This window comes from Wyeomyia smithii, chromosome 2 (genome assembly GCF_029784165.1).
Source record: "Wyeomyia smithii strain HCP4-BCI-WySm-NY-G18 chromosome 2, ASM2978416v1, whole genome shotgun sequence".
NCBI lineage: Eukaryota > Metazoa > Arthropoda > Insecta > Diptera > Culicidae > Wyeomyia > Wyeomyia smithii.
Genome location: NC_073695.1, coordinates 107,400,012 through 107,472,100, shown reverse-complemented (window position 1 = coordinate 107,472,100; position 72,089 = coordinate 107,400,012). Strand labels below are relative to the sequence as shown.

At 40.3% G+C, this 72,089-nt stretch overlaps 2 protein-coding genes across 2 annotated transcripts; one reads left to right on the top strand and one right to left on the bottom strand.

The window, feature by feature from the left end:
• The first annotated feature begins 3,232 nt into the window (after positions 1 to 3,232).
• Positions 3,233 to 4,085, top strand: LOC129725490 (uncharacterized). The gene is made up of 2 exons (XM_055681410.1): positions 3,233 to 3,670; positions 3,728 to 4,085. The coding sequence occupies exons 1-2, from the start codon at positions 3,247 to 3,249 to the stop codon at positions 4,000 to 4,002; spliced, it is 699 nt and encodes a 232-aa protein (XP_055537385.1). The 5' UTR covers positions 3,233 to 3,246; the 3' UTR covers positions 4,003 to 4,085.
• Positions 4,086 to 27,178: 23,093 nt separating this feature from the next.
• Positions 27,179 to 53,715, bottom strand: LOC129719800 (uncharacterized). Its single transcript, XM_055671206.1, has 2 exons — positions 53,034 to 53,715; positions 27,179 to 27,261 (listed from the first exon to the last, which is right to left on the bottom strand). Exons 1-2 carry the CDS (start codon positions 53,713 to 53,715, stop codon positions 27,179 to 27,181), a joined length of 765 nt encoding a protein of 254 aa, XP_055527181.1.
• Between the last annotated feature and the right edge of the window lie 18,374 nt (positions 53,716 to 72,089).

Here is a 72,089-nt window from a genome sequence, read left to right as displayed (position 1 = left end):
TCTGAAAATCCAAAATTCTCAAAGATCGTGGAGAACCTTCATTTTCAGATAACGCATTGGAGATAGAATTAAATTGACAACTTTCATCAATAGCTATATTTTTTTCCTGTATAATTCTAAACTATATTTCGAGAGCAGGTTTGTAGAAGTTTGCTTCAATTCGTAAAACCTGAATTAATCCACCTAGCAGTGCAGAAACCTTCGTTATACTAACTATTACTACATATAAATTTGTTATGCCAGTAAACCATAAATCGTTTAAAATTAAATTCAAAAGATAGTTTTCCAGAGGGTGAACCAAATAACAACTGAATCAAACCTCGAAGAGGTTCTCACATACATTCTCAATACCACAACGGCTTCGTTTTCAAAAAACGCGAGGCCCAGAAAAGAACATAATGATTATAGATTATGGATTAGCAACGAATATACCCTACGAATTGCAGCCAAGTCCTACAAACATGCTCTCAAGAAATTATAGCTCAGAATTATACAGCGCGTTAAATGCTTTGTTACCATAGAAAAGTTTCTTGAATCATACGTGCTTTTCAAGAAATCAACAAAAAATTTGATAAAATCTGTGAGGATCAAGTGCTAAAAGATTTCATTGAAACTCCTATAACTGCTGTTGAAATATTAATTCCCAGTACACATCAGATGCTGTTGATAGTTGTTAAATTAATTCTATTACAAATGCATTCTTTCAAAATTGAAGTTTTTCACAAGACTTAAGAATTTTTTTTAAGTGTATTCGGGAACGTAACTCTTGTTGGAGTAAATCTGAAACACTTTTAGAACTTTATAAAACTTGCTGCCAAAACGAGGATCGGGATAACATGGATACTCGGTTTGCACTGACCTTTAAATAAATTTAAATAAAATAAGTTTAGAAAACAATATTTATATTAAACAAAAGCGAAATGTATCAAGTAACGAGAACCGGACTTAAATAAGCATTGCAGTTCCTCTTAGTTTTTTTCTTAGAAATAAATGGTTGTTGGAAAAAAAGAGAGAGTGAGAGAAAGAGAGATAGTGATATAAAAAAAGGATAGAGAGAGAGAGAGAAATGAGCCAAAAAGTAAAATACTCCATGTTTAAAAATCCTTTGGTAAATATTCTGAAAATCAAGCAACCAATAAAAAACTCTCAGTATGATTTTCAAAAGGGTTTGGAGCTTCCATTTGCACTTGTAAACACTTAAATCGAATAATACATTCTGTGAAAGGTGGGATTTTTTTGTTTTTTTTTGTTCGATTTTGATATACTACATATATAAACAACATATTTACAAATACTAACGTACATACACACATACACATGTATAAAGGCAATGTTCATTTAGACGAACTGAGTCGATTGGTATACGACACTTGGCTCTCAACAGATTCATTTTGTGTCTAAAGTTAAATACCCTATGTTAAAAAATACTCTATGACCAATATCTTAAAATCTAAGCCAATAATCAAAAATCCACTCGGTAGCATTCTGGGGGAGCACAGTAGCTTTAATTTGCATATAAAATCATCAAAATCGGATATTCTATAAGAAAGGTGCGTTAGTATTTTGCGGCACATACATACAGACAACCAGGGCTCTGCATTTTCGAAAGATGAAAAAGAAACTGGAGATTTTGCGCAGTCATTTCGATTCGAGCAGTTTCATTTTTATTTCATTTGTATTGGCACTTGTCATCGAATAACGATGAACATTCTCGCTGTCAAACGTGATTTGATTTCGGGTTTCTTCCCCGTCTGGTGTTCACCGCCTCATTTCAAATGAAACAAATGAATGTATCAATTGACGGAAAGAATGACGTATTGTATGTAGCTTTCCTTTCCTTTAGCGTGTCAATTGAAATTGGTATCGTATCACGTCATTTGGTTTGAGTTTTGTAGCGAGCGCGTTTTTTGCGTTTTTGGGATTTTATATTTTCTTCGTTTATTAGTTGAATTCGCAGAATTTGTAGTTTCAACAAACAGTGGAAAATGGATCTTCCCGCGGGACCATCGACTGCCACATCAAAAGTAGGTAGAAAAAAGAAGAGCGATGGTTTCTCGTTGGCCGAAAAAGCGATGAAATTTATAAAACGCGATGGGGATAGAGCGATTTGTGCCATAGACAATAAAAGTGACTGTGTATACGTACAGAAAAAAATCGAGGTGAACAATATGATTCGCCACTTCCGGCATTTACATGCGGAAAGGGCAATCGTAGAAGGTTTCCATAAACAATGCCCACCAGGAACGTCAAGACCGCGGCACATCACGAAACGCCCTTGTGCCGTTGACCAGCCGCTATTGGTGGGAGCGGCGGTGAAGCTTGTCGCTTATCACAACTTGCCCATGTCATGCATGGAGTGAGAGGGCATGCGTCTACTCCTCGATCCACTGGAGGCCGCTGTAGGAGCAAGAATGGACACACGAAAGTTGAAAGGCCATGTCTCCGTCAGCGCCGAGATGATAATGAACTACATTGCTTCCGAGATGCAGGACAAACTAGTGTCGTTGAATATCGACTCTGCATCTCGCCACAACCGTCATATTCTGGCCATCTTGGCCAAGTATGCTGTCGATAAAAAAATTGTGACTAGGACACTAGGTTTGTATTTTAATGATATCAAAAAACAATGATAATATCTCAAATAAATTTTGAGCAGTGCGCGCCATAAGTAGAACGAGTAATAATATGGCTGGAATATTGTGTTTTCCGTGAATTCATGGATCATTGTTATAATGGTCACTAGAATAAAAAAAATAAAGTTAGTCAGAATCGAAAAAAGATTGCACGATTGAAGCCGTTCAATAATTACGTAAGCAAATAGAACGAAAAGGAAATTACGGAATTACTCGAATAAGGGACAGAAGACGAAACGAAGTACTGCGGCGTATAAAAAAATCTTACGATGTCTCACAAGGGAGGGAGGGTTTGTAAAAGTGGAAAGTTATGCTTACGAATTTATTCAACGGCCCCTAAAACAAAATTTCGCCTGAATTTTTTTGCAAAACCTAAATATTTAAAAAAAAATAATGCCGCAGTAAACTATCACAGTCTTAAAAACGTTAGAATAATTTATTCCATCAGTAAGCAATTTTTATGTAATCTACATTTTATCCGCTTCTAGGGGTCCTCGATGTGAAACAGCGACAGACTGCGGACTTTTTAAAGGAACAAATATTGATGGTAATCCAGAGTTATGGTTTAGCCATCAATCAGACATTTTCCGTCACATGTGATAACGGCGCCAACATGCTGGCGGCAGTACGCATGTTAAAGTTAGAATTTGAAGTCAACTGTCTCCCGGTACTTCAAGTTACCGAGACAGACAGCTCGAGTGGAACCAACGACCAGAACGACCAGGAAGAAGAGATGCTCATGGAAGCGCTCAGCAGCCAATTGCAAGAGAACCTAAATCAAATTCGATGTGCGGTTCACACCTTGCAATTAGGCATTTTAGATGTGGTTAAGAAATCACACGATGAAGTAAAAAAATTAACGGACGTGGCTAAAAAATTCAAATCGGTCAAATATACGGAGTTCTTCAACTCACATGGTGCCAATTACCCCCCAGTGTGGGGACAGACACGTTGGGGCGGAATATATTTGAAGATCTCAAAATTTCTAGAACAACGAAATTTTTTTACGCTTCTCGCCGAAACGTTCCCAGAGTTGGGTAATGTCTTGAAAGTCATTTTATCTTTTTATTTAATAATTTTTAATTTTATTACAGATATATCAGACAGCTGGGATTTTGCTACTCAGTATGAACAAGCATTCAAACATGTTTACAAACTGACGATCGACATGCAGGCAGAACATGTCTCATTGTCTGATTTTTTTGTACAGTGGCTTATTGCTAGCGAGAAGGTTAAACAAACTAAGCCAAATCCGTTTGCTAGTGAATTGGTGACTAGTATGGAAAAGCGATTGCAGAGTTTTAAAAACTCTAGGGCTTTTAAAATGGCCCTCTATCTGGATCCGCGTCTGAATTATGCTGGCTCGTAGCTTTTCAGTTACGAGGAGAAAGAAGAGATTCAGGTAAGGCATTCAGGTATATCCTTCTATACGTTAAACACTATCGACACAGACAAACAAACATAGTTCTCAAATTTCTTGACGAGTTAATAGTTATAGAAGTAAGAATAACAAACAAATCCTATTGCAGCGAAAATATTCAATAGTATTTCTACATTTAGTCATTTTGAGAATCTAGACGATACCTTGCGTTATTGGCGTTGGTTTGTTTTATGTACTATGTACATAAATGTAGTTGAGGATAAAGAAATGAAAAATAATTTTTTTATGATAGATTATTTTTTTTAATGAAAATTCTAATTCAAAATATTTGTATTCTGATGATTTTAAAAGATGCAGAAAGTCATTTTGAATCAAAAAGCTCTTGGTAGTAAACATTCTAGACGCATCGGTTTTCGAGTTATTTCTAATTTAAGCTCGAAAAATTATAATTATTTAGGAAAATACACCTTTTTCTTAATTTAATTTTCTTATTGCTTGATCAAAAATATACAATTCATTCTTTGACAACAAAACGATTGAATAAATAACTCAAGCGCTAAACCTTAGCCTACCTACACGTTCCACCTTGCCGAATGTTTTATGAAAAAATATGTTTGTCGTGCAACACTACCTACTTAGTTTTAAAGTTGTTTATTTTCTAGCTCATTTGCGTTAGCTTGACGGAGCAGTGTTTACAATACATTTTATTTTTACAGGGTAAAAACAAACTTGTTAGAGGGAGTCATCGCTACACCCGATTTACTGGGGTTAGTATGGTTTTACAGATTTCTGGTTGGGGGTTGTTGGGTTGGGAGCTTGAGTTTGTTTGTATTATTAAGTAATTATTAACTATAACTATTCTAAGATAAATATAAACTTATTTCTAATTACTAGTGAATAAATTTTCGCACATGTATTACACTGCATTTCACATTGCACCGAATTATCGTGATTTCGAAACAGGTACAGCACTGTATCCAATCAGGTTTCGAGTTTTTGTGTCTCCAGCACAAGGTACACCAGTCATTCAGTGAAAGAAGGATGAGTAATCTGATAAGATACAAAAAAACGTTTATTTTAGAGTTTAATATCCGCATTTTTCAAAAAACAGTATAGCTCTGACATATACTGGAGATCACCACTTCCCAAAATGTCTCTAACGGGTACATTTGCTTGTCTTCCTCGGGCCCGAAGGGAATCTATTAGCTTGGACCTAACATCAGAGTATTCGGCACACGACCAAACAACGTGCTCGATGTCGTGGTAGCCATCGCCACAAACGCAGTGATTACTGTCCACAAAACCTATACGAAAGAGATGCGTGTTTAACGTGTAGTGATTGGACATAAGTCTTGACATCACTCGAATGAAGTCCCGACGTACATCCAACCCCTTGAACCATGCTTTCGTCGATACCTTAGGAGAAATGGAATGTAGCCACCGTCCCAGTTCATCTGTATCCCATGATAATTGCCAACTATTGAGTGTTCTCTGACGCAAAATACTATAAAATTCATCATTAGCAATTGGTCTACTATAAATATCGCCATCAATAGCACCCACCTTAGCTAAAGAGTCAGCCTTTTCATTGCCCGGAATGGAACAATGAGAAGGGACCCACGCTAAGGTAACCCGGTAATTTTTATCTGTTAAAGCACTTAAAAACCGCCGTATTTTCCCCAGGAAATACGGGGTGTGCTTCACAGCCTTCATCGATCGCAGAGCCTCAATGGCACTGAGACTGTCTGTGAAGATGAAGTAGTGGTCTATGGGTAGGGTTTCGATGATCCCAAGGGAGTACTGAATAGCAGCAAGTTCTACGGTGTACACGGAAGCAGGAGCATCGAGTTTGTAGGTGGCGGTAAAATTTTCGTGGAAAACACCGAAACCAGTGGACTCATCTAGATTAGATCCGTCAGTGAAAAACCTTTTATCACAACTAACATGTTTGAACTTATCGGAAAAAATCTTAGGGATCTCTTGCGGTCGTAATTGATCCGTGATACCAGAAATGTCTTGTTTCATGGTGGTGTCGAAGAATATAGCATTATTAGAAGTATTTAAAAGTGCGACATTGGAGGAATCGTATGAAGATGGACTAATATTTTGAGCCATATAGTCAAAATATAAAGTCATAAATCTGGATTGAGATTGAAGGTCGACCAACCTCTCGAAATTTTCAATTACTAATGGGTTCATGATCGTACATCGAATAAGTAACCGGTAAGAGAGATTCCAAAAACGATGTTTCAACGGAAGAATACCCGCTAGCACTTCAAGACTCATCGTATGGGTCGACTGCATGCAACCTAAGGCAATACGCAAACAACGATATTGTATTCTTTCTAGTTTTATAATGTGTGTTTTCGCAGCAGAGCGAAAGCAGAAACAACCGTATTCAAGAACTGACAGTATCGTTGTTTGGTATAACCTTAGAAGGTCTCTTGGGTGAGCACCCCACCAAGTTCCAGTAATCGTACGAAGAAAATTAATCCTCTGTTGGCATTTTTGTGTCAGATACCTAATATGACAAGCCCAGGTGCATTTAGAGTCGAACCAGACCCCGAGATATTTAGCGACTAAAACCTGCGTGATCGTTTTACCCGTTAGTAGGAGCTGCAGCTGAGCTGGGTTATGCTTCCTAGAAAAAACGACCAGCTCAGTTTTCTCCGGAGAGAATTCGATACCCAGCTTGAGAGCCCATTCAGACAAATTGTCTAAGGTATCTTGCAATGGTCCTTGCAGATCGCTAGCCTCGCTACCAGTAATGGATACAACGCTATCGTCTGCAAGTTGCCGTAGCGTGCATGAATTGGCAAGACATTCATCGATGTCATTAACGTAAAAATTATATAAGAGAGGGCTTAAACATGAGCCCTGGGGAAGACCCATGTAACTAATTCGGGAAGTTGTCGAATCACCATGTGAGAAATACATATGCTTTTCTGACAACAAATTGAGCAAAAAATTATTCAAATTTGGTGAAAATCCCTGCGAATGAAGTTTCTCGGTTAAAACTTCTACAGAGACAGAGTCAAATGCCCCCTTAATGTCCAAGAATGCAGAAGCCATTTGCTCTTCTCGAGCAAAGGCGAGTTGAATTTCAGTAGAAAGCAACGCTAGGCAATCGTTCGTTCCTTTGCCCCGGCGGAAGCCAAATTGAGTATCTGAAAGTAAACCATTTGTTTCGACCCATTTGTCTAACCGTAAGAGGATCATTTTCTCCATTAATTTCCGGATGCAGGAGAGCATAGCAATCGGCCTATAAGAATTGTGATCAGAGGCAGGTTTTCCGGGTTTTTGAATAGCAATGACTTTTATCTCCCTCCAGTCGTGCGGAACAATGTTTAGCTCAAGAAACTTGTTGAACAAGTTCAACAAGCGTCTTTTTGCAGAATCGGGTAGATTCTTCAACAAGTTGAATTCAATTCTATCCAACCCTGGAGCTTTATTGTTGCACGAAAGGAGAGCCATTGAAAATTCCAACATCGAAAATGGAGGCTCTTCCGTTGTTACTGAAAACGCGTCGCGAAAAATCTTCTGTTCCGGTACAGAGTCCGGACAGACCTTTTTGGCAAAATCGAGTATCCAGCGGTCTGAATACTCCTCGCTCTCATTCGAAACGTTACGATTCCGCATGCGCCTGGCGGTATCCCAAAGAGTGCTCATCGCTGTTTCCCTCGATAACGCGTTTACAAACCGCCGCCAGTATCCGCGTTTTTTCGCTTTCATTAAGCTCTTCATCTGCCTGTCCAGTACCTCGTACCTTCGAAGCAGCTTAACCGAGCCATACTTTCGGTAGTCCTTATATGCCGAGGATCTTCGCGCGTACAGTTCAGAGCACTCTTTGTCCCACCACTTGGTAGGAGGACGCCGTCCAATTGTTATCCCGGGTATCGGTTTGGTCTGAGCTTGAGTCGCGGCGTCGATGATCAAGCCAGAAAGGAACGCGTATTCTTCCTCCGGAGGAAGTTCCTCGTGAGATTCGAGATTTTCCGCTATGATAGTCTCATAACGCTTCCATTCAACGTGTGAGGTCGTATGACATATTGATTGGATTCGCGGGAGTTGAACCATTAGCAATTGAAATAACGATTGGAAGATGATCACTACCGTGAGGATCATTGATTACTTTCCACTGGCAATCTAACGCTAGTGATGTCGAGCAAAGGGATAGGTCAAGCACGCTTTCACGTGCTGGAGGATTAGGTACACGTGTCGCTTCCCCAGTATTCAAAAGTGTCATATTGAAGTCGTCGATCAAGTTACAAATTAAAGAAGATCGGGCGTCGTCGTATTGCGATCCCCATTGCAAACAGTGGGAGTTAAAATCTCCCAAAATCAAAAAAGGTGCGGGAAGCAATTCTGCTATGTCAGGAAGTTGCCTCTGTTCAATCCGCACGGATGGAGGAATATAAATCGAAGCAATGCAAAGGTCTTTTCCATTCATATGTTTGAATGGCAACGACTTCAATATTCGAGATCCGAGGGAGGTTGATTCTAAAAAAGGAGTAGCACTTTCTGATCCCTAAAAGTACCCCTCCACCATGTGAGTCTCGGTCTCGACGGATTATGTTAAAATCGTGGAAATTGGGTTGATTATTTGAATTTAGAAAAGTTTCACAAAGCGCAAAAGCGTCACAATTATAAGTGTTTATCAAATGAGAAAATAAATCGAGTTTGGGGATGATACTTCTGCAATTCCACTGTAATACAGTGATAAAATTCCTAACCTCTTTCGCCGTATTAGTCATCGAAAGATATGATAGCTGAAATGAGGGGCCAAGTTGCTGCCAGTTGTTTCAAAAATGTTTTCACTGTAGGGAGAAGGGCAAGAAGAATGTTTTTAAGGGGATCTGTTATGTTGAATGTTTTGAATATCCAGTCCACAATATCAGAGAAATTTATGAACCCTGTTTCTTTTTTATCCTCTGATCGAGAAATGGGTGCACGAGGGGTTTTCGGTGCCCCAGGAAGCGGTGGGTACTCCTGGTTAGATTTGAAATTAAAACCGGGAGGTACTTGCTTCGGTTTTTCTTTACCGCTTCCTTTTTGCGTAGGCTTATTGGTCATTCCGCTAGGGGTTATCTTACGACCTTTTCGAGAAAGATTAGGAGAGTTTACTATTCTCCTCTTCCTAGATCCTTCTGGCATGGCATAAGAACACCCTTCGACGGGATCGTCAGATGTACCCTCATCGGTTGGCAAAAAGGAAAAGATGTTTCCTGTCGAAGGTGGCTCAGCTCTCTTTAGCATTTCTGCAAAAGAGCGCTTTGATCGTTCCTTGAGGGAACGCTTTATTTTCTCCTCGCGCTGTTTGTACGCGGGACATGCCGAAAGGTCATGCCGAGTTCCCTCGCAGTAAAGACACTTTTCAGTATCCTCACTGCAAGCGGTCTCAGCATGTTTTTCTCCGCACTTGCTGCAGCGTGCCTTGTTGCAGCAGTAGGTGGCTGTATGACCTAACTGCTTGCAGTTTTGGCAATGCATGACCCGCGGTACGAACAGGCGTACAGGCAGACGAACCCTGTCCAAAAGGACGTAGTTCGGCAGAGCAGATCCAGCAAAGGTTATCCGAAAGGAATCCGAAGGGGAGAATTTCTTCTTCCCTTCTACGATGGATACTGAATGCAGTTGCTTGACATCCAGTATTTGTACATTTTTCATTAAGGGGTTCTTGAAACAGCCAGCCCCAGAACGACAAATGTCATCGACTGTGAGATTCCCTTCGGTAATCACACCGTCGATCTCCACGTCCTTGGCAGGGATGTACACGCGATACTCTCGCGTAAAGAGCTCGCAGCTAGCAATCGCGTTTGCTTGCTTCAAGCATCCCACGACAACTCGCAGTTTATTCGGTCTCACCTTGGTTATTTCGGTTACGGCCGAAAACTTTTTTGCCAGGTCCTTGCCAATTTGTATAATGTTTAACGGCTTTATTATGGGCCGGAAAAAGACAAAAAATGGACCTATAGCGGCATCTGGGTAAGCTTTTACCCGTACCTCCGGAGCTTCCGGTACTGGGCTAGGTACAGGGGAGGGTACAGGGGACGGTAGAGGGGACGATAGAGGGGAGGTGGTGGGGGAGATTTCGATTTCTTCCCCAATGGTTTCTACATCCAAGAATAATTCCACCTGCATGTTGTCCATTTTTTGCGGGAGCGTTTCGCTCTACCGCTAACTCGCGGTAAAAAAACCGTATATGGAGGGGAATCAAAAAAAAGTTTACTAAATGAAAAAACAATTTGTTCAAATATAATCGTTCATAATAAAAAAAAAGGCAGTGGTAGTTAAAGGGTTAAAAAATGAAACACAATACTTAACAAGATAATCCTGACCAACGTACTGCCGTACGCTTTTCCGTGCCGCAAGCGGGGTAGCCAGAATCCGGCGGTGCGCGGGGGAGTGCTTCTACTGCTGGACTGTCAGCTATTTTCGCAAAGGTGGCTTCACGTGCTGCAAGCGGGGATGGATGCGGCGATGCGGGGGATAGTTCTTCTGCCGCTATACTGTAGGCTATTGTCACCAAGGCTGGATCACTTTTCTGCGAGCGATGTAGCCAGCACCCGGCGGTGCGGGATATAATTCCTGCTGCTGTGCGCAGCCTATTATCACCACGGCACTGACTGACCCGAAAACGAAACCGTGACCGAAATGTATTGTTGAGCAAAAGACGTGCGAATCGATACGGACTGAAATAATATGCGTCTATTCGCTTCGCAAGCAAAACAGCTTCTGACACTACCTACTTGTTTACTTATAATAACTGTTTGTGAAGTACGCAACCAATAACTACTGGGTTACCTATAATATCTGTTTTCGTATATAAATACGATTGCACTACTTCAGATGTGTTAGTAACAGTTTGCATTTTGTGAAGTTGAATAAAGTGAAAATGGAATACACCAAGCCCAAGTGCTGTAAACCCTTTCCTGATCATCGGTGCTCATCAAGCTTATGCAAATTAAACGAAAACGTTATTGCAAAATTAAAAATATTGAACAGTCAAGCCCATTTTAATACGTCTTTATCAATTTGTGATTCGTGTAGTTATTGGAATGATAGTCAAGCCACCATTCATCCCTTCGTTGTTTACTATTCAGAATCTGGAACACTTAAGAATACCAGCTTCATCATAATATCGGAAGTACTCCATCATGATACTGTTGCGGTTCAGGTGTTCATTGCCAAATTAATGAGTTTTTCGAAAACAACAATAGAGTTGAAAAAAGCGATATTAATGTCTGATGAAGATGCCTCACAATATAAAAATAGAAAAAACTTTGCAAGTTCAAAACAAAATATAACGTCGATGCAGAGTGGCATTTTTTGCGACTTCTCATGTTAAAGGCCCATGCGATGCAATTGGTGGCATATTAAAACGAATGGCAGGAAATGCAAGTTTAGCTAAAAACCTGAACATCCCATTACAAGCGCAAGATTGGTCTAATCAGAAAAGTAATAAAAATTCATCAAAAATGTCATTTAGTTGAGTATCATATGAAGAATATGAACAAGGAGTAACAGAAAGAAGCAATATTTTCAAAAAATCTATGATCTATGACTCTTTTGTTCCGATTTCAGAACATAAGATACAAACGAAGCTGTTTTCAAAAGATGACGAATCATTTACTTATGATGTCCATAAAATATAAGGTGAAACTAGTTCTGTAAAGAAACTATGTCATAAAAAAATATGTTCCTAAGATAATAAAACTCGAAAATAAATATTTGATTCTTATATATATTTATAACACTTAGAACATTTAACTCTTTTCTTGAGAACCGTTCGCCCAATCGTTTTGTTGTCGAAGAATGAATTGTATATTTTTGATCAAGCATTCCAATGAACGTATGGTTTTTGCTGGAGAACCATGGACAAATTAAGAAAACCTTGTATTTTCCTAAGTAATTATAATTTTTCGAGCTTAAATTAGTAATAATTCGAAAACCAATGCCTTTAGAATGTTTACTACCAAGAGCTTTTTGATTCAAAATGACTTTCCGCATCTTTTAAAATCATCAGAATACAAATATTTTGAAAAATGTTTGAATTAGAATTTTCACAAAAAAATTAATCTACCATAAAAAAATTATTTTTCATTTCTCCATCCTGGACTTTTTTTTTTAAAGTTGCGTATTAACGTCAAGTTTCTTTAAAAAAAATAAAAAAAATTCAACTCTTTTTTTTTAAATTGAAATTTAATGTTTATTTTTAATTTTTTTGGTCAAAAAAAAATTTTTTTTTGTACAGTGTATATTTTTTTATGGTGCATTTTCAATTCCCTACAACTCATTCTCAGACAGTTTTTCTATACAACCAACGGTTCCAGGGCTACAATGCTTCGAATAAAACCTATGCCAAAAGGCATACGCCCTTTTAGAATGTAACTCATGGGTGTAAAAAATCTTTCCATCTGTGAAAAATGCTCAGTTTGCTAATTTCCTGTCGTTCAATTGAGTGGAGCTGGTTTTACCTTTTTGAGTAAACACGTAAATTGTAACTACCGAGCAGATCAGTCAAGTTCAGAATGTAATGCAACAATTAAATCTTTAGTCATCTATACTCATCGCTAACCAAATATCATAGGTGGTAATTCTCTTCGGCAGTGGAGCTTTGCATTAGCGCGAAGCATTTTTAGTCCACTGACATTGGCGCGTAAAAATGCTTTGAAATAATTGTTCATCACATTAGACCTCTTCCTATCATGTTTACTCTAGAGCACCACAAGTTTGGATGCAAAAAAGCTTTCGGAATATTTCCAATCCTACTCAAAATGTATGAATATATTCTTGAACAATCAGTATATTGTTCAAGAATATATTTATGCATTTTGAGTAGCATTGGTAAATATTTCGAAAGGTTTTTCGCGGCCAAACCTGTAGTTCTCTAGAGCAACCACGATAAAGGGAAGGTTAGTTACCCACTAACTAATGCAAAGTAGGTCTGCGAAATATTTTAATTGCATAAGCTGGGTGAAGACAGGTTAAAGGGTTTAAAACACAGCTGAGCTGGAATCGTGAAAGTGATCTGAATTAAGCAACATAAACCAACATCTCTGCTGATTCTAACACATAGCAATTCGAAATCATATTACCATCATTATAGGTTCTCTCATGATGTTAATCTTCATTTCCTAAAAAAAAAAAAACGGTTATTTATTAATTCTGATAAATGACAGAACTTACTATACTATCATTTTACGCATATTGTTTTCTTTCGTTCAATATATAGTTAAACTTATGCGTAAAATAATAAGCTACCTGTTCATTATTCTTAAGCTGCGATAGTAATAGCTGCTTTACAGTTTCGCTTGAATGTTTTTATTCACGCCACTTGAATTAATAATGTAATTTCTATAGCATTTTATATTTTGAAGTCCTAGAATAAAATAAAGGTTACATTCGTGAGCATACCAAGAAACTACTGAAGCAAATGGACGTGTTAGTCGCGCATATAATATTAGTAGATATTTGTAGTTGATTTCCTTAAGTCCTAAAAGTCCACCGTTGAAGCTGGATCTGACCTATTTAGGCACATTTCGTAAGAACAAGCTGGGTTCCTTGCAGTGTACATATGGCTGATTAGCTGATTAGCAAAGGTGCGCAAGTATTCCGCCAATCTCACATTCGAGCGTTTGCATTTGAGTAAGCAATGGTCCAATGAAGTCACTGACGTTATGATGAACTCCTAGAATGGTTTTGGAGCATGGGAGCTACACTTCGTGATGCTGAACCACCAGCAACGACACCAAAGTTGGTTCGAGGTCAATTGCAAGAGCATCCATCGCACTATGAATTTCCAGTCGAAAAAGGCGCATACGAGATGTTACTTCATTGTAATCTAATCGACTTTCCATAAAAGAATAAGCTTTCCTGCTGTTGAAACACTTTGCCGATTCACACATGGAACATAAAATCTTCATGCTTGCGATGTCTGTGTTACGTCTTGATGAAATCACCATCCAGCAGGACAAGATCGAACGCCTGGCGCAGTCGATTGCCGAGCACGAACCGCTTTTGTACTTTTCTAAAGAACTATCAAATAATAATTTTCATCCACAAGCAATGACTACTATGTTTTTTTAATAAACTTTCAAACCAAATCTAGAAAAACATTTCAAAAGGTCCTATCTGCTTTTACCGATTTTTTGATCGATCACTTTCATTCAATTATCACATCTTAATAAACACCTTTTCCGGCACGTTATTTGCACAAGTTGATAGCGGAGGGATCACTCTAGCCTTCTGAACGAAAACCACACTTGGGAAAGTTACTAAAGCTGAGCCATTACCAAAATGAAATTACGCTTCGGAAAAACGATGAAAGCAGATAGGACCTTTTGAAATGTTTGTCGAGAAATATCTTGAGGTGTGTTTATGTTGGGTCGCACCGTTGCAGCTAACTTCTACTCGCTATTTCTCAGTGTTTCCTCGATTGTATGCAGTTTTCGTTTGTTGACATTTTCAATTGAATAACAATCAAGCGATAATGATACTGTTAACCTTTGCTATCAATTGATAACCATTTGTTTCCTTTTCGAGCATATCAGCTGTCATATGAAAACTACTTGAATACTCTTATATTGATATTGATAGCTGAAGTGCTCGAGAGGGAAACAAATTATTTTCAATCGAAAGCAAAGGTAAACAGTATCACTATCACCTGACGATTATCAATGGAAAATGACTTTGTTAGGCCCTGCAGACAACATACATACACACACACACACACGCGTACACACACACACATACACACGAACAGACATAGCTCAGTTCGTCGAGCTGAGTCGAATGGTATATACGGTTCGGCCCTCCGGGCCTTGGGTCTATTTTGCGTTTTTCGACCGATTTTATAACCTTTGTTTAGTATAACAAAGGTAATAATATAACAAAGGTAAAAAAACTTGATGCTGATTCATAAATCTAGGTCCTGCGATTTCTGAAAATAAAGCGAATAAGTAGAACCGCATTAAACTAACATACATGTTCTCTATTCTAGTGTGATAAGCATCATTGTTATCTATTACTGTTTCCCCACGTTCGATTATCTCAAAAAAATTCAATTACTTCTAGCCAGCATTTAAAAATTGGTTTGTGATCGAAAAAATGAGTTCTGTACTCCAGTGATAACATTCATATTATTTGCAAAAACCACGTCAAGCATTAATTCAATGATCGTGTTTGGTTAACTCTCTGACAACTATCTTTCAAATTCATTTCATTCATTATTGAAATTGGACTTATGATGGTATACGATTTGTAAGTGACTGGCCCAATATGTATATAGTAATAGTTAGTATAACAAAAGTTTCTGCATCACTAGGTGGATTAATTTAGGTTTTTTTTTATTAAAAGGAATGATTTTGGTCGCAGGTTCTAATAAACTGACACGTAAGAATACATGGCGAACATCGCATAGATATCTGAAATAATTCACTAATGTTGACTTATGAAGTCGCATTGAGTAATAAAAGAACCCGTAGTGTGTATTCATATATCACTTATAGTTTCGTTCCAAATCGCAAATATGAAGTTTTGAAGTCGCATTAAATAATGAAACAACTCGGATATGTGAAAAAGCTTTAACAGGTTAAGTCGCATATATGAACTTTTTTCATCGTAGAAGTATTTTGATATTTTGTAAATGCACGCATATCGCCTCCACTTTTGTGCGTATAAGCAACATTCGCAGCATCTTGTGCGATGTAACTATCACGTATAAATGCACGTACAATGCGATGACTGTTTGCGTTATACGCGTAAATTACAATTACAACGCCTCGATCTGCTGTGATGTCGATAATGTCCGAGAAGTACCGACCGCCTATTAAAAGGCGGTCGATTAGTGGTTACGTTCTATTTGGTGATCTCAAAGTGAAAAGTGGCTGCACAAATCGCTCTTCATCTGGTTCGGGTCTTCACACATCCTTTAAACTAGGCTGTCCGGAGTAGCGTCTGGCCTGCTCACTACCATAATGTCGCTCCGCGCACGCGCAAAACAAGGACATACGAAGAAGGCAAGCGCAGCGCTCTCTTCCGCACCCACGCACCTGGAGCACATGGGGGACCCCGCATGCCCGAACCTGTGTAGATACTGCCTGAAACAACCATGAACTGACAGATCTATATCAAGTGGGAGTTAACTTCTCCATGGTGCCTCCCGACCCGACCCGATATTACCGGAATAGTCGGTGCGTCCATCTACCCTTCGAAAACCATTCCTGCTGCCATCTGATAATCGGGAATGACTTTTCGGGTCATTCTACGTCCTCCCGGTACAACGGATGTGTATTGTTCATAACGCATTTGGTGCTCTAGCGAATGTTCAATGTATTTGACGGCTCAAAGGCATTACACTTATGAAGTATTAACCGATACTAGAGTTGCCAGGATGATTCGTACTGGCATTTGTAATGTTTTTCAGAATGCTGCTATCGTTAAATCAGTGCAACCAGTAATCAATACTGATGATTTTGGTACTGACTTGAAAAAGGCAAATAAGAACTGATCAATTCACTATCATAAATCGGGTCATTCTATAACAATCAATAATAATTAAAAAGACATTGAGTTCGTTCAAAACATTTTATATGTAACGACGACCCTGGTTTTATTCAAATGCATTTAATCCCACGGTACTGGCACCAGCGTCAGTAAATTCTGTTCCAACAAGGCTCGCTGTGGGCTGTTTCGGTTGCCGACGGTGATTAGGGATGCATGTGCCTTTGATATGCACTGACTCGCGGAAATAACCAGCGGTTTCTTGAGCACCCTAAAATTGATCGTTTTCCCGAAACCGAAGCCTACCGAAACATCACGATTTTGTGTGTATGATACATATTCTGATTTCGATCGCTGTCTATGTTTTCATTGCACAACTGTTGCGTTATTCTTTTGACACATTTTTTGTGCGAAGCCAGAGCATTTATTATGCGTCTTGAGACGATACATTGGATGATATAAGCTTGAACTTTTGCGTGTACTCCTTCACCTGATCATCCTGAGCGTTGTAGTTCCCGTTGATGATCTTGAAAAAATTCGTCTTTTTCGTCATCGTGAGATGTGGGCTACGCACATTATTAATACTAATGTTGAAAAAAACGGTCACTAATCCTCAGCCTGCCCATTCTGGGCCATTCGGCTAACACCCGATCACCCGCTTCTGCATAACTCTGTTGGATGGTAGGACCATTCCTATACGTGCGCACCTTCGTCCCTTTCCAGCATGCTTCCTGTAGCGCTACGATGTTGAGCTTGAGGGTCTTCAATTTTGTGGGTACTTCCTAGTAAGTTAAGAGATCAGTAGTTCCATGTTCCAAGTACCCAATCGTGAGTCCGTTTTCATTGCCTAGGTCCTAACTGATTATTCCGGTCCGTGATTAACGTTATTGTGTTCGCTGCAGTTGTTTTCTAATTGTGCGGGCTGGCAAGGCCAGCGACCGGTCCGACTATGTCGCAGGAGGACCATCGTTGAACGCTGCATTACATAGAAAAAAACACTTCGATCCCAAGAAACTCCCTTCCGAGGAAGGAAGCCACCGGGGTTGGTTACCCGGTCTTTCCACTGCTCACATATTAATTGGTATCACGACTAGTTGACTAGAATAAGATTCTTGATTTCCAGTTTTTTATATATTTCGCCCACGACACCTCTACAACCAAAGGGATGGCAGCCCTATCTAAACTCTACACGTTTGACAGTAGGCAACATATCGGGGCTTCATTTAAAAATAAAGTCCCGAGGCAGTCGCCCAGCAAAAGTGCCATATACTTTTCACTTCAGTCGGGAAGACTCTTCTCTCATTCAACGTAGAAAGATATAGCATGTTGCCAACACCATATGAGGATATTGAAACTAATTTTCAATATGGCCGCACTATTTAAGGATATTGAAAATCAGATGGCAGGACCATACAAGGATATCGAAAATAAAGCGCTTCACCTTTCGCCACCTTACCGTCATTTTCAAATAACCAGTATAGAAATTAGTTCGACTTTTGTTCACGCACAGCGATAATCGTGTCCGATGTATACTGCAAGAGTCAGGAATCTTGTACTAGTCATCAACCATCACACGTTACTTATTTTTACATAATGAAGGAGGGGATCTGAATTCCGGTTTTTGTGTCACGCAATCGTTCTACCACACCTGTTGCGATTTATTTTTCCGATTTTTTTCCAATTTAAGGTTTCCATTGACAACCTTCATTTGGTTTAAATTAGTTCAATCGTTCCTTCTATTAATTTCCTCTTCATTTTATTCTCATTCATTTGATTTGATTTTACATTTTTATAATACCCGATTTATAGTCGATCATTTTAATTTTGTTAGTAATCTTCCACTTCATTTCTCACATTTTCTTATTAAGTGTAAGAAAACAATGACTTGCTTCAAAATATGTATAATCTTCAACACACGGACTACAGTTACACTTCGCAAATTGAGGTTCAGAAACAGAAGGTAAACTTTCACTGTCACAACACTTGACACAGAACATCGAAAGGGTTTGTACTCTTCGTGGTGGAAAATATTCGTCGGTTTGAAATTGTAGCACTGTAAAGTTATTCTGTATCAGGTTGCTACATTTATTTTAACGTTTTGAAGAAGGATAAAAACCCACATACATATTGTCTTTGGGTAAAGAAGGTGGGTAATACGTGCCACAAATGCGTGTAATTTAGGCATTACCCAACTTCGGAGTGCCCGGCCGAAAAATCTGTTCAACATCTTGAACCAAGTGGTACAACATTGTGTAACCACAGCGGTCGCGTTTTTTAGGCTATTTGGTTTGTACGTTTTGTCTCAACCAGAAAATTGCGCGCTTGCTCTCGTATGGGTTGAACCCGCGCGCGTTCGTACGCCATGCATGGGAGGCTCTGTCGCATCGCACGATGAGAAAAGCGATTAAACATCAAATGGGATTTTCTAATGCAATCAAATAAATTTTGCCAAGTAACGACAGCGACCATTCGTGAACCACGTATAGAGGCTGTCTGTCGGTGTTGTCGTCATGCAGGCTACGAGGTTGGAGGAGTGCAGGCGGTGCCAGCATTTATTTTTTTGCCTGTCAGAGCGGGTTCAATTTACTGTTCAAATCTACTGCCAGTGGAATACCGCTAATACAGTTGTAGAGAGGTACTGTGCATGACTGTGGCAAATGTAGGACGTTTGATACCTTCGGGTAAAGCCACTAACGAAGTGGAAAATGGAAAGAGGGCTGCTATGTGTGCTTCATGAACTGTCGGTCGTGAGCGTTGAAAATGTTTTAGATGGTGTTGTTCACACATGTTATTAAGATATCTTCTGGTTCAGCAGTCGACAAAAGTTCGTTCAACGATTGCTTATCAGATATCATTGAAAGTTTCGACAGAATTCTGGTGAAAAACAAATTTGGCTGTCAATTTCTACCGATTCTCATTTTTTTGTTCTTCCACTACCTTCCTGGCGAATTATTGTTAGGGTTTGCTGGCAAATATACACAGTCGAAACCACAAGACTTTCACTTTTGAAAGTGTTTACCTTGAACATCTTGCCAGCATTTTTGTGCAGTCATTCTGTCAAAACTGTACAGTGCACTTGCACAAAGCTCGTTGTTTCGACACCATTTTATACAGATTCAAGCATGCATAAACAATACAAAAATACTGCATTAACAGAAGAGAGAGACCTAACATATACATACTCTCATTTTTCTCTGAGCGTGTTTGTTTTTAATAATATAGCCTGAAAAAATTCCAAATTCTTATCTGTCACTCATTTCATAGTGTATGAGTATTGAAAATTGCAGCTGAAATGCTTAATGATGATCTTTTTTTGTCTACTGATGATATAATGTTCTGCAAAATTTTGCTTGGTGTCTGTGCTGGTAGGAGATTTTCTGTCTGTAATTTTAATCACGAATAGCATTACTGTTGAAATTCGAGCAGGTTCGTTACTCGTTGCGAAAACCGAAACGAACTATGAAGATTCTGTTTCGATCTGATTTTCGACTGGTTGACGTCTCAATTAGAGATTGATTGCGAACAACGTCTTCTAGAATATCATCAAAATTGTTCGAGATCAATGTCTGACCAATTGATCAAAATGTCATTCACTATTTTGAAGTTTGTTTGTTTGTTTATTGCCAGTAGCGTAAAGGAACTCCTTTTAAATTGCTACATTTGATGTCGTACAGGATCACATACAATGTCAACTTATTAATATTTACTTAAACATACACATCTTATTGACTATTGATTTTTCATATAATAATGAAACTTCTAATCATTCATATACTATCGTCGATTCCAAAACACTAGGCAGTCCCTCTTAAAAACTACTTCTGAGGTTGAACGTTTGGTTGCAATAGGTAATGTATTCCAATTGACTACACCTCGAACGAACAGTGAGTTAGAGTAACAGGTTTTGTTGTTTGGTGGAACTATTAGATTTTGAAGACGTCGTCCTTGCAGCGGCAGTAATTTCTGGAACAGTAATTGAGGGGAACGTGTTGAGAGCAGCTTGCGTAGGAACATGCATGAGCGGTAAGCGTAGAAGGTGGTCAAAGGACATCCGATCAAGCTCTTTTGTAGGTGTGTCACGTGAGCGTAGCGGTTCTGGCCATATACGAAACGTACACAACAATTTAAGGCGGTACGTAGTCTTTCCATGTCGCTGGAACATGCGTTGATCAAAAGTGAGTCACCGAACATAAAGTGCGGCAGTATAAGAGCCTTAAAAAGCTTCAGTCGTGTATCAATGAGGCGCAGCAGTAGAGCGAGCGAAGGCTAGCGTATATTTTACCGCATTGCTGAGTGATCAGGCTGTCCAATTGAAGATCAGTTTGAAAAATGAAGCAGAGATTTTTGGCACTATCCACCCATACTATTGTCTGTCTGTCCAATTTGACTGGTGGCAACGGATTAGGTGGAGCAGTTCTACGTCTTCCCTTGATTAATAGGGCCTTACTTTTGGAAGGATTGACGAACAGTTGATTACGCTGTGACCACTCAGCAATTCTTTCAAGATCGGCGTTGATCATCCTGATAAGATCTTGTATGGGTATTCCAAAGTGGCTAATATACAGCTGAACGTCGTCGGCATACAGCTGTATCGAGCAGTACTTTAGGACGGTTGGTAAATCATTCACATGACAGCAGAATAGTAGAGGTCCAAGTACAGAGCCTTGCGGAACGCCGGAAGTAGTATTGGTTTCATCAGACTGTCGATCGCCGCAGAATACAATTTGGGTTCGTTTTTCCAGATACGATTTCAGCAGGAAAACAGCAGAGTTGGCAAAATTGAGTTGTGTTTTAAGTTTAAAGCAGAGCTTACGGTGGGATATGGTATCAAATGCCTTTGAGAAATCCAAGAGTAACAGTACAGCAGTGCCTTTCTTATCAATGTTTGCAGCTAAATCATCGTACACTCGAAGCGCTGCAGTTTGAATAATCTGTCCTTTGCGGAAACCGGCTTGGTATTCAGTGAGCAGGTTTTGCTCTGCAATGTAGGACAACATTTGTTGCTCGAGCAGTTTTTCGAGGGCCTTCGATAAAGCGCACAAGATACTAATTGGCCTGAGATTCGACAAAGAATTCAGATGCGGTTTTTTTCTCAGAGGCAAAACTTTGGCACGTTTCCAGCATGTGGGGAATTTTGATGTTGCTATAACTCTATTGAAAATGTGAGTTATTTGGTGTATAACGAATGGCAAAATTATTTTAATAAATTTAATCGGCAGCCCGTCCAGTCCTGTTGCATTCGATTTGATGTTCCATATAACGTTGAAGACTTCCCAGCAATGTACAGGCCGGAATGAAAAACTGTATGGTGATTCAGGCGATGGCCAAAAACCGCTCCGGGGTTCGCTGGGCTGGCAGCTTGAAAGAAACATGCGGTTTACGTCATCCGGGTTGAAGTCGCATGTGGCTGGTACTTTAACTTTGCCAATTCCAATATCTTTAAATCTTTTCCATAAAGTCTTTTGGGGGATTTTACTGTCTAGGAAATCATTCATATACCGCTTTTTTGCAGACGCTATCATAGAGTTAGTTATGTTCCTCAATCTATTATAACGGCGTCGCGCTGTTTCTTTAACTTCTCCCGGTGGTCGGAGCCAACTGTTGTAGGCTAGATCTCGCTCAAGCATGGCTTTCCGTATTCGATTGTTGAACCAGACGTTAGATGACTTGGATTTGCTTGGATCTGCTTTACAGGTGTATTAAAAAAGTGAGCTAATTCATCAGGATCCTGGATCGCGAAAAACGAGCCCCATGGAATAGACAGAATAGCATTCTGCAATGTATTTGCATCAAAATTCACGTAGTCTCGGTGGGTGTCAAGTTTCGGCCTAAACGTCATGTCAAAATCGGGTGTACCAAAATTAAGATTATGGTGCGAAAGTGCGGGGAAGCTAACCTGATTAAACCGTATTACTTTGTGCCGGCAACTAGTAATAAATAAATCTAACTGCGAACAGCCGTCACGGTGAAAAAACGTTGGTTCTTCGCCTATCGGTGCCAGTGCAAAGGAACTTAGCATGGTTTCAAATCTAGCTCGCCTTCCACTTGGTCTGGAGAAGTCAGTATTGAAATCTCCGAGCAAAACAATATTTTCGTAGCGTGATGCAAAATACGTCAATTTGTCTACCAGGAATTGTGTGCAGTCATTATTTGGAGGGCTATAGATAACAATGAGCAATAATTTTTCGTTGCCGGGTCGAATTTCCAATGCAAGACACTCGGTTTTGTTGTCCGACTCGTGGGACAGTTCTGTGTTGTAGACTTTGGTATGGGCAATGTGATCCTTGCAGTAAATTACTATACCACCACCATGGCAATAACCTCGATCATTTCGAATAACTGAATATCCTGGAATGGCGATGCTTTGATTGTTGTTTCGCTTTGTAAGCCAAGATTCCGTAAAGCAAGCAATGTTAACTTTGGAGTTGTTAAGAAGCGACATGACTTCATCGAGTTTCACCCAATTTCTCGCGCACAGACTCTGCGCGTTTCCGTGACAGATATTAAGCTTTCCAGAGCAGAGAACAGCGTTCATCACTGCACCAGTAATGCTCGTCGAGGTGTAGTTATTTGTTGTGGACATTATGTGTAAGAAGGAAAGCAGTTTTTAGGGGGCTGAAAACTATTAGCAAAGTTGAACATATTGTAATTTCACATTTAACATTACAAAATATATAAATACAGACGACACAATAGTACAAAAATACAAAAAAAAATACTTTAACAAATTCTCTCTAGTGGATAGCGTCTAGTACTTAATTAAGAATAGTGAATGAGCTGATCCTCAGTACGAAAGATTTCAGGTTGTTGGTCCACCGTGCGCTTAACAAAGACGGTCCCCAGCTTAGTGTATACGGATGATAATTTTCCAGCTTTCTTCAGACGTACAGCGGCTGCCTTAATTCTTCTTGCCTCCAGAGACAGGTTTTCGTTTATATAAATTCGTCGCGTAGAATCAATCCCAAGATGACATAACTGTAAGTCGCGCAGTCGTAGATATTTACTGTAAAAGTCGTCACGGTTGTTTTTCAGGGCGAACTGAATTACAATTAAGCCATCGGATTTCGTGCTCGAATGTAAACGCCTAATGTCGACAGAAGGAGTGTTCTCTTCGTGCAAGCCAACCTGCTTCCACATAGCCTTGAAATAAGCACTTAGCTTTTCGTCTTTCAAGTACGGTATTCCACTGACAATCAATTCATTGCGGTTTTCCAAACTACCGATTTCACGCGAGATTTCATTGACTTTTCCATTCAGCACAAGCAGCTCGTCATCGTTACGTTGGAATTTCTCGGCACATTCTAATTTAAAAAAGCTTATATCTCGCGAAACAGATTCTAATTTTTCGTCAAGCTCAGCTTTCACCAAATCAATTTTTGCGCTAATGCCGTTGTTCATCTCTGCGATCCGCGCTAGTGTTTTTTCGAACTGGCAGTTCATCATCTCCATAACAGCCTCCAGCGTTATTGCAGTAGAGGTTTCATCAGCATCAGCATCATAGTCCGATCGCACTCTCTTGGTGACATTTGTTTTGTTTTTGTTATTCCGAGGTGTGCGATGCAGATTCGACATTTCGATTACGTAGTATGTATAGCAAGCAATGAGTTGAACGAAGTGTGTATGCGTAAGACTGCGTACTTATCGTTTCCTATCAGCTACAAATTTATCGTTTTGCCGGTAATCGATGTCTATTCAGATGATCACAGCATAAGTTTTCTGTTTCAAAATTCACACTGGAAAATGCTACAGATAAACTGCAAGCGCGTACGGTCGCAGGCGCTTCTTATTAATTCACTCGGATGGTTTCTCGGGAGGGCACGATCGAATTTTATCCACTATTAGGAATTTGTTTAACAGCTTCTATTCGCAACACATACTGAAGCCAGTGCGACCAGATTGCTATTTGTTGAAAATAGAAAAATGCCATCGTGTAAAATGCTACACGAATTCGTTTTTACTTTTTGCCAGCCAATTATCGATAGGTTTCGGCTTCCATCCCCACAGGATACGACTGTAATGACGTTATCATATACTGCATGCTATCACAGTTCTAATAAAACCGCAAAGACTAACCGGGATGCAATTGTCCGAGCAGGCGCTAGCTGAACAGTAAGAGATCTCGCGTAATAGAATACCAGTAGGTATCATCGCTCAGCATAGAGTCGCAACTTCGTTCAATTCAATCCCGATGGGGCGGACAGAGATGTAATCAGTAATAGAGGCAATAACGGAATAAAAGCAATCAAAAATCAATTTGATATTATATTAGTGCTTGACTCATCTTCGTCCGCTTCCGGATGGCTCGTATGAAGGATTGGTTGATTCAATTTTTTTCCTCTTCTTGAACTGATACGATTAACCATTGATCGAATTTGGATTGGTTTAGTTGTTTTAGTTACCATCCAGCCGATCGATGGCAGTCGACCTAAAAGTTGCCAGAAGACGCTATTTTTAGGAGTAGTCGTAAGCGCCGGTAAGGTCAATTATTTTTGCTGGAATCATCATTATGCCAAGCAGCAAGAAACATATGTACACGGGATACAGACCTTTTGCTCCACAGGGGACACATTTACAACTGTTATCAATTTAGCGTAATAAAATTTTACGATGTACAATCCCATAAAACTGATACCATGAAAATGATGTTTTATTAAAAAATATATGTTCATTCGAAATGCTACACCGGCGTTGCTGTCGGCGCCTCCGGACTCCGACATACCAAACAGATAGCATATTTGTTATGAATATTGTGGTGCAAATATGCTACCAATTGCGAGCTGAATGCTGAAAGCCGGGAACAGGGACGTGTGGAAATAAATATGTAAATTTGATCCTGCCAAACTTCTTTCTTTCGCTCTTCTTTAGAATGCGTCCTTCCGTGTGGGGGAGGGCGAGGCTCAGTTTATGCGTTCGTAGAACAGTACGAGTGGTATGTGTGACGGCACCCAAGGTACAAGGTACGATTCGCTCGATTTGTTTTCAAGACCTTTTTATTCCGTTTTCCATGCTTCTGCAAAGCTATGTTTTCTCGTCACGTGTCCAGAGTGTCACAATCAAGATGTGGCCAGATACATTGGGTGCGCTCGAGAATCTAGTCATGGTCTGCTGGAGAAAAGGTGTTTATTTGGTTTAAATGACATGGAAATTCAATTTTAGCCACCACACATAAATAGCCGTTGGAATCGTTATGCTTGAATGCGAATGACAATAGAGAAAATCAGTTAGAACGACGAAGTCTAGGTGAGAACAACTGTGGGATTAACATGTATGCTAAAAGTGTTGATAGTAACTATTCGGCAAGCTTTCAAAGCGATTTTTACCACAGAAAACTTGCTCGTTCCCTACAAAGTCAGCAAAAAATAGTGGCAGCTCCATGTGAAATAAGCTTGGTTCTTACTTTTCGAAGTACATGACTATACTTGTAGGTGCGAAATTGAAAAACGTGTGAACTAGAGCATATTACAACTCGAAATGAAAATCGCCTGAAGAGTAAATGAGATTTGAACTCGTAGCTTCGTAGTGTCCGATGAGTATGTTAAGGAATCTAGTCATTCTATCCAGAATAAACTGAACTGATTTGTAATTAATAAATAATAATAATAATAAAGGTCACCTTTATATAAATGTAAACGATTGTTTGTCTGTGCTCTCATCACAATAAAACTTAATACAAATCATCTCCAACTTATGAAGAAACCCTCTAAGACTTTTTGGGGCCCAAAAATATAAAAATATAACAAAATCGTAATTCAAAAAGTACTGCTGTAACGACACTCGGTACAATGTCTTCGAACAGGAGAAACGCCAGATTCAACGACAAGTGTTAGCAGAGTAGGCAGTGTGACTTTGCACTCGTATCCAAGTGAGTTTTAAAACTTGCTTGCACATTTATTTTCGGTTTGCACGTAAACCCTACTAACAGTGTATTACACTTGAGTTAGATTTGAGTTTGAATCCTGCATAACAACAATTGCATAAAAATCAAATTGCGATGAAATTCGCGCCACGTCTGCTGCAACAGTTTGTTGCATTGTCCTTTGAAAGCATAAATTCGATCTAAAAACAAAACTCATCGCGTCACATCATCGCCTGCATCGTTGGATACATCGTGCACTGCATGCATTGCACACATTTAATCTCAATCGATCAGAGTGTGCGGTGCAAAAAAACTCAAACTATCGAGAGGAAGCAGATTCAAGTTGGATTCAAATCTGGAAAAGTGTTACTCAGTTCAACTTTGAATGAGTTCATGCCATCACTGAGTGTTAGTGGAATAGGAGAATGCAGCACGAGTGAAAATACTGCAACAACGAATAAGAGCGAATGTGAAGCACTACCGACGAGCACGAAATAGCCAAAACTCATTATTTTGGAAGAAGAAGCGTCTGTAGGAAGATCGAGATCGCGAGGCAATGGAGAAACTGTACCGTCCTAATGACACACGAAGTCGTACGAAAAGTTGAGCAGTTCCCGCTAAGACTATGTGCTTGTGTTCCTTGGTAAACTGGTAACTGCTGATAACGACACTAGCAGTGAAGTTCATCGAAGCTATAATGTAGAAAATCGTATCTGCTTTGGACTGCGGAGGACGTTTCGCTAGAGTAAATTTCACCGCCATACGAAGTTGACTATCTACAAAACACTGACCAGACCGGTAGCCCTATACGGCCACGAACCATGGGCCTTGCTCGTGGAGGACCAACACGTTCTTGAGTTCTTCTAATGGAAGGTGCTGCGTACCATCTGTGGTGTAGTGCAGAAGGAGAGTATATGATTCTCGATAACGAGCTGTTTGGAATGAGGCGACGAGTCTCGCAGAGAGTAAGGTGGCTCTATCAAGTGAAAGACGACCTGTGAGCCGCGTTGCCAGGTATCCAGATTTTTGAACATGTATCCAGGTAGACAGATTTGATGTCCAATTATTCAGATTTTTCATGAATGATCCAGATTTTATTTTCTCTGTTCCGCAAAAAGGTCATCACTTCAAATTTGGCGCGAATTTTACAATTTTGTCACCTCAAATTTTACGTACCCCAAGACTTTTTCCGAAGATCTTACCTTTCACCCCATGAAATGATTTCCAGATTTTTTCCAGATTTTTTTTCGCCTTTTCCAGATTTAAAAAAAAAATACCTGGCAACACTGCCTGTGAGGTCTCCGCAGATAACATCCTGCAAGTTGGTATTGGTATTGCTCGGAGGTCTGGTGTATTTCACAGTTCCATTTTTATTAATACCACTGTGGCGTATTGCATTCGCGAACAGCGCACCGTGATGTTGAATCGTAGCTTTTCTGTTAACAATTTATTAATAATTGGGTTTAACAATTATCTGTATATCTGACATTTTGATCTCATGCTAAACTACATATTTGTTTGATCAGTGCGTTAAGCTCTAAGGGTGTACCGGAGACCAAAGTTTGAAAACAGCAGTACACCCGTTCTAGCAGTACACCAGTACTAGTTGGCGTAAAATAGACCCCATTGTGGTCCAAAGCTGGATGCCCAGCAGCTCCTATCCCTACCTCCACGTAGTATAGACTGGGATATGAGCAATCCAGGGAAGATCGATGAACCGGTGAAAACTTGGTCGCGACTAGGCATTCAGAGCCCTAGTAAGGCAGCATGCCGAAAAATTAGAATACTACTAGCAATAGAGAATTGAATATGAACCGGATTAATCAGCAACGACCTATGCGACGAAATATGAACGTCGATTGGAAGCTCGGTACATGGAACAGTAGATCGCTGAAAGCCTCGGGTGGTGACCGGATTCTGCTTGATCAGCTAGAACCCCGCTACTTCGACATCGTTGTGCTCCAGGAGCTTCGCTGGAGAGGAGAGAAAGTACAGAAGATTTGTGGCCGCAGAACACAGTACTACCAGAGCGGCAGCACAACCAATGAACTGGGTTCCGGCTTTATAGTGCTGGGCAGGATGCAGAGTCGTTTGATCAAGTGGCAGGCGATCAGCGACAGGTTGTGTTTGTTGAGAATAAAAGACCGGTTCTACTACGACACTATTCTCAATTTGCACTGCTCTCACGAAGGAAGACCCGATGTAGAGAAAGAAGCGTTCTTCGCACAGTTGGAGAAATTCTGAGATAGCTGTTCGCGTAGAGACATGAACGCTCAGATCGGTAGGAAAGGCATATACAAGCCGGTGATCTGCTCGCACAGCCTGCACACCGTAACGAACGACAACGGCCAGCGATGCTCGAAGTGGTACTACCCACGATGGAGGGGTTTGGCTCATCGCCTCTCGAGAACAGCTGGTGCAGCATTCGTACAGCTATCGGGAAGACCGCAATGGCGACACTAGGAGTGGAAGCACCGAGTGGCAGAAACGACTGGTATGGCGGGGAGTGCGAGGCAGCTGTGAATGACAAGAACCGGACGTGGGCGATATACCTGGGCAGGTCAACGAGAGAGAGCAAGGCCAATTACAAACGGTCACGGAACGAAATGACCACGATTCTCAGACGAAAAAAGCGCCAACAAGAGAATCGTGAACGCGGAAGTTCTATTAGAATGTAAGCTATTCTCGCGGAAACTATGTACCGCAAGCCGACATGTGAAACCACGCGGATGGGAACCTTCTCACGGCCAGCGAGGTGGTCGACAGGTGGAAGGAGTACTTCGATGGATACCTGAATGGTGATACAGTAAACAGAGGTGGAGCAGTAGATGACCTAGGAACATCAGCAGCAGATGTCAGAGTACCAGCCCCCAAGTGTCCATTAAGCTCTTTGTTAGATCGGGAAGCTGATCGCCAGAACCAAGTATAGTTATACTGGGTTCTTGATAACGGCGGAGTGGAAGACAATGGAATAACTAGACAGGGGTCTTGTACCGATTTTATTGGCCCAAAACCGTTCTATGGGGTGTCATCAAGCGCCTTGAAAGCATAATTGAAAACCTGGAAACATCCCAACAAACAAATTTGTTGGATAACGGCTTGTTAGGCTACAGTTCAGCCGAAATCTACTGAATAATAGCTTATTAAGCTGTAAACCAACAAAATTGTTTGCTGGGATCGTACTATACAAGAGAACAAAATACGCTCACCAGTCGAAACGCTTTATAAAATCAAGCGTGAAGAAACGCCAGCAATTGATTAGTTAAAATAAAAAGGAACTAAGGACAATTACTGGACTGTTTACAGGACATCGTTCAAATAAGCATCACCTAAAACAAATTGGTCAATCAAACGACGAAATTTGTCGCCTCTGCGGATTCGAATGTGAAACCGCAGAACATTTGCTCTGCTACTGCACTACCGTAATCTTTCAGTACGTAGCTTTTTCCAAAATCGTTTGTATAATAAGTGTTAGGACGAATTTCAACAATCTAATCTGTACATAATTCATTAATTTAATCACAAAACATAGCCGAACGTATGATTTGTGGAGAATGGTTTATTTACTGAATTTATGTTACCAACGTCATTTTATTGTAGAAACAGCGATTTTTATTCCACTGTTTCTACAACCGATTGGCGTACATCCGTCGTAGTATGCGACAAGTCGCACAACAATTTTTGTTTTCCTAATCAGTCAAATAGTCGCGATCCGAGAATACGTTTTCGGAAATGAATTTAGTTTACAATATAACATCATTCGTGGCCTCTGCCATCTTCCATCTACACTTCTTCAGTACGAAAATCACAAGCGCGCTTCAGTTGTCCATTAGCAAGGACCAAGCTTCGTGGCCTTAGAGGGCTACAGTATGATCAAAGTTTTGCAGATAGTCAACTTCGTGCCGCGGCGACTTTCCCGCCATAGGACCTCGACGAATTTCTCTGCTAATGTCATTCCGGTAATCACCAGTTAGTCTAGATGCACGCACTCGCAACTACCGCTATTTCAACACCGCTAAGCTAAATCCCAGGTCTGAGATTAACACGGTGTTCTCTAGGGTCGATTGTAGGCTTCTGAGCATCATCTCGATTACGGAAATATACATATTGAGTGATATTCGATAACTTTGGGAGAAGTTACCATCTTAGAGTTCTAAATTGTCTTTGGGGTCGATTCTTGGCTTCTGTGCATCATTTCGATCATTTTAAGCTGTTTTCCGGAAAAATTGTTTCAAATATGTGTTTGATTTGTACGGAACACTTCTCGTGCAGAGAAGAGAGAGGGGCTTTACCACCGTAGAAATATTTCCTGCTCCCAAAAACTTCTTCATCCCAAATTTGGGTCTACTTGCTTGATTAGTTAACGAGTCGTTGAGTGTAATAAACATATCTCAAACATAGTTGTGTTGGATTTATGTTACGTTGAGTAGAAATGACGGTTACGTCATTTCGTTTTCATGAATTAATGACGCTATTTTTACACTTTTAATCAAATTGCGGCGCCTATAGGTCCAGTTTGGTGTGCTCTATCGTTTAATCGTAAAAACACAAATCGGCCACTTTGGCGCTTACGTCAGTCTGCGAGATTACGGCAGTGCAGTGCACAATACAGCGCAGAATAAGAGCCTTTCCAGGTCTGATCTGCAAATCCTAATGAGGTAATTAATTTCGTACGAAATTTAGTGCCAAATTAGGAGAAAGGGTGCAACATGATAACGACGATCACTTCCATCAATAGTGATTCGTACCTAGACAAAAGAAGAGGCGAATACTGGTTTCTCTCGAGCCTCTTACTTCCATATAGTTGGTTTTAAATGCATTTATTGTTATTTGTTTAAATGCATGTAGTCCAATTCTCTTAGCCTCCAATTTTAGTTTTGAGTAGATTGCTTCCGCTGTTGCATAGTTTCTTGTAATAACGTCAAGGTCGCTGCGAAGCCTATGAGTTGACTACCTTCGCTGAAAATCATGTCTTTCGTTTCGATGCAGGCTAAAAATTTAGTCCAGTTGTATTAACTAGTTAGCAACGTCACTATCACCTTAAAATTTTTAATTGGCAATGGCTTTGAGCACTGACAAAACGCACCAGATGAGAACAGAGTTTATTCTTGTTAAAGTTGAGAAATTAAATTGCTCGACGGTTTTTCTCCATTGTCATTGGGGGTGCATCTTATTTCGTAGTTGCTTATTATCCCAGGTACCCCCAAGTCACGTTTACTAAGTCACGGAGTAGAGAGACCAAAACAAATGATGACGACATGTGACGTAGACGAGAGATGGGTTCGAAGTTGTTTGACGTAACCAGGCCTGTTATTCTCCAATATGTGGAAAGAGCAGAGTAAACATTCAACTCCCACTTTTTACCCAGCATAAGCGCTGCGTGTATCAATTATTCGCACCAAACAGCTTCATTCTGCTATGTGCTGTGTCTCTGATGCTCGCAAAAAACTTATTCACTTGCTGCATACATCACAGTTAATCGAAACAAAAGTGATGAATCAATTTACTGATAATACACAGAAGTATACCAAATTCAGTACTGCTGAGATAAATTCAATAGCATTTGAAGAGCAAACAAACGTGACGGGCGGCTGGGTTTTTTTTTTTGATAGTTTCGAGTTGCAAAACAAACAATACAATCTACTTTTAAACCTAGATGCTCCTCTCCTTTGATATATGCTTAAGAGACACACCGCAAAAGCCCTGCAGTAAACTCTGTTGTGTAATTATTGTGCGTAATGTCCTTTCGTGTGAGAAAGTTTTTTTTTTCTTCATCTATAATTTATTTGACACGGAACAAATACAATTCAATGTTTAACGGCGCCAATTATATCTGGTAGCTTACTTTCTAAAGTATCTTAATAATTAAAAGCAAATTTTTTATCCTCGCTGCCGACTACGACCTGAAACTAAATCTAACTTAAAGCTAGAATGTTTTGCATTAAAAGCACTGATTTGTTGTTTGATGGTTTTCCATCGCCATAGGTAAGCAGTATATTGAATATGTTCCGCTGCTGGGCCAAGATATTACGGACTGGCATATTGGGTTGTCTCCCTCGGGACCTGAGAAAATCGTGCGGGTCTAGTTGCTGTTTCCGGATCCGGGGTCTTAACGTGTTCTTGTCGTTTGGTTGGATGTAGGCGGAAGGGAATAGGGTTAAACTGGGGCGTGGATGGATTTCAGGAAAACGTATATAAGGGACATGTAGGATAGGTCACGGCTCGCCAAGACATCACGAACAGGAACAGCCGGCTGCCTACTTTCGGCCTGCAGGGAAGCTATTAATCTAGACCTGGCGTCACGGTGTACAGGGCATGACCAAACAACGTGCTCTATGTCGTGATAACCTTCATCACAGGCACAGACACCCTCCGAGCCCAACACGACGGAGATGCGCGTCAAATCTATAGTGATTGAACATAAGCCGGGACATCACGCAAATGAAATCCCGACCTACATCCAACCCCTTGAACCACGGGTTCGTCGACACCTTGGGGATTATGGAATGTAACCACCTTCCCAGTTCCCCTCTGGTCCAAGCATTTTGCCAACTGATGATCGTATTCTGACGTACAAATGTGAAAAAATCATTAAAGGCAATTGGTCTTTCATAAATTCCACCGTTTGTTGCGCCCACCTTAGCCAAAGAGTCCGCTTTCTCATTGCCCGGTACCGAGCAGTGAGAAGGGACCCACGCTAAGGTAATCTGAAACGATTTTTCGGATAAAGCACTCAGATGTTCCCGTATTTTCCCCAGGAAATACGGAGAGTGCTTAACATCTTTCATCGATCGGAGAGCCTCAATGGAACTGAGACTGTCCGTAAAGATGAAATAATGGTCCGTGGGCATTTTTTCGATAATCCCTAGGGTGTACTGAATTGCAGCTAATTCTGCGACGTAAACAGAAGCAGAATTATCGAGCTTATGGGAGACGGTTAAATTGTTATTGAAAATACCGAAGCCAGTGGACCCATCAAGAAGTGATCCGTCAGTGTAGAACATATTGTTGCAGTTGATGTTTCGATATTTATTGGAAAAAATTTTGGGGATCTGCTGCACGCGTGAATGATCCGGGATTCCACGAGTTTCTTCTATCATGGATGTATCAAAAAACACAGTAGAATCAGAAGTATTTGATAAGTCGACACAATTTGGAATATTCGAAAAAGGGTTAATATTTTGGGACATGTGATTGAAATACAATGTCATAAAACAGGTTTGAGAATTAAGTTCGATTAACCTTTCAAAATTTTCAATCACGGGACGGTTCAAGACCTCACATTTGATAAGAATACGAGAAGACAGGCTCCAGAAGCGGTTTTTCAATGGTAGTACTCCAGCTAAGACCTCCCAACTCATCGTATGGGTCGACTGCATGCAACCTAAGGCGATACGCAAACAACGATATTGTATTCGCTCCAGTTTGATCAAATGTGTGTTTGCTGCGGAGCGGAAGCAGAAACACCCGTACTCAATAACAGAGAGTATCGTTGTTTGGTAAAGCCTTATAAGGTCTCCTGGGTGGGCTCCCCACCATTGTCCGGTTATTGTACGAAGAAAATTCACTCTTTGTTGACATTTTTTCATCAGATACCTCACGTGACAACCCCAGGTGCCTTTAGAGTCGAACCAGACACCAAGATATTTGTGTACCAAAACCTGAGAAATCGTTTTACCCATTAATTGTGTTTGAAGCTGAGCAGGTTCATGGTTCCTAGAAAAAACTACTATCTCAGTCTTCTCCGGAGAGAATTCGATACCTAGCTGTAAAGCCCAAGCAGACAAATTGTCCAAGGTATCTTGCAATGGTCCTTGCAAATCGGCAGCTTTGGCTCCTGTAACAGAGATTACACTGTCGTCTGCAAGTTGTCTTATCGTGCATTAATTTGCCAGACATTCGTCGATGTCATTTACATAAAAGTTGTAAAGAAGGGGGCTTAAACATGAGCCCTGGGGAAGACCCATGTAGCTAATGCGAAAAGTTGCCAAATCACCATGCGTAAAATGCATGTGCTTTTCGGACAACAAATTGTGCAAAAAATTTGGAAACGGAATCCAAAACCCCCTTAATGTCCAAGAACGCAGACGCCATTTGTTCTTTACGAGCATACGCCAGCTGAATATCTGTTGAAAGCACGGCTTGGCACGGCGGAAGCCAAATTGAGTTTATGATAGTAGACCATTTGATTCGACCCAGTGGTCTAAACGACGGAGTATCATTTTTTCCATCAATTTCCGGATACAGGATAGCATTGCAATCGGCCTATAAGAGTTGTGATCAGAAGCTGGTTTCCCTGGTTTTTGGATGGCGATCACCTTCACTTGCCTCCAATCCTGCGGTACAATGTTTTGCTCCAGGAACTTATTGAACAAGTTCAACAAGCGCCTCTTGGCATTGCCGGGTAGATTCTTCAACAAGTTGAATTTGATTCTATCTAACCCAGGCGCGTTATTGTTACAGGATAGGAGGGCAACTGAAAATTCTGCCATCGTAAAAGGTGATTCTATCGCGTCGTGGCCCGGAGACGCATCGCGAACAATGTTTTGCTCAGGAACAGAGTCCGGACATACTTTCCTGCCAAAATCAAATATCCACCGACTTGAAGACTCCTCGCTTCCGTTGACCGTTACGCGATTCCGCATTCTTCGGGCTGTGTTCCAAAGAGTGCTCATCGATGTCTCCCTCGACGTCTCGTCCACGAACCGACGCCAATATCCGCGTTTCTTTGCTTTAGCCGAACTTTTAAGCTTGGTATCAAGCTCCGAATACCGTAAATAGTCGCCAGGTATACCTCCCTTCTGGAAGGCCAAAAACGCGTCGGATCTTTGCGTGTAGACATCGGAGCACTCTTGGTCCCACCACGGAGTGGGAGGCCGTTCTTTGATCGTTACGCCGGGATATTTCTTTGTTTGGGCTTGCAACGCGGCATCGAGAATCAAGCCCGCGAGGAGGTTGTATTCTTCAAGTGGTGGATGATGTTGAATCGACTCGACCGCTTTTGAAATCATTTCCTCGTATAACTTCCAATCGAAATTCCGTGTGAGGTCATACGGAATGTCAAATGGTCGCATGCGAGTTGACCCGTTATTAATTGAAATAAGAATAGGCAGATGATCGCTACCGTGAGGATCGAGGATTACCTTCCATGTGTAATCCAACCGTAGCGACGTCGAACATAAGGATAGATCCAAAGCGCTTGGGCGCGCTGGAGGTTTCGGGATACGTGTCATTTCACCGTTGTTTAAAATAGTCATGTCGAAGTCATCGCAAAGGTTATAGATTAAAGAGGAGCGGTTATCATTGTAAGGGGAACCCCAAGCCACGCCATGAGAGTTGAAGTCTCCCAAAATCAAACGTGGCGAGGGAAGAAGTTCTATTAAATCAAAGAGCAGCCGTTGCCCAACCTGTGCTCTGGGAGGAATATATATTGAGGCAATACAAAGCTCTTTACCATGTATTCTCATTTGACATGCGACAACTTCGATGCCTGGAATCGAGGGGAGGTTAATACGATAGAAAGAATAGCACTTTTTAATCCCTAAAAGTACTCCTCCATATGGGGTGTCTCGATCAAGGCGAATAATATTAAAATCATGGAAGTTGAGATCAATATTTGAAGTAAGCCAAGTTTCACAAAGGGAAAATGCATCGCATTTGTTTTTATTTATCAAAACTTTAAACGAATCAATTTTTGGTAAAATACTTCTACAATTCCACTGTAAGACAGAGATAGAATCCTTCATATACGCAGTTGAATTAGGCATCGAAGGATACAATCGCTGCAAGGAGGGGCCATTGGGCAGTCAACTGCTTCAAAAATGATCTAACTGTTGGGAGAAATGCTGTAAGAAAAATTTTAATTGGATCGGGTACATTGAAAGTTTCAAAAATCCAGTCCACAATGTCGGAAAATTTCACTAATCCAGAGTTTGTTTCATCAACTGGGAGTGCAAAAGGAACAACTGGGGTTTTAGATGTTCCTGGCAGTGCTGGGAACTCCTTCTGTGACTTCAAACTTGCAAGCCCAGGAGGAGTTTGCTTCGGTTTTTTCGCAGCACTGTTTGGTTTGTTTGTAACTTTCATTTCACTTTGAGAAATCCTAGGACCTTTTCTGGGAAGTTTAGGAGAGGAAACATTTTTCCTCTCTCTAGACTCCCCAGGATTGGCGTAAGATGTTCCCGCTGGTGAATCGTCAGAATCGGTTTCATCAGAGGACAACAGATCAAAAGGGTTTGATCTAATGGGAGAAGTGGTAACGGTCTTCTTCAGCATCTCAGCGTAAGAACGCTTCGAACGCTCTTTGAGAGACCTCTATATTTTATCCCTGCGCTGCATGTACACCGCACATGTCGAGAGCTCATGCTGACTCTCCGCACAGTGAATGCATTTTTCAGCATTTTTACTGCAGGAATCATCCGCATGATTCTCCCCACACTTGCCACAACGTGCCTTATTGCAGCAGTAGGCGGCGGTGTGGCCTAATTGCTTACAATTCAGGCAGTTCATGACGCGAGGCACATATAATCGCACAGGGAGACGAACCCGGTGGATCGAGACGTGGCTTGGTAGTGCTGACCCGGCGAACGTAACTCGAAACGAGTCTGACGGAGTGTATACTGTTATGCCACCGATGATCGATGCTGACCGCAGTTGCTTGCAGTCGAGCACCTCTACATCAGGACATGTGTTGTTCTTAAAGCACCCTTTGTCATTTTGCAATATACACTCGACGGCCAGACTTGAATCGGTTATGACACCGTCGACTCCACGTCTCGTGCGGGTATGTAAACGCGATACTCGCGTGTGAAGAGCTCAGAGCAAGCTATATCGTTGGCCTCTTTCAGGTTACTGACCACGACATGGAGCTTGTCAGGCCGGACCTTGGAAATTTCGGTCACGCCCTTGTACTCCTTCGTCAGGTCTTTAGAAATCTGCAAGAGGTTCAACTGTTTCGATCTCGGTCCCGCCTTTGGCCGAAAATAGACAGTATAGCTGCCCTGGGCTCCGTCTGGGTAAAGCCTGGGGCTAGGGGGTACTGAAGAATGAACAGGGGAGGGGGTAACAGAAGGGTCAGGATCAGAGGGGTTCGGGGATGGTGGCGCGGGAGGCGAGGGATCTACATCCATCCCGCTAAGTCTAGCGCACTAGCGCCGACAAGAGGACGTATCTTTTTACTTCTCCCTTCCAGTAAGGTTGGTTGTCCGATCGTTCGAAGTTGCAGCCGTTACAGCCAGCAGCGCCAATACAGCAGCACCAAACAGCCACCAGCAGCGAGCCAGGTGTGAGATCACTCCACACAGCGATACAACTCAACTGTCAACTGATGGCTTCTTCTTTTTCCTCTTTTGTGTCTCGTCCACTGCTGTAGCACAATCCAGCCAGCAGCCAAACCGGCTTACGCACCAGCTGGCAGTCACGATGCGAAACAGTTGCACAAAGGCGCGACCTTGAACCCGGATTTATTTCACTCGACCAGGCAAACAATGCCAACACTTGTTCACACGTCTTTTGTTTTATATTCTATCGGAGCGATCACCAAACACGTCCGATACTGATGCGTGTTCGGCACAGAATGTGTGAGAAAGTTCACACCATTTCATTATCTCTTTGGAGAGATATTGCAGATCTCACCGAAGTGTTTTTTTGGCAAGCTACTCACGACGAAACTTTGCTTCAACTTTCTGTTTGGTTGCTTGCTGGCTCGATAAGAACGATATCCTGGTCGCAAACGAATTCTTCGAACGGTACTGCGAGCAGCAGCGTATTTTTGTGCGATTTCATTATCTGATCTCCCAGATGGTCTCGAGGTACGATGCTGGCCTAACAAGCCAGTCGTCATAGGTTCGAGGCTCGGCTCGGGAGAGACTGTAAGTGTCTGTAGGATCGTAGCGCTAGCCCCGCTATTGTCCTGTACACGAAATAATCGGCTGCGAAGTCTGTGTATAAATAAACAGAAGGTCAAGTTCCGAATCGGAATGTAGCACCAAGACTTTGCTTTTTGCATCAACTGATAGTCCAGGGTTTGCTCTGGCGGTTGTTAACACCTTCTGGTTTAGCTTGCGGTCATATGTTCCACTACGACGCTTACTTTGAGGCACTCGATTCACGCTCTTTCGCTCCCTGAAACGTTTGAGCACATCATACACGGCTGATTTGGTGATTTTCAATTTTTTTGCATTTTTTTATTGAGGACCACGTTGAACTATCAACGTTAATGTGTAGATTTTTTTCTCTCCTCTCGGCTTCCATCTGGAATAACTTTTAACTCACTGCATGAAACACTCTGAACTTTATACCACAGAAAGTGCCTAGATAAACAAACCGCTGTAAAAGAATTCCAGCAGCGATCACTTTTCGTGCCGCTGCAGCACAATAAGTGATTCCGGATTTTAACTGGAAAGAACTTTAGTGTGTTCAATTCGGATTTAACATTGCTTATGCGTTCGAAAAGTATCATAAAATGACGTAATGTGGCACTCATTGCAAATAACACGCTCAACAAAGAAAAGAGTTATAATTTTCGTCAGTCATTTTATCGTTTGAAACAGTCATCAGTTACTTATGAAACGAACCGATGAACACCAGATGAGAAAAAAACCTGAAAACAAACTCGCTTTGCACCAAAAATGTTCATCGTGATTGGATAACGGTAGCCGGAAGAAATTAAATGAAAATTAAATTGCTCGTATCAAAATGACTGGAAGAAATGTTCAGTTCCATTTTTATGTTAATGAACGAAGTGTCAATGTACGACACAAAATGACACAAACTGTTTGAATAAATCATTGAACTCGGGTATGGGCTGGATTCAATTCAACTGCTCTAGAGAAGTAGGGAGAGAGGGAGGAATAAATTAGTTCAGCTTTATTTCAGACATATTTCAGTTATTGTAAAAGACAACCTTCACGTAGTTCAGTTTTACTAGATAATTTACTAGATAATTTGGTTACTTTGTAACTCTGAAATGATAAGTTGATCATATTCCCATTAGAATGATAAAGTTTCCAAAAAATGTTACATGGAGTTCGCAATGACAATTATTTGGGTTCGCCTTACGGTGGCTGTATTGGCAGGGAGAACGTGGCTCAAAGCAGTAAGCGTAAAAAAGAAAAGTTAATTAAAATACATATATAAGCATGTCACTTACTTTCAAAAGTGATATTGCTTATAGCAGAAGTGCGGAATACTACAGTCATCTGGGTGGTATCAGAAAATATCAATGTTTTGGAATGTTGTTTACATGAAATTGTTTTTCAGATATCATTTTTTACAAAGTCTTCTTAAGTTTGTTAAAATTTACATTCATGATGTGGTATAGAACTTAATAAGATCTGTTGTCTCCCGGTGGCCGAATGTCTCTGGGACTGTAAAGTGACCATGTCGTGTGATTTCGTAAATATCGCACCACCAATCTTGGTGTATTCTGAGGAGTACCTTCCCATTAGCACAAACTTCTACCCAGAATAGTTATGGATTGAAGAGACAAGCCATATTTCCAAGAATTGTTTGAGTTCTATTGAAATACGATGCAAAGCCCAGGGGTCACATTTCTATTCGGAATTCAACTTTCTGTTTATCTGATTTCTGATATACTAAGGCCGAAAACTCCCAAAGGTCATGAAAAAGTAAGAACGCATTCAACCTAACCACTTTTACGATGGTTGTTTTCTTAGATTTTGTTTTTCTGTTTCAGTTCTACGCCAAAAGTGAGATAACCCTTAACAGCTGCTGACATTTTTGGAGGTTCTTTTTGCAATTTCAGCCGTTATTGATCCAGAACAGGCAACACATGGATGTTTGAACATCCTCTGCTATGCTAAGAAATATAACGAAAAGTAAGTGGCGATATGTGTTTGTGATGCTCAAAGCTTTTCAAATATTATGCAATTAATGACGATTTCTTCCACATACTTGGTAACTGCTGAACTGCTTGTTATTACAAAAGTTCACATCAATGGACAACGTAATTCTAATTCCCCCACAAAAAAAACTGCACAATAACTTTTTTGTGTGAATCTCTATATCTTTTACAAATTACTAGATATAACAGTTGATTTCGCGTGTTTTCGTCTAAGTTTGGTTCACAGATCACTAAACAATGTATAATAAATTAAAATGAAGTGCAAAATTATGCTTCAACAAAGTTTAAATAACAATGCAAGTGATAATAAAATTCTTATAATATTACAGTTCTCGAAAGGGCTTCTCAATTAATCTGCATCTATTTTAGCCGAAAGTTAGCAGAAGTCTACAAATCCCAAAATCAACAGTCTAATGTTGATCCATTATGTAAACCAAACGGGTTTTGGTTGAACGATTACTGGATAATTGAATCAACCATATCGTCGTAGGATTTATGGCATTTGAATATCACACTCATATAGCAACCAAGGCGAGGCGGGAGTATTGAGCAGTTTAACATTCTACCACGGCAGAATCCAAAAAAGGGACTCCAAGTGGCTGACGTCCCACACTCTACAATGTAGCAGACAAACTGGCTGACGAGACGAGACGGATGAACGCCCGTGAAGCATTTATGAAAGAAGTGCGAATATTCGCCCACGTGCGAGATAGGGATTGTTGATGGTTAGCTTGACGAACGGCGGGCGAGGGATGACATCCGGGAGGAAGAGTATTATATCGTAACACAAATATTATGATTGCGAGGATATGCTCACTTTATCAGCACCGACGAAGCGTGGCCCAGAAGCATGCTGTTTATACCAGGAGCTTATATGACAAGTGATGATTGTGTACCCACTGTTAGGCGGTGTAAAGTCATAAAGTTTAACGACGGTTAGATACCATCACCACCGACGACCTAAACTGTCAAGCATTGCGGCTTGGAGAAACGGGGAGCGGTAGCTTCGAAAGGATTAAAACTCGTTCCGGCATCAGTTTGATGAGCGATGGAGTTTTAAATTTATTTAAGAAGAAAACGTCATCAATAATCACAATTCATAGATATTCTACTGAATGCAGATTTTGAGACAAAAAAAAAGCTTAACGGTTTTAGAACAAAAAATTAGACATTTTGGTTAAAATTTTGTAATAATTGTGGTTATGCATAAGGAAGAACAACGGAATTAGGCTATTGATATTTTTAACCTTCATCTATAAGTGATTTTCCTAGACCAGTACAGTATTTCATATTGGAAGTAATATGGCAACTGGGAATAATTTGTTCCGCAAAAAAAAAAAACATTTCCAAATTTTGCTTTTGTCTTGTTTTCATTTCTATGCTTCACCTATACAGTCACGTCAGATGATCGTTACCGAAGTAAATGGCGATTTTGGAATGAAATATTTCCCAACAAATGTCAAAACAAAGTCATATATTATGTTCATTGCGAACGACATCACCGTTTCCTCCGGCGGCGGCCCTGTATCAAACAGCGGAAAGGAAAAGCACACATTTTCGGAGTATATTTATTGGCACACCTTAACGATCATAAAGGGTAACCCGGTAAACTCTATAATTTGCATCACGCGAAGTAGAATTGCTCAGCTTCTTTTCAGAAATGCCAATGGCTGCGGAAAGATGAATGTGTTAATACTGATACAATTTCGATTAGATCGCGCTCGCAACTGTCACTTGACAGATTTCTTTAAGAATCAGATGAACTTTTCTTTTACTACACTCAATACAAACAAGTCAAACGGTTACGCAATTTTGCATGGTGGCCTCGCGCAGTGTAACATCACATACATAAGACATACGTAATAAATGTAATAATATATGTAATAAAATCACTGTTTGAGTTGTTTTGACGTAGAACTACGTCTAACCGCACTATATCGAGATACATTCTGCGGAAAATATAACCAAGGTGTAACGTCGGAATGAAAGATTTCAAACGGTTATACTTAAACGGTTAAACGGAACCACATAATGGATCACAATAATCAATATGTCGTTGGATTGATAAAATGATGGACAATTTTGTGATTCTTCAGTTATCATTATCATTTCATTGTTAAACAGTGAAAATTTCATAAAAGTTTCAAGGCCGAATTTTCACGAACAATATACCAATCACATGCGAGCACGCCAGGCACAGACTTCATGAGCCTGCTGTGATATCCTGTATAGAAGTGGCAAAAAAAATTGACAGAACCTCCCCTTCCCAATAGGTCAACTAACGTTTGCATCTATGAGCCTAGATTATTTTGATGTCTTGAAGGTGAAGCTTTATCGGAAAGTTTGTAACCACCTCCGCTATCAGACAGTTTCACGTTCTGCTGTTAGAATGTTATCAAAACTGTTGTCTCGAAAGAAAACATGCTGGCACAGACTACAGTACTGCACCGGGCAATGTATGAATAAAGCGCTGGTCATTAGGCGTCTATCTGTGCAGTATAACTCGATATTCATTTGTGTGCAGCCAAGTCAAGTGAAGATTTCATTGTCGCTATCGACGCACAGTGGGGCGTGTTGGGTTAACGCATAAGTACCTATCGTGTTGCGACCGCTGGAACACAATCGAATTGCCTAAACGGCAATTGTCTTTTTTTTTCTTCTTCTTGTTTCAGATAGTAGCAGTAATATCATTCAATATGATTATTCGGGTTTTAGGGACAGTACGGGACGTCTCGAAATTTTCCGTTGTTCCAGATTTATTGGGGGAACCGTGGGGTTCCCTTCCAGAGACACAGGCTAGATTGAAGACGGTAGCGGAACATTGCTTGCGACATAGCAAACTTTAAGTTTTTGTAAACAATTCTCCGATTCCGGTCATCCGCATCAGCAACAAAACGAACCAAAATACCTTTTTTTTGGAGCCTTAATTGGTTAAAAAAAATTAAAAAAAAACCTAAAAATATGATTGAACATAATAGCTCGTTTTTGGTAATGTGTGTCGCAATCTAACCGTGCCAAAAGTAAAACGGGCTCAAATCAAACAGAGCCTCAAAAAAAATATAAAACTATTGTAGTCCTACGTCAACTTTGCGGTCGTGTCTTGGATACCACCCTCATACTTTTTTAAGGCAGTGTACCTGCGTAGCATATGTCTCGTTTCTACTCGAAAAATGCTGCATTGATTTTGTAAATAACTTTTTCACAGTTCCTTATGGAATTTTCTTTGGGGTTCGATAAAGCCGAGAAAAAGGAAATTCACTTTGTCCATTATTTGTCAAGCAGTTGGACAGGAGGAGGTAGTACTATGGGGCACTGTATACTAGAATAAGACGCCAGTGTTACGTATGTCTTATGTATGTGAAAACACTTTGTTGAAAATCCTGAGCGCGTTATGTGATATACAAATGTTCCTTTGTAGGTGTTTTCACAGGGGAATACGCAGCGATGCCAACCTTTTTTTTACAAAAGGGAAAATTTTTCGTTATTGCTTCTGAAGAATAAGTGAAAATTTGGTGTGTGATTATTACCACATACATAAGACATACGTAACACTCAGGAAGAAATCTTCCAAAAAAGTTGGTACAAAATGAACTACTCGAAAGTAACAACCTCTGTGAAAAAAACTTCTGTTTGAGTAGTTAATGGAGATTGTGTACCTGCGCAGCCCTGCATCTCGTTCCCACTCGAAAAATGCAGCATTGATTTTGTATACAACTTTTTGACAGTTTCGTAAGGGATTTTGTTGAGGGCTTGAGTAGAGCCGCGATGAAGAAAATTCATTTCGTTCATTTTCGTCGAGCAGTTCATACTGGTGTTGGTACCGGGTTGTGTGGGGCAAAGAGTACCAAAAAAAAAAAATCGCTAGCGTTACGTATGTCTCAGTATGTGTTATTACGGTCATTATAAGATAGTCCTGATTTTTTAACATGATCAAAACATATTACAGTATGTGTTGTTATTTAACTGAAGTTAGTTACTAAGCAGTTAGAGAACAGGTTGATCTTCAATATGCAGTATAGTTTGTGCCAATTATGCATTTGGTGCTGAGTAATAGTAGTTTGAATGTCATTTTTTATGTAAAAGCTGATTTCTCTCCGTGGGGATAGAGTTAAGCAATGTTAGAGTTTTTTCTAATGTACAAATATTTTGATCAGTAAAGTCTGATTCGGAATGTCAACGAAATCCAGACGTTCATGCATGCTTATGTACTGAAAACATTCGATGAAGAAACAAGCTTGACCTTAATTCAAGTTGAATAATTATTGTTCAGATAATGTTCCACTAACATCTATCGCAGCGTTCTCCCTTCCTCAGTGCCTCCCCGAACTCTTCTTGATAACTTCGTATGATACGAGACTGTCTGGTGCTATTTTAAGCCAACCCAGGTTTCGTTACTGACATGAGCGCATATGTCGAGAGGCTTTACGAAAAGAAACATGCAAATCCACTATATACCGTTGCACTGGTCATCATCGGCATCATCGTGCGTTTAGTTTCCTGACACAGAAATTTTACTCTCGGTTCCCCCTACAACCAAACTTTTCAATGATCGTCGGTGCAAGAATGGAAAGCATATTCTGCACTAGAAACATCATGTTCGTATCTCATTGGCTTAGCTCAGCAGAAGGATTGCGTATTCAGACACCGGATAAATCGCATCCTGGAGGAAGTCACGTGGGAGAGGAAGTACGCTTGATGGCGGCCGACATTGAGTGAAAATCTGTGCTACATCACTTTCTAATTATATCCTGAGTAAGCGGAAAATTTATAGTTCCAGACGAATCCGCTGCCAGATTCTAGGGGAATAGGTGAGGGAGAGAGGAATTGTTTTGGAATGGTTCCAGCCTGCTCATATGGTTACTGTAGTAGCCGAGGCAATGTATACTGATCGTTGAACGTGAAAATTCAAGGGGAACGTATCGAGCGGCGGACAATTAGTGACTAAATCCGTGATAGCAACCGTGATTCTATTAAACGGAAAAACCGCACTACCAACGAGGAGAAGGGAGGTTTGGAGCTTGCGGTCGCAAAAGTCAATCTCTGGGACGCACTGGGAAAGCTGATGGAGCGACTCTCAGTATCGTTTGTTGACTTTACGAGTGGATACGAGCGGTGCTGTAGTTGGCAACCTAGTCTTGCTAGGATTATTGCTAGAAATCACAGTCAATTTCCCCTTTGCTACACCACCGGGCAGAGGCGTTGGTCTGGTTCCAGTGTTTTCAATATTTTATCCACAGCATAATTGAGGATGCATTTCTGGTGTGTCATTTTGTGGCTACTGCCATTTACAGATCAATCGTTGTGGGTGTTTTGCAGCGACCGACCGACAGCAGGACATGCAGCGCCGTTATGGTGATGAACCTGTAGCGCTGGGGCTGGAGAGAGCAAAATGTGTTTGATTGTTGCGACGAATGTATGCTCGGTGTGTTTCCGAGCTTGGCTAAAGTGCATGTACATGACCAACTACAAATGTACGACAGACATGATGCACAAGCTAGTTGTAGGTTGTTTTTTTTTTTTTCAATTGTTTGGTGAATGATACAGAGCTGAAGAGGTAGGGAGTCTCCTGCAATTAGAGCATATATAATAGAAAAATTTCTAGTTTTGCATATACGAAAGACCGATCAATTTTCTTCTAAATTACTAGCTACCCGGAAAACTCCATCCCACTCATTTATTTTCTATATAACAAATTTCAAACATTCTAAATTGATTCTATACCTCGAAAGGTTGACCTTGCGATTTGTAAATAACCATTAAAAATGAATGGCGAAACAGATAATAAATACGTTTAACTCATTTGAAATGATTATGAAACAAACAATTGCCTTAAAGTGTCGATACATGTTTTTACTGGTTTTTCTATGCTTTACGTGCAATCTCATCTCATTACATACTTTCAGAATTAGTTATTAGTTACATCTCCGTCATTATTCCTACTGATTTATTAATACAATATGTTGATTTCCAAGAATTTAGTTTTGTAAGATACAATTAAAATCTTGTTTTTTGCCTGCAGGAATGCAAGTGCTCTTAACCCTCTAGTGCCCAGTGCCGCCTTTAGACGGTCTTCAGTTGAACCTCTAAATCAGTGCTTAAAAAATGTTTATAAAAATTCATAGTGATTTTTTCGAAGTCCGGCTGAACATTAACTTGGGCACTAGAGGGTTAATTATGATTCTGAGCGATAGTCAGAAGCACTCTGTCTCTGTCAATATTGATAAACAGAAATATCGGGTAATAAAATCAATCAAACCAAAATCACCACCTGTACCTCTCGATCAATAACAATTGTAACAACCTGTACCCGACCGATAACAATTGTTTCTAGGAGATTTCTTCAGTTAGATGCTGAAAAAGTAAAATTAAATAGCTCAATAAATCAAGTTTCCTTGACAATTAAAAAATTTATTAGGAAGACTGATTAACCCAAATCAACCTATTGAACAACAACTCGTAGTCGGCAGCGAGGATAAAAAATTTGCTTTTAGTTTTTAAGATACTTTGGAAAAAAAGTATACACATGAATTGAGCTCCGGTAAACGTTAAATTGTATTTGTGCCGTGTCAAATAAATGATAGGTGAAGAAAAAAAAACATTTTTTGACTCAACTTGTAAATTCAGACAGACAGACAGACAGACAGACAGACAGACAGACAGACAGACAGACAGACAGACAGACAGACAGACAGACAGACAGACAGACAGACAGACAGACAGACAGACAGACAGACAGACAGACAGACAGACAGACAGACAGACAGACAGACAGACAGACAGACAGACAGACAGACAGACAGACAGACAGACAGACAGACAGACAGACAGACAGACAGACAGACAGACAGACAGACAGACAGACAGACAGACAGACAGACAGACAGACAGACAGACAGACAGACAGACAGACAGACAGACAGACAGACAGACAGACAGACAGACAGACAGACAGACAGACAGACAGACAGACAGACAGACAGACAGACAGACAGACAGACAGACAGACAGACAGACAGACAGACAGACAGACAGACAGACAGACAGACAGACAGACAGACAGACAGACAGACAGACAGACAGACAGACAGACAGACAGACAGACAGACAGACAGACAGACAGACAGACAGACAGACAGACAGACAGACAGACAGACAGACAGACAGACAGACAGACAGACAGACAGACAGACAGACAGACAGACAGACAGACAGACAGACAGACAGACAGACAGACAGACAGACAGACAGACAGACAGACAGACAGACAGACAGACAGACAGACAGACAGACAGACAGACAGACAGACAGACAGACAGACAGACAGACAGACAGACAGACAGACAGACAGACAGACAGACAGACAGACAGACAGACAGACAGACAGACAGACAGACAGACAGACAGACAGACAGACAGACAGACAGACAGACAGACAGACAGACAGACAGACAGACAGACAGACAGACAGACAGACAGACAGACAGACAGACAGACAGACAGACAGACAGACAGACAGACAGACAGACAGACAGACAGACAGACAGACAGACAGACAGACAGACAGACAGACAGACAGACAGACAGACAGACAGACAGACAGACAGACAGACAGACAGACAGACAGACAGACAGACAGACAGACAGACAGACAGACAGACAGACAGACAGACAGACAGACAGACAGACAGACAGACAGACAGACAGACAGACAGACAGACAGACAGACAGACAGACAGACAGACAGACAGACAGACAGACAGACAGACAGACAGACAGACAGACAGACAGACAGACAGACAGACAGACAGACAGACAGACAGACAGACAGACAGACAGACAGACAGACAGACAGACAGACAGACAGACAGACAGACAGACAGACAGACAGACAGACAGACAGACAGACAGACAGACAGACAGACAGACAGACAGACAGACAGACAGACAGACAGACAGACAGACAGACAGACAGACAGACAGACAGACAGACAGACAGACAGACAGACAGACAGACAGACAGACAGACAGACAGACAGACAGACAGACAGACAGACAGACAGACAGACAGACAGACAGACAGACAGACAGACAGACAGACAGACAGACAGACAGACAGACAGACAGACAGACAGACAGACAGACAGACAGACAGACAGACAGACAGACAGACAGACAGACAGACAGACAGACAGACAGACAGACAGACAGACAGACAGACAGACAGACAGACAGACAGACAGACAGACAGACAGACAGACAGACAGACAGACAGACAGACAGACAGACAGACAGACAGACAGACAGACAGACAGACAGACAGACAGACAGACAGACAGACAGACAGACAGACAGACAGACAGACAGACAGACAGACAGACAGACAGACAGACAGACAGACAGACAGACAGACAGGGGTGACGAGGAACCGCTCTGAAACGAGAAATCAAAGCTAGCAAGAAGAACTGCTGCAAGGAGTTGTGTCGAGATTCTGATGCAAATGCCTGGGTTTACACGTATCATATCGTAATGTCGAAGGGCCTATGTTATTTCAATGTTAAAGACAGTTTTTTTTTGTAACTCTAATATTTATTTAGGTCCAACCGCGAAGCATAATGGGGCCGAATGTCTTTTTGGAGTAGGGAAAAGCCAGCTTGAGCAGAGCTTGTATCCCGACTGCTCCTCTTCAAGCAGGCATAAAAACCCTCTCATCTTTTCACTTTAAAATACAATTTAAAAATACAAAATTAATTCAACCTAAAACTGATATGTACATCTATCTACATCTATCTATATGTAAAACGATCTATCTATATAAATAAGTAATGAAATTGAGGGATGATGAGTCCTTGTCTCTTGGAAATCATACCCTAAGATGAAAGATGGAGAAAGAAAGATAAAAATTGGTATTATCCTTAAAGATCTGCATAGTGAGGGGGGGACAGAGAGAAGCGAAGAAAGGAAGAGGATTCAAATACGATAATTTATGTCTTTAATAAATTGGTAAATATGGATGAGCAAACTGATATCATGACTGGCAAGTGCATCCCGGACTTGCATTGCAGATGGTGCATTCCGTTCCCGGAGGGAATCGAAAAGTTTATTCCTTGCTCTGTGGTATTTAGGGCATACGAAGACTACGTGTTCTATATCCTCGTACCCTCCACATTCGCAAAGGTTGCTATCGACTATTCCTATTCGATAGAGGTGGGTATTTGCAATGTGATGGTTTGACATTAGGCGTGAAATAACTCGTATAAAATCCCGAGTTAAATCGTGCCCTTTAAACCATGACTTCGTAGACACCTTGGGCGAGATGGAGTACATCCATCGCCTCAAATCGCCAGAATCCCACTTTTCCTGCCAGTTTGCCAGAGCCAATTGTCGGGGTAGGTGAGAATACTCGGTGTAGGTGATCGGTCTATCAAATATATCTCCCTCTATGGCACCCCTTTTCGCTAGTGAATCAGCTTCTTCATTGCCTGGGATTGGGCAATGGGAGGGGACCCACACAAAGCAGATGATGAAAGACCGATCAACCAGCACTTCTAATATCCGTCTAATTTCCGGGAGGAAATAGGACGGGTGCTTGACCGGTTTGATCGATCGGAAAGCTTCGATAGAACTGAGGCTGTCCGAAAAGATGAAATAATTACCTGGTGTCTTGAGCTCGATAATTCGCAGTGAATTGTGTATGGCAGCTAGTTCCGCTACGTATATGGAGCAAGGTTGTGCCAGTTTGCGGGATAAGCGATGATCCATGTTGAAAATGCCATATCCGGAATGTCGATCCATTACAGAATTACAGATCCGTCCGTGAAAAAGGAATTCTGTTCTGGGAGGTGGCCAAATTTTGCCGAAAATATTGATGGCACAACTGTTGGTTTAAGGTGTTCAGGAATTCCATGGATTTCTTGTTTCATCGTCAAATCAAACACAACAGAAGGATTTTTGAGCGATGTTGAAATCTCACGGTATGGAGCAACAACCGAAGGATTTATCTCCATAGACATGAACCGCTGGTATACTGACATACAGGGTTTCTTAACAACTTCCAGACATTTCTCATAGTTCGCAATAAGCATTGGATTTGCTATTTCCGATCTGATGAGGAAACGTAGGGCCAGCTCAAAAAGTCTCTTTTTAATAGGTAGCACTCCAGCTATGACCTCTAGAGTCATGGTATGCGTCGATTGCATGCAGCCTAGAGCGATACGCAAACATCGGTATTGTATCCTCTCTAGCTTCAGCATGTGTGAGGCTGCGATACCTCTGAAACATATGCTGCCGTATTCTATTACGGGCAGAATCGTAGTTTGGTAGAGTCGTATCAAATCCTCTGGATGAGCTCCCCATGTGGTTCCTGTTACCATCCGAAGAAAATTGATTCTCGGTTGGCATCGTTGCTTCACGCAATTCACAGGTTTTTCCCATGTGCACTTAGAGTAATACCATACTCCTAGATACTTGAAGCTAGGTGACTGAGTGATGGGTCTTCCGGACAAAATTAGCTCTAAACGGGGTGGTGGTCGCTTTTTTGAAAAGACTACCATCTCCGTTTTTTCAAGCGAGAACTCAATTCCAAGACAACTGGCTCAACCGCTCAGATTCCAGCGTATTTTGCAGGCTGTTTTTCATGTCTACAGCCAGAGACGCCGTGACTGATACTACGCAGTCGTCAGCTAACTGGCGCATGGTGCAGCCGTCCGCCAAGCAGGTGTCGATGTCACTGATGTAGAAGTTGTACAACAGCGGACTCAGACAAGAGCCTTGGGGGAGACCCATGTAGCTTGTTCGTGTTATTGTTGAAGAACCGTGGTTGAAAAGTAAATGCTTTTCAGACAGCAGGTTGATCAAGAAGTTCGTCAATATAGGAAAGAATCCTCTTTGATGCAGTTTCTCGGAAAGAATTTCGATTGAAACTGAATCAAATGCACCTGTGATATCCAGGAAAACTGAGGTCATTTGTTGTTTGCTACCAAGAGCGATTTCCGCTTCTGTGACTAGCAATGCTAGGCAATTGTTAGGGCCCTTGCCTCTACGGAAGCCGAATTGGGTCTCTGATAGCTGGTTAGTTGTTTCTACCCAGTTGTCTAGTCTACGCAGGATCATTTTTTCAAGCAATTTGCGTATGCATGAGAGCATTGCAATCGGCCTGTACGAGCGATGATCTGTGGCAGGTTTTTCTGGCTTTTTGATTGCGATAATCTTAACCTGTCTCCAAGCTTCCGGGATCATATTGTTCCTGATAAGCTTTTTAAACAGTACAAGAAATCGTATCTTAGCCGAATCCGGTAGGTGTTTCATCAAATTGAATTTGATCCTGTCCGGTCCTGGAGCCTTGTTCTTGCAAGAAGCGAGTGCGATTGAAAATTCCAGCATTGAAAACTCTGGTTCTTCAATGGCCGTTGTGTCGCTGAATTCCTGCTGGGATGGGACAGCGTCTGGGCATACCTTTTTCGCGAAATCATAGATCCAACGTTCAGAGTATTCATTAGCCGCATTGTTGTCGGACCTATTGCGCATTTTCCGAGCCGTATTCCAGAGATAGCTCATAGAAGTTTCTCTGGGTAACGTGCTTATAAAGTTTAGCCTTTACTTTTTTTTTTTAGCTTGTGCAGTTTAGTCTGTTTCAGTTCCCGCTCTCTAAACTGATCAAAAAGTTGAATGGAATGATCTTTCCTGAATGCTAGGTATGCTGCTTTTAGAGCTTTTTTGATCTCGGTGCATTCTTTGTCCCACCATTGTTTGTTAGGACGAATTTTCAACTTGTTCTCAGGGGCAGGCCTCGTCTGAGATTGCAACGCGCTATCTAAAATTAATGTTGCAAGGAAGTTGTATTCGTCGGATGGAGAAAGCTCATCGGTTGTTCCGAGACCCTGGGATATTATGTTCGCGAATTTTTCCCAATCAATATTCCGGGTGAGGTCATACTCTACTTCGACTATGGTAGCAGACTGGAGCCTGTTCATAATCGAATTACATATTGGCAAATGGTCACTACCATGGGGATCTTGAATAATCTCCCATTTACAATCCAAAGCTATTGATTTACAAGTCTAAAGTGCTCTCTCGTACTTGAGGCCTTGCTATTCTTGTAGCTAACCCAGGTATATTCGATAGGGTCATATCGAACTCGTCTAGTAAGCTTTCAATAAGAATAGCCCGGCTATCATCTCCAGGTGCTCCCCACGCCATACCGTGAGAATTGAAGTCTCCTAAGAGAAGACGTGGTGTCGGAAGCAGCTCCGTTATTTGAGTTAGCTGCAGCCGGTTAATAGTAGCTCTGGGTGGAATGTAGACTGATGCGACAGTGAGGCTCTCACCAGCAATTGTTATATGGCAAGTAACAATTTCTATACCATCAATTGCTGGAAGAGGGATTCGGAAGAATGGGTAGCATTTTTTGATACCAATGAGCACTCCACCATAAGAGTTTCCGCGGTCTAACCGGATGATATTGAAGTTTTGAACGGTTAGTGTTGTATCCGTTGATAACCATGTTTCTGATAGCGCGAAAATATCGCATTTGCTATCGTGAAGCAGGAGTTTAAATTTATCTAATTTGGGGGTCAAGCTCCTACGGTTCCATTGTATGATCCTTGTTGTCGATTCGTCACTTCTGTTGTCTGATTTAGTCATCGAAGGATACGAACGCGAGGAGGGGCCATTTGGTGCTTAGTTGCTTACCCAACATGCAAATTGTTGGAAGCCAAGCCGAAATCATACTTTTAAGAGAATCGGATAAACCAAAAGTGGTTAATATCCATTCAACGATCATTTTGAATGAAATACAACCATCAGAGGATGGTTTTTCAGATTCCGATGACAATTTAGCTGTGGGAACAGCTCGTTTCCCTGAGAGCTTAGGGAACTCTTTATCGCAATCAACTTTGAAACCTGGTGGTGACGCTTTAGCATTTTGCTTGGAAGTGGAACCACGAGGGGTATCATTAAGCGCCTTCTTCTGCTCCTTTTTAGGGAGTTTAGGAGAAGAAGCACTTGACCGTTTTCGTACAGCTCCGGTTGATAGCAAAGGTTGATAGTCCTCTTCGTCATCATTTGAATCATCGTTTTCCAAACTGGAGTAACGATTTTCCTCCTGCTGTAACGCTGTCTTCAGCATCTGTGCGAAAGACTGCTTACTGCGTTGTCTGGTCGATTTTTTTAGTGCGTCAGAGCGTAGCTTATACTTTGCGCACTCTTCAATTTTGTGTGGGTTGCCACCACATAAGGAGCATTTTGCTTCCTGTTCGCTACAAGTGTGGTTATTCTCCATTATTTCACCACACTTGCAACATTTATTCTTATTACTGCAGTAGGCTTTCATGTGCCCTAACTGCAAACAATTAGTACAGGTCATTACTTTCGGAATGAAAAGTCTAACCGGTAGTCGGAGTTTGAATAGCTCTGAATAATCCGAAAGCACTTTTCCTTCGAACGTCACTCTAAACGAGTCGTTCGGGAAGTATTTGCCCATGTTGTCTTTAGAATACAGTCTTTGGCATTCTAGAATTTTTATTTCTGGAAGGTTTGGGTTTTTAAAACGTCCAGTTCCTTCCAGTATCTCTTTCTCTGTAAGATCGGGTTCTGTTATCACGCCCTCGATCTCAATAGCGCGTGCCGGAATACATACCCGGTACTCAATGGTAAAATTTTGATCTTCAACGACCGCATTTGCGTGTTCGAGATCAGAAAATGTCACCTTTAATTTGTCAGCTTTGACCTTATATACCTCGATTAAGCTGGTATATCTCAAGCGCAAAGTTTTACAAATTTGCACCACTTGCAGGGGTTTGTTTTTGGGACGAATATATACAACCCAGTGAAGTCCAGGTTGATTCTTCTGGTACTTCTATACTCGAGTTGGTGCGTCATTGGTGGATGGGATAGGCGAAGCAGTGTGACGAGGTCTCTTACGTTTTTTCTTCACTTCAGAGAAACCGTCCACACTGTTGTTAGGGGTGTCAGAGAAATCCATTACGGACTCTTCTCCCTCTGAACAGGAGGAAAGGTCCGGGGGAATAGACAGTCCACCCACCGCCATTGGGTCGTGAACTGTCTACCGCCGAAAATTTTATAAAAACGAGTTACTTATATACACAAAAGTAATGAAGATGATTTATATAATATAAAGTAGAAATAGGGAAGATAGGAAAAAAATAAATAAATATGTATATAAAGATATTAAATCGTAGTATCACTTATCTTATACATATATCGATGTAAATCCGCAACACTGGATACGCTGTCGCTGTAACTGCGTAGCGGCGGCGCCACTTGCTTCTCCCCAGTCGGGGTTCCCCCACCAGTCACAGCAATTCTCTGTGATGCGGGACGGGCAATCCGAAGTTAAATCTGCACACGTATCAGCATACGCGCCAAGTACACCACTACCACAGCTGCACTCCCCTGCTGCGGGGCAATCCAGACCAACGCAGTATATACGGTTGATCGTGCCGCTCTCGTCTGCACGCACAGCGTACCACTACCATAAAACTGCCACTACCATAAAACTACCACTACCATAAAATTGCACACGCGAACGCTAGAAAAAAGCGGGAATTAATTCGGTAAACTGCAGAACGCAAGAAACTCGACTTATCTGCTCGGCTGCCGAATAAGCAATGATGTTAAAGCAGTTGAAAGCGATCGTAGAAAGGCTTTTTCCGAAGCATGATTTTACGACGAGGCCTCCAACACCGTATGCCACCGAAGAAGGGAACTATGATGATGATGCAAGTCGGCACTGAAGAGCTTGCACTTGTATGTTGGCAACATGGGCAATAATATTGATCGAGAATTGTATACAAAGGGCTAGGTTTCAAATTGCCCACCATAAAACGGATGTTCAGTTAGTGAGTAAATGTAAAGCGGTGCAACGGATACAGATAGATGTCGGAAGCACTTAAATATCTTGAGGTATGTTTGAGGATCGGCTTAATTTCAACAGTCGAATGCGTTCGAAAAGGCGGCAAAGACTGTAAATTGGATTCATAGAATCATGCCAAATGACTATAAACCTAATAGCAGCAAGCGGCGTCTGTTGGCCAGTGTCTCTTCGTCAATACCCATGGTCCACCTTAGGTAAAAGCTCGGGAGACTCAGCGAAACCAGGTTAAACTACGTAACATGTTTCGGTTTATGAACAGAACGAAAACGTCGGTAGTCATCGCCGAAACAGTCTGCGTCATCGCCGGAATGATTCCTATCGATATAACCCTGGTCGAAGATAGTAAATGCCATAAGTGAAAAGCCACCAGAGGAGTTAGTAAAACAAAAATGGGATTCATCGACAAACCTAAGAGAGAATTGTCGTGAAATGTCGTGACCCCGAGTGTCTGCATCAGTATGAGGAAATAGAGCGGTAGTGCATAATGCTTCGGTGTAAACGCGTTTCCGGCCCGTCAAAGTTCTTCTGGTATAAATATCTTCGGAATGTAATGGATTCGCGAGGTATACGCGAGGTATCGCGAGGTGGTTGTTCAGCCGAAATTTCGTTGGGTCGATAAATATCGTGATGCAAGGTGCTCTTCGCTTGTACGTTTTCGTAATAAGCCAGGTTCGCGCGCAACATTGTCTGATTCCGTCAACCACCATGGTGAACACAAACCTTTCCACCACAGTCACAGAAATGCAGAAATAGACTTAGACTGATCGCTAAGCCGAAGATCGTCCCCACTGCTTCTAGGATTGCACGAATACTTGTTAATCTCGCGCCTGCTGAAATATATTTTTCGAGGATATTCGGGAATAATTGCATTCGCGCGCGTCGTTCTTATAGGCCCGCAGTGTCTGACAAGTAAGGTACTCGTCGTTCGTCTTCGGAATGAGTTAACTTCGCGTGCCACACTGTCCGATTCAGTCACTTACCACTGTGACATAACCCTTCCTTTCCGTCGCAGTCGTAGAGGTGCAGAGGTACACTCGGTCTCCAGCAACAACGACTGCTACATAACCTTCCTTGTAACATCCTTTCCTACCCTAACGATCATTAGGACATGACCGACGCCGTTATCGATCCATACAAAGCGGCAGCTACTGAATTGTTGTACACGGTAGATGGTAAACTAATCACAAGTAGCCATACACGTGGTTTCTTGTGCAACTTCACTAGCTCCGATCGACCACGGAGGAGCAAATACGAAATGTGCGGGTGTTCAAACTTGAGCTCAAGAATGGGATTCATCGATAAATGGTGGATAAACACACAGGCTCCTCCTTATGCAGTTTCTCTCTGGACACGGTTGTTCTAGAAAGTATCTACATTGCTTCAAACACGCAACGTCACCCATGTCTTGAGGCGGAAGAAATTGCGGAGCATGTGGTTTTCGAATGTCCGAGATTCACAACAGTTAGAAGCGAGATGTCGCCGATCTTGAATGTCGAAAGGGTGATCGAGGAATTGTGCCGTGAATCAGAGATCTGATCTGCAGTTAGCAGTTTTTTTTTGTTCACACAACATTCATTTGACACGGCACAAGCACTGTAGTATGTCAGAGCTTTAATGGAAGTGGAGAAATGATCAGGTACAGTTGAACTAGAGAGAAGTGCATGAGCACAGGTTGGCCCCCGAAGTTATGCTTTCTGAGGAGTTTCGGAGGGAAGAGGGTAGGGTTCAAGTGGGTCGGAAGACTCTTCAATCCAACAACATCAGGAGGTTTGCTCAAAGGATTAGACGACTAACCGCACTATATCGAGATACATTCTGCGGAAACTAAAACCAAGATGTAACGTCGGAATGAAAGATTTCAAACGGTTATACTGATGTAACCACATGATGGATTACAATAATCAATATGTCGTTGGATTGATAAAATGAAAAAAAATTTTGTGATTCCTCAGTTATCATTATCATTTCATTGTTAAACTGTGAAAATTTCATAAAAGTTTTAAGATCGAATTTTCACGAACAATGTACCAATCACATGCGAGCACGCCTGGCACAGACTTCATGAGTAGACACCAACTGCCTGCTGTGATATCCTGTATAGCAGTGGCAAAAAAAATTGACAGAATCTCTCCGTCCCATTAGGTCAACTAATGTTCGCTTCCTTGAGCCTAGACTGATTTGGTGTCTTGAAGGTGAAGCTTTTTCGGAAAGTTCGTAATCACCTCCACTATCAGACAGTTCTACGTTCTGCTGTTAGAATGTTATTAAAACTGATGTCTTGGACGAAAACATACTGGCACAGGCAACAGTACTGCACCGAGCAATGTATGAATAGAGCGCTGGTCACTCGTCGTCTATCAGTGCAGTAGAACTCGATATTCATTTGTGTGCAGCCAAGCCAAGTGAAGACTTCATTGCCGCTGTCGACGCACAGTGGGGCGTGTTGGGTTAACGCGTAGGTATCGTTTTGCGAACTGGAACACAATCAAATTGCCGTTTGATTTGTTTGTTTGAATTGTCTTTTTGTTTCGTATAGTAGCAAATATCAGAATTCAATATGATCATTTGGGTGCCGCAAAATACGCTGCGCCAACGGGGACAACAAAATTCTGTACGTGTCGGTAGAGGCAGATAGCAGGGTATATAAATTAGGTTCATTGTACAGATGAAATGTTGTTTATTTTCGAAGTCTACACTGTGTTTTTCTCATTTCCATTTTATTTTTCTGTAAATATGCATTTTTGTTTAAAAACTGTAATTCTTCATCGTTATTTTTTCCATGAACTTGTAACTGCAGGAAAATTTTATAATGTGACATCTTTGCCGCTTGGTGATCGGAGAGTGAGCCATCGTTCATAAGACAAATATATTGTTGAATTTCTACTAAATCGTTCTCAACTTAGGTCTGTATAGAAGCTTGCATTTTCGCGTATTGGAGAAAATTGACTGTATTAGAATGAATGGCATTCATCAATGTTAAAGAGAATAGTTTTTCTCCTAAAATAGAGTGCTGCAAATAAATAATCAAAATACAGACCCAGCTCGATTCTGCCAAACACGACACGGCAGAATTTTTCTGTTGCCAAGATTGAACCATGCCAAAAATAAACGGCTCTCTTTTCATGAATTTTTTCATAGATATTTCCACCAATAAAGTTGTATTAGTTCCAAGTCGTTTGAGGTGTCGCTGTATGAATTAAGGCTGACGACCTAGATACTTGATATTACTACCCGAGTAATTAAAGGCTAAGTACTGCTTAGATTATGATCATTATATTACCGGCACATGTTTCAGTCATATTCCAGGAACCGTTTTACCGATTCCGGTCATCTGCTTCAACAACATAAAGAACCCAAATACTCTTCTTTTAAAGGATATTGGTTGAAATTATCAAGAAAACTAAGAAATGTGATTAGACATAATCGCTCGTTTTTGGCACATGTGTGCCAAAATCTAACCGTGCCAAAAGTAAAACGAGCTCAAATCAAACGAAGCCTCAAAGGGAAATATAAAACTGTTGTAGTCCTACGTTAACTACGCGGTCGTGTCTTGGATACCACCCTCCTACTATTTTTTGCTCGTTACCTTCCAGAACGTTACCTCTAAATGTTTTAAGGAAAGAGGGCCTCACAAACAAATTTGCCCCGGGCCCCCAGCTTCTAAATCCGGCCCTGGGTGCGTTCCAAATGCTGGACTCTTATTTTAACTTCGTATAAATAAATTGTTTTTAATTAAGGTAGTTTACTCAAATAATTATTAGTTTAAGCACGCATTTAAGCAACATTATAAATTTTATTTGAGTACTTTGTCAATTTGTTGAATCTATTCTATTGTTCTATTCTATGATTTTTTAGCTTTTTAGCCAATGCATGGACAATTTTGGATTTATTAAAACGCAGTATTGTGACCAAAACTTATTAACCCATTTATCAACCCAATAACCCAATAAAGATAGTCTGCGTCAATATGACTCCTCGCTTTCAGCAGCATTTCCAATTTTTTGCTGACAGTGCTATTTTTTCTCATTTTTTTTAATTAACATGTTTGTTGTTCAACGATTTGTTAACATAGTAAACACCCCCTTCCCGCAAAAAGGGGAGGATCATGTAAAGACAAATTGTTATTGTATCTTTGAGTATCTCTTACACTCTTGATATTACATTAAACAAATTTCAAATAAGTTAATATAACATCTAGATAAACCTATTTTAGTTTTGAATGAAAATTGGGGTAAAATTGACATGTTTCTGACGTTTTACGTGGATCAGACCCCTAGCAATCGATTCCTGAGACTTTTTTACTCAATATAAGACATAATTTGACTACCACTTTTAGATATTAGCGCATGACCATTATTACTCATACATACTCGATATTACTCCGCTTTGTAACATAGACTAAAACCATACCAAAACTGCTTTCGCAGGAATCACCGTTTTGAGTTCAGTTTTTGTCCAATTTAAGATCTTTTTTTCAAATATGGGTAAGAAAATGCTAATATGTGTACAAACTTTTAAAATTTTTATACTTGGCTTTAAAACAAAATGGCGTCGCAAAAACATCGAAAATTTCCCATTTCTCAAAAATTTAAAATGGTGCCACTGTTGCTCCTTAAGATGAATTGTGTTCAAACTCGGGGAAATTCAGTTTTGCGTCAAAATACATGAAAAATCATGCATACAAGCCAAGACAGAAGAAAAAGCAAATTTTTGTTGCATTGCACAATGGTCCAGAAACCAAATTTAGGGGGAAATTTGGGTCTAGAGCTCTATAGCAACAATTTAGAGAAAAACTTTCTTCTACAAATTTGTTACATATGATAAAGCGCTCTTTGAAAAATTATCAAAAATTAGGGTGACTAACATTTTCGATGCAATCAAGTATTAAACTTTTTTATCTTTATAGATACAAGAAAAATTTGTTGTACAATGTTATAGCTCCATTAATTTTAAGGAACTTTGTAAAAAAGTTTTTCTCTATCTTTAAAAACAACCGATTTATATTGAAAAAACATGTTTTACGCTCTAACTTTTTTATTTCAAGTTTCATCTCAAAACTGTCTTTGAACGACTTTTTAAGAGAAACAATTTGCAATGCTGCCATCGTGAATATTTAAATTTTACTCAAAGTTATTAATGTATAGATTTAAAAAAATCATAACTTTTGAACCAGTTGATAGATTTTCGATCTTTTTGGGTCAAATTAAAGGTAATTACGTTTAGTTATAAGAAAAAATACCAAACTATAAATCTGGGTGATTTTATATGCATAATGTATAAAATTATTGAAATTTTCGTCTTGTTTTTAAATTGAATTTACTCAAATTTAAAAAATAACATATTTCTAAAAGTTCCTCCATTTATAGAGTCAAGTATGCCCTTCAAAATGAGACCAAGTGATATTTTTTTTATGTTTGCTCCAAAATGAATGACATACAAATGAGAAACGCATATTTTTTGACGAAAAATATTAATAACTTTGAGTAAAATTGAGATATTTACGATGTCAGCTCTAGAAGTCGTTCAAAGACAGTTTTGAGATGAAACTTGAAATAAAAAAGTTAGATCGTAAAATATGTTTTTAATATAAATCGGTTGTTTTCAAAGATAGAGAAAAACTTTTTTTACAAAGTTACTTAAAATTAATGGAGCTATAACATTGTAGAACAAATTTTTCTTCTATCTACAAAGATAAAAAAAGTTAGATAATTGATTGCAACGAAAATATTAGTCACCCTAATTTTTGATAATTTTTCAACGAGCGCTTTATCATATGTACAACTAAACAAAGTTTTTCTCTAAAATGTTGCTATAGAGCTCTAAACCCAAATTTCCCCCTAAATTCGGTTTCTGGACCATTGTACATTGTGTAATTCATGAAGAAAAATTTGCAATTTGAATTGTTTAAAAATCGGGAGTCAATTTAACGCTTGATTATAATTTTACGCATATCAAAATATGATTATCCTTTCAGGGTTAAAACCATTTTCTGTTTTTGATTAGTTTGTCACTTTGACAAATAATTTTGGATTCTATTTTTTTTTAAATCTATGTGTGCCTTGGGTGACACGGTGTTCGTAATTTAAAAAAATATCAATTATAATAAATGATTTTTGGATTGAATACTAATTGGCCAAAAAACGTTAAACTGCCATTAATTAATACTGACGTAGCCAAAATTGCCCGAAACCAAACGTTTGTGATTACTTTCCAATACCCCTTAATATAAATTTCGAATTAAAAAAAAAAGGTTTCAGTGGAAAATCGCAGTTGGCAAGTTGCATTGATCAGTAAACAGACAACCGCATTCACGTGTTCACGATTTCCACCGACATGATCTGCCTTCATGAGAACATGTAGGTATCTATATACCACCAATTGGTGTACCAAACATTCACATTGCTACTATAAAAGCAATTTCTACTTCAACTTGCTAAGTTCCCTGTTTGTTGCATCCGTTCCTGAGAAAGACACAGTTGGCAAAAAAACACCAGCAAACGGTGGAAGCTTATTATGATTCTATGTGATGCGAAAATCATTTCGAATACGTGACATCATTTCGCTTTCTGCCGAGAAATTCCTTTTATCAAAAATCAATCGGTTGGGTGGTGGTGGGCACAGTACAATAGTTGAAACCATGCTTTTTTCGTTTGTGCTTCGGTATATCTTCAGCGTTTTTAGGTGGAAGGAAATGACGCAGTAGAAGTGAGAAATGAGAAGGGCAATGTTTTTTCTCGGTCGCCATTCCGGTGTAGAAGAAGGTGCAAATGAGCATGGAATTTCACTCAGCTAATGATATTGGAATATTTTATAGCCTGGAAACCTGGAAGTAGGAAGCTTTTTGCCGACGACAGGCCTGGTTTTACAACAAAAGCAAATGGAATTGCTTATTAATAGCATAGAACTTCTTCTCATCAATCCAATTTCTATCTTGTATTTGATGTTAGAAATGTTCTCATCAGTTTGAACTGGAACCAGAGGAGCATTTGTTGTGCATATTTCCAATTTGATGAAAATTTTAAAAATAAAGCGAGAGGGAAAATAACTGATAACTAGCCAAATTCATCGATTCTTTGGGTACAGCTCGTGTCACTTCACCGCCATCTAACGCGAAGAAGCAAAGTAAGAGGAACAAATAAATTTAATAAAACCTCATGTCTTTCATACATAAATCTCGGATTCCCAGACCCTTTTGCCTTCCGGGTGTAAATAATGGCCGCGAGTGATGGTACGGTTTTTGCCCGACTGGATTTTCCTGCTGGGAAACGGATGGTAAAAAAATAAAACCCACTTTTAGGTATTTAATTCCGTCGAATGTTTGTTCGGTTCCTAGTAGGGTTGGCAAGGTAGAAAACTGCAAGCTTGTTTCCAGCGATGGCCTCAGTGAGTGGATAGATTTAGAGCGCTGTTGGGCATCAATCTCTCTGCGCTTTTGCGACCATTTAAATGGTGAGGACTGGACGCTTTCGGACAATGAAATGTGACACTTTGATGACAAGCTTTTTTTATTTCTACAAGCCACTCGTGGATAAGGACTCACTCACGGTCGTTGATTATTTCAAGCGAGACGTGAATTAAAAATCTGTGTCCGAAATGAAATACTAATGCTTTGAATTAATAATATAATTTCATTGAATTTTTCAAAAACCGTTTAACGCGCAGGTGAATCAATGATAAATCATTCTGAAGTGTGAAACAAGGCGTGATTTCAACAATCATCTTCTCGTTCGTTAGCATTTCGAAATAGAACAGAATCTCAATAACATTCTACTCATTAAAGGTACTTTAGCATCATATAACTATTAAGTACGTAACACCAATATTAACTTCTTTCGACTTCCGTTGTGTAACGCACAAGGCACAAGTGCGAAGACACCAACTTCAACAACATCGACTGTTGGTTACAGTTACAGATATTCTTGCTGCAAATCATTTGTCCAGTTTCCCGCTTCCTTCACAATAACTCGCTCGCCATATCTTGCCACCTAGCGCTATTCGTAGTCATTCATTTTCAACACCATCTCTAACGTCTGGTGGAAGCAACGAACGCTGTCAGCATCATCAGAAAATGATGATGCATTAATTGTGTAATTTGAAGGGTCATGCTACGTCCGGGGTGCGTCCGAGCTGGCTGTCACGATAAATCATGGAAGATCCAGAGGGAACGGTATCAACTACTGAGTTTAAGAGTCACTTAAAGCCGGGAGTTTGCTTCACTGTTGGCTGCTGTAGATTGCGATAACTTCGGTAATTGTTATCACCAACTCGATTTTTTTCGATATTCGATTACGTTTCTAATGTACCTCTATAGAGATGGCTGATTCAAATCAATGAAAGTTATCTACACAAAATATACCTGAGTTTTATAAGATAAATATTCCTTTTATTCTCAATATACACAACCTGTCGCTAAACGCCTGTCACTTGATCCCACGACTATGCATCCTGTCAAGTACTATAAAGCCGGTACCCAGCTTGTTCTGGTCGCCGATCTTGTAGTAATGTGGCCCTACGGCCATAAATGCACCGTACTTTCTTTCTAAATTCTTGCTAAATTCTTGCAGCGCAACGATGTCGAAATGGAGGGGTTCTAACTAATACAGCAGTCGCCACTTCAGTTCCATGCAGGCTTCGAAAGAAGACTGCGGTGCGACACTATACTAAGGACTAGAGCATGATTTGCGTTATGCCCAACATGCAATCATTGTACTGGTTCCAAACTACATCAACAATTGTACTAAAAACCTACAATTTTGTACTGGTTACGCACCATCTAACTTTTGCGTGTAGGCCTGTGTCATTATGAATATGAAGCAAACCGTTTCATATGTTTTTTGATTGTTGATATTATTCCCCGCGTAAGAAAAAACGTTTTTCGCACTGTCTTGCTTTTATTATATCGTCCTTACTTTCGTAAATCAGAATCACCTGACATCCTACTGGGATTCGTGCCGAAAGATGTCGGGGACTAAAGACTGTCATTAGCGACAGCTTGGAAGATTCAACACACATAAAGAGAAGAAACATAACAACCCGTTTGGCATTGCATGTGTCAGGCTATGTAGCGAACGTACGGGGAACAGGAAGAGCTGTGCAATGCAATGAGAGTTGAATTATTTTAAAAATTGCTGTCACGGAAAGACAGTCATTTTCAGAAGCCTGTTTCATGTACCGAGCTTCCGATTGTCGTCCTTACTTAATCGTCTATGTCGTTACCGGTTGTTCCGGTTCATCTATCAACATATAAAAATGGAGTTCTGCCTATCTGTCTGATCCTTATAGGCTTGTGAATTACTAAACCGATCGGTATGACAATTTGTATGTAGGGTTTCTTGGAAAGGTGTTTATCATAACCCGAGACCTTTCTTGTTTCTTAAAGGATGGGTTCCTCTATAAATAAATCACATTTTTCTGCATAGCTCGAGAACTGACCAAAAATGGAACCATATTTGACATGTGAAGGTTTTTTCGGAGAAAGAAATATTTCTATGGTGGTTCGACACCCCACTTTAATCTGAACGTAAGAACTTCCATACAAATACAACAAAATTTTCTGTATAACTCGAGAATCAATCAAGTAAATGGAACCAAATTTGGCCTGTGAGGGTTTCTGGGTACAAGCAATGTTTCAATGATGGTCTGACATTCCTATCTTTTCTAAAAAAGAAGGCTCCCTTATAAAAGCAAAAAAATACTGCCTAGTTGAAAATTAATAGAGTAAATGGAACCGAAGTTGGAAGAGGAGGATTTTAGAGTACAAGAAATGTTTGTATTATGGATTGCCACTCCGCCCTACTCTAAAAACAATTTAAAATGATTCTCAAGCTCGGTAATGCATATTATCGAGTAATCACGGTTCAAATACAATTTACTGAAAATTCAGCAAAAATTTGATAAAGAATGTCTCAGCAATACCACCGGATATTTTAGTGTTTTGTGTCGAAATTTCAGTTAAGATAAACCGGGATTTTTGAAAAACATTAACAGATGTCATTTTTTTTTCAACCGAGTACTCAATGGGCCGATCTCGGCAAATAGTTGCCGGTGTTGCCGGTTTTAAACAGTTTTGCAAAGGTTTTTGAGAAAATTGTCACGTTATAACTGACTATCAACATGGTTCCGTTAAAAAACGATTAACAGTCTCCAACCTAACGTGTGCTGTATGACTAATGTTTTAAAACGCATGGAGAAATGCCAACAAGAAGATGCAATATACATAGAATTTTCAAACGCTTTCGACAAGGTTCCGCATATGCTAGCTGCTGAGAAAATGAAACGATTGCGTCTTCATAAATGGATAAGTAATTGGCTGTTTCCATATCTGACAGGTCGAACGGCTTCCGTCGATGTTCTAGGAAGTCCACCCTGCTGGAGTACCCGAAGGCAGCATATTAGGACCGCTAATCTTCGTACTCTTTGTTAATGGTATTTGTGACTGTATTGCTTTCGATAAATTATTGTTTGCCGATGACCTTGAAAATTTCCGCACTATTTCATCAGCCTTTGACCGTGATGCTCTGCAGCGTGATGCAGATAACCTATTGGTGCCTAGTAAACGGTATGCAAGTTAACGCGAACAAATGCAACATTATTACATTCAGCCGGCTTCGCAATCCACAACATTTTACGTATAGAATTAATAAAAGCAACTTGGAACGATGCGACTCTATAAAGGATCTGGGAGTCTAAATCGACAGCAAAATTCGATTCAACGAGCATTATATAAACATAAATATCAACACGATTCCATCCGGAGCTTACGCCATACTTGTTTTTTTTATAGACGAAAGATATCTACGTCTCGAAAACACTCTACTGTTTTGATTCGCAGCCTCTTGGAGTATACTGCACCAGTGTGGGCAACATACCACACAGGACTTATTAACGAGATCGAAGGTATCCAACGTTTTTTTTTCGATTCGTTCTGCGTCGTCTTCCATCAGCACAACTAAGCACACTAGTCAAACGTAGAGTGTTGTCCCAAAGATTGCTTGTTTACGACCTTCTAACCACACACCCAAGTGGCCAAATACCGATCGCCACTAGTGTTGTTTTGCAAAAACTTAAAGTTTGATATGTCGCAAGCGAAGTTTCGCTGCCATTTTTAATCTAACCTGTGTCTCTGGAAGGGTACTTACCCCACGGTTCCTCTCGATAAATCCGGAACAACGGAAAATTTCGAAATGTCCCATACTGTCCCAAAAACTATGATAAATTTGTGATCTTTTCAAAAAAGTTTAATCAAAATCGGTTGAGATTTTGCGGAATGGCAGGTAAAAGAATTTTCATTTTTTCGGCTCCGGAGGGGTCGGGTACGCGAGTGTTAATCATGAATGAATCACATTATCATGATTGCACGTAGCCACAGACCGTCGTAGTAGGCTACCTACCTAGATATCCGCTGTAGTTGTGTACGTGCAAAATTGGTAACCTAGGTAACCACCGCAGTGCTATCGATTTATGTCAATTATTTCGAAATAATACAATATTTTCAGTATGATGTTTTCGTATAAGCAGAAACTGATTTGGTAACTTTTTTTCAACGCAGTGAAAACAGATGAAAATACATAAGTTGAAATTGCGGATTTGTAGAAATTCATCCATATATTTTTACTTATTCAAGCTCGTTTTTGGAAATTCGAGGTGAACATTTCAAAGATTGAAGTATTCTTGGTGTAGTGAGTGATTTTGTTTAGTGATCAAAATAAAAGGTGGTCCGCTAGTGATGAAAAAAGCTTTGGTTGACTGCTGAACAAGTCCCGTTGTAGCCGTTCAGAGCAGAGCGTAGATTTTATTTTCTGAGGTAGGTGATTGAAATAAATGAGTTTTCGAGTGCAGATGCTCGACTATAATATCAAATTTAGAGCTTTTAGGTGAGTTTTTGAGGATTTTACTTGTTGAGAAATCTAAAGTGAACTAAGAAGAATCCATTCCATTGATTAGTAGATGGGTTTAGTTAGAAAATATGCGTTTTTTTCCTGTTTTCAATTGTGTTTTCATGTGTATGAGATGAATATATGGGCTGAGATGAATAACGGAACAGTCCCCCTACACCAGTTGCTAAATTTCAGTTCCCAAAGCTGGCTTGACAACCATCAAAATAACCGCACCGAGCGTTGCTATTCACTATTGGAAAAAACAACGCACGGAAGTGAAATTTCTCGTGTAGCAACGAGTTCATAAGTTTGGCAATGCGATAGCAACGAGCCGATTCGTTGCCATTGAACAAAATACTGCTTTGTTTGTGTTGCTATCCAACACAGTAACTGCCGCTCATGGCAAGTCCGTCCCAATTGCATTTTTATAAATTTTGAGTTTATTTATGGAATCAATTTCTTTTTATATCTACTTTCGATAAAACAAATATTTTTGAATACTTTGTTCTGAGGAACTATTAAAAAAATAGCAAGTCGGTTTGTCCCATAGCAAAAGTGATCGCAAGTCGGTCCCATTGGAAAAATCTTCGCAATTTAACCCCACAGCCAATAATGATTATGAAAAATGTGATATTCACCACAACTTATGGTCTTCAGGTTTAGAATTGGATGTACCAAGTGATATTCGATAGGAGGTTTGATTGAATTTTACGCGTTCTACATCGTGTGGCTCTAGCTGATAGTACAATGTTTTCTTCAAGACAAAGTTTCCACCAGTAGCTTCCTTCAGCTGTTGTTTGTTGATAGTGAACGCTTTAGGTGTGTTACTGTGTTGTTAGTTAAAGCATTCTTAAGTAAATACTACTTTTCGTACTTTATCCGAATTTTATGTAAAGAAGTGGGCAAGGGTTGTTCAATTATTGCCGTGAATTTCGTTTTGAAGAATTTGTCAGCCATATCAAATACTTCGGTACGCTACATAACTGTTTTTTAACGGAGCAAACATTTTCCTAAGCTATATTTGTTCTTTCATATTTGCATCCACTGCTCCGTCGAAGCTGTCCGCCTTCACGAACGTGTGACCGCTCTCAGGAAAATTTAGAATAAGTTACCTACACTGATTTCGAATTTATCAGTAGTGTCAAATGTAAAAACAAAATCTAATTTTATTCTGAGCGGCGCAGTTGGTACATTATGTTATGCTTCTCACAAAAAACTTGTTTAATAAGGCACGAGAGAAGGTCATTTATGAATTGACCAGCGATGGATTCATTCCAAACGCAAGCTATAGCACCGCCATTGATTTGCAGTAGTTTGTTTTTCATTACCGGTCGTAGCCGGCTATGGGACTGACCTGCTATCATTCTGGCTACGTACCGCAAAAGTAATCGCATGTGAGTCCCAGTTTATGATTTTCAACCAATTTTAGTCAAATTTCGGTGTTTATACAAGTTTTATGATGTGAAAGTGTTAGATTGTCATTGCAGTACTAAATTCTGTTGATGGTCTTGATTGAAAAAGCTTTTGAGTGCCAAATTTCACCCAAAGCGTTACGATTTTCAATTGCTGTTTTCTCGTCAGCACCAAAACGCAAATGGGACGGACTTGCTATGAGCGGCAGAGTAGCTAAAGTGAAATCAAATGGTGATTTTTTTTATCACACATTATTGATTCGATACCGTCCAGTAGTTATCGTTCTTAGCAATGACGCCAATGTCTGAAGACGTTAGCGTCATCGTCGATAACGATTACAGAGGGTATCGATTAATAACCTTGCTCCTAAACGACACAATAGACTGCAGTTATCGGTTTGAAAATTAAACGGTTTGAATCGGTTTGAAAATTAAACTTCCATGTGCCCCATCGTCATCTCCGCAATCGGACGTTCCTTCGGACTTCAACCCACCGAACCTCGTATGATCCGTTATATTACAGTTTCAAGCTTTTCAATGGCGTTAGCCACGAGTTCGATTTTAATATAAGTAAAACTAGATATAAGAAAGCCATAATTTAATTAGTTATAGAGAATATTTGTCTGTCCTGTATTACTAAACTGAAGACTAAACAACCATGGAAAAAAATAAAAAATTGTGATTTTTTTGATTGCTTATAACTTTGCTTATTATTTTCACTCCATTTTTGTTGAGGATTCTGTTTCCACATCGTATCAAAATTAACGATAAATTTAAAAAACCGTTTGCTTGTTTGGGACATAAACTTTCAAACTTACGACGGCGGAAGCGGGAATCAACGGAAACATGAAAAATGAAATAATTTTTTCCCCAGCCGCCTGGCGCAGTTAGTGTTTTATCCTTTTTTTTTTTAAGCATCGTTTAGCCGCATATTCATCACCTCCTCCAACCCTGAAAGCATACCCCCGCGTAGCAGCTTGCTACCGATAATCAGAGAATGATAATATAATTTTAATTAAAGAAAAATTGCGCTTAATTGGTGTTGCAATTTAGCCAAACATTTCGTCGCCTTCGTCGTCGTCGGATGCTCGATGCACCGGCAGATAGTCGGGAAAGTTTTAATTTATATGCAGTACCGCGTATCAGCGAAAACGAATCGATTCCAAGTAAACCACACAGGGAGAAGGCACTCGAGATTCGAAGAAAGTAATTAAACTTTAATAAATTCGCTGTCACTTTTTAAACAAAGTGTTTGTCTCGCCCGACATTTCCGGAACAGAAAGTTTCATTGTTGTACTGCAACCACCAATCGCACACTGCTTCTGCTGCGGCTAATTGTTTGTCGATGCAGTCGATTTGATTGTGAGATAAAACTTCTACTAAGGTAACAAATTGAATGTTAGTCACCAGTAGTCAAATATGCAAGAGCGCCAGTGTCAAAATAATATTTTTTCAAGAAATTTCATCCGCATGTATGTTGTCTGCCGCAGCACTTGTTCAGTAAAAGCACTATGCGATTCACCAGTACAAGTGTTTTTATCGAGGTGAAAAGTCCCGAAGTTAATTCCCTGTCCTGAACGAAGAAGTTGGATGATCAACACGAATGCATACAAACTGGGGTTTTTCTTACCATAAAATGAAATTAGAACAAAACATCACTTCGACTAGCACTTGAAAAATGGAAGCGAAAATTAAACTGGAGGTTAGCGGATTATTGCACCGCAGATATTTCACCCGAGAAAACTAATTATATTTTGTTGGGAAGTTGAATTCCATTTGATTCGATTGAAGTAGTATTGGAGAGGTAGGGTTGAGATGACAGAAAACATGAATAAAGCACCTCGACAACACTACAACAATTATCGTGGCATTAAACTTTGTTTGGAGAGTCTCTGTTGGAAAGTAAAAGTGCAGTTTTTGGAAAAGGCAATCCAAATCGAGTTAAATGTTCATCATGCGTCAAATTTTTGGAAAGTTCTGAAAAGAAATTTTTTTTAACTTCCAGGTGACGGAGATATGGTAAATTTTGCTCGAATATGGTTTAACTACAAAACTGATTAGGCTGGTTCGTGTTAGTATGCGTCAGGGTGTTTGGTAGTTGTCAGAGTGATCCAGCCGAATCGGGACACGTTCACTTCTCTGGTTTTAATGTAGTTTTCTTATAATAAAATACAAGATCTCACGTAACGAAGAGAAAATAGGAATCGTTTAGCTTACAAACGCCTCAAGTATTTTCAATCTGTGGTTCCACACGTTTCCCACGCATATCGTAAACGCTTGAAAGCTTTAGTGTAGGTGGCTGTTCTTTCAATTCATTAACTTATATGTGTTTTTTTTCGAGACTATGGTGTGAATAAATAATTGTCTGCAATTACCTCAATTTTTCGGCAAAACAAGCGAATCAGTCCATTATTTGAGTAAAAAAAAGCGAATTAATCTTCACAATTCCTACTAAGTTGTGAACAAAATCTTTCATCTGAAATCATTCTGCACAACACGTTAAATCTTTCCAACCCCCATAGAATATGTGCATCGCTCATGCACCAGATTGCACACTCCAAACGCAAACGTAAATCCTCCGGCAATCGTTTGTGTCTCATCCCGTAAGTTGAGCGCTCTTCCAGGGGACGTGTGAATGACTGCATGATAATGGATTTAATGGTGGTTTTAAAAGCTCCCCCTGCATAATGGATGCTGTAGTAGCTCTAGTCCCTCATATTAAATCCCAAACCCCGACCCGTCCGACTTCCACTGTTGTTTCATTTCACAAGTCGCTAGAGAAAAACTACACTCGGAAAAGAAGTATGCACAAAGTACTTTTTAAGTATTCAGCAGACATCGCTTCTACGAAACCGTTGGCTCTCGGTCTTATCTTGCGCTTTCACACGGGGTGTAATTTACTTATGACATTCCACCGGACTGGTTTTAAATAATGGGCCATGGTTGGAATTAATTTCATTACAGTTGAGACAGTCGGAATGACTGCCGCCTGTCCGAAGCAAGTTGGGCTGCTACTGGCGTGTCGGCAATTTCAATGGCAAGCTTTTGGAATTTACACTCATTCTCTATTACCGAGATATGCACGCTTTGGATCATATGTTCTACGAAATGGTCATATTTACTGCAACACGATGATTGTACTAATGTATGCTGCCGTGATAGCCTTTGATTTGATTAGAGTTGTAATTTTTTAGCATATAGCATATGGGATTGTACACATCGCTGGTAGCTATCCTGATCGTTGAACCTAGGAAAAAAAACAATAACAAAAATTTCACAAACACATGATCTGTAGTCACAAGAAAGAAAGTTGGGACTAGTATCTTTTTTCCGGATGAGGTGATCTACTTGGCAACTAACTTTTAATTTTCTTCAATTTAATCCATTTTTACGTTTGACTAGTGCTTTCAATATAAAAAATCCCTGAACCAACATACATTTGTGAGTGTATTTTGACTACATCATTTTAAAGTAGTTTTTTGTGAGCTTTCAGGAAAATTGCAGTAAGTGAAAAAAGAAAAAGAATTATATGGCAGCTATAATTGCGAAGTGCTGGAGCTGTTCTCGATTTACTGACCTAATAACTAATACGTATATCAGTTTTGTGGTTTGAGATTATGTTGGAAATTGCTCTCGTCTGTGTCTAATGTATAATTATAGGGAAATTATTAAT

What these genes read in the sequence shown, in the direction of transcription:
- LOC129725490 (XM_055681410.1), top strand. Translation starts at nt 3,247, where the DNA reads ATGCTGGCGGCAGTACGCATGTTAAAGTTAGAATTTGAAGTCAACTGT. An exon ending in CGAAACGTTCCCAGAGTTGG is followed by an intron (nt 3,671 to 3,727) that starts GTAATGTCTTGA and finishes ATTTTATTACAG; the next exon opens with ATATATCAGACAGCTGGGAT.
- LOC129719800 (XM_055671206.1), bottom strand. Translation starts at nt 53,715, where the DNA reads ATGGGCAAATACTTCCCGAACGACTCGTTTAGAGTGACGTTCGAAGGA. An exon ending in TGAAAAACCATCCTCTGATG is followed by an intron (nt 27,262 to 53,033) that starts GTTGTATTTCAT and finishes ACTACACCACAG; the next exon opens with ATGGTACGCAGCACCTTCCA.